Here is a 72,089-nt window from a genome sequence, read left to right on the forward strand (position 1 = left end):
TTTTTAGCTAAATAATGTGAGATGTGTGACAGACTGCAGCAGGTTTGGCGAATCTGCGCTTGTAAATTACATCAGCGGTTAAACACATTAATGCGCAGATGCAACCGTTTTGTAAAAGCGCATCGTTCACTCAAAGATACGGAATAATCGACATTTCAGAATCTCCCCGTCTAACACACTGATGTAAGTTAGGAACAGAGCTCTCAAGTCTCACGCATTGAGAGTGAGACACACGCATTTCAACAAGCTCACACGCCACACATGGTATTTCTGACTCTGAGAAATGATTCACTTCTAGTTTGCACTCGCTATTCTGTGTGTATGTTTTTGCATTGATTTGTTTTTAGGTCTTTTTAGGAGTGCATCTGTTTCGTTAAAATAAGTCTGATTTTCACGTGCACGTACTAACACAGAGGCTCCTGTCAACTAGTGATGGATAATGAAGATAATGAAGAGTCATTTTTTGAACAGCTCTTTAAAAGGAACCGAGCCAAGAGATCCGACTCCCTTCAAAGAGCCATAATTCCCATCGCTATATCAACACCGTGATGCTGCTGCATTCTGTGGAAATTGCTCAGCAAGCACTAGAAGACTAATCTTACTGCTGGGTTTCCTCTGGGGAGCAAGTTAAAGTTTAAAACACTCCTAATAAGTCGTCTGATACGATTGTACAATACATCAAAGAAACTAAAAAATAAAAGGAATTTTTATTTATTGGTGACAACTGTTTTTTAATTTGTTGTTATTATTGTTTAGGGCTTAATGCTGAATGTGAAGGAATAAGATGATCTGACCATAAAGGTCCTTGTTAAAGAGCAGCTGTACTTTTATTAAAGTTCAGTAACACAGCTGGATGGTTATTGACTCATTTGTCAACTATTTAAACCTCTACCCCATACACACTGCCATGGTATCACCAACCACATGAAATAACACCCCCCCCCCCCCTTCCTTCCTTCCTTCCTTCCTTCCTTCCTTCCTTCCTTCCTCCTTCCTTCCTTCCTTCCTTCCTTCCTCCTTCCTTCCTTCCTTCCTTCCTTCCTTCCCCCCTCCCCGAACCAGGCGTCCTCTTTTTTAAAAACCAAAATATGGTCACCCTAGTTACTATAGTTTCCGTACTCTTTAACCTGTCGGTTAAAGTGTTCATTTGAATAGTAGGTCTAAAGAGGACCCCCCATCTCACTCCAAGCAAACTTGAAAACCTGAGAGCCCTGGTTAGGAATGATAAACAAAGTAAAGCCACAGCACCATTCTTTTTATTATTATTATTATTATTATTATTATTAGCATTAACATTGTTCAGATATCTAGCTACCGATTACATTCGAACCACAAATAAAACGTTTCACTACATTTGTTTGTAATTAATTCAGTGCAGACATGATGTGTCCCATAATTTTTAAGAACTCACCTACAGACAAATATTTCCTCAGATAACTTCTGTATTACACTGACAGAGGAATGATTCATGGTGCTGAGTAACATGCACGTCTTTAATTAACCCTTTAATGGTCTCAACAAGAACTCAACTTTCAAAATGTTATGGATGATCTTTCAGCTGCTGCTTCAGGTTGACACATAAGTTAGAAATGGTGTTTTCTTAAAGTAAGAATACCAATATTTTTTACGTTTAACACACGCCAATCAGGGAGTAGATACAGCCCAAAAAGATTATTTAAATACAGCTTATTTTACCCAGCTATTTAGATTAAACTAATGGTTGAGCAGATCATTAAAGGGTTAAAAGTGCCACACGTTTAGTTAAACTTGCTTGAGTTTTGCTTTTAAATTAATTCTGCCAAAATTCAGTTGTTTTAGGTTATTGGGATATTACAGTCTATCTATAACTTGAATGTACTACCCAAATCAAAAAAATGGAACAGTATAGAAAATGCAAATCAAATGGATGCAGTGTTTTTTACATTTACATCGACTCTTATTCCATCTTTTATGAACCCAAAATATTTCATGTTTTGTCTGGTCAACTTCATTCTTAACATACACATACATGCATTTTAAGCTACAACACATTCTAAAAAAAGTTGGAACAGGGCAATTTAGTCCTCGTAATAAGGTTAAAAAACAGCTAAATAATGACATGATTTCAAATAGGTGATGTGAACAGCTGATTATAATCACAAATTGGCACAGATCATGTTCAGATGGAAGGAAGAAAAAAGCTTGTTAAGGTGGTTTACAGGCTTAAAAGAACAATCTTATATTTTTCTAAATGACCACTTCAGTTTATACTAACAGCATTTACTTTTACTTCTACTTTTAATACTTAAGTACATTTAATATCAAATTACTTTTAATACTTAAGTACATTAATCATCAGATACTTTTAGACTTTTACTCAAGTAATATTTTAAAAGGTGACTTACTTCTATCTAAGTAAATTTCTGGTAAGATACTTGTACTTTTACTCAAGTATGGCCTTCAGGTACTTTATACACCACTGCTTCTGGTTAGATGCTACTGCATTTCGTTGGCTCTGTACTTGTACTCTGCACAATGACAATAAAGTTGAATCTAATCTAATAATTGCAGTTTTTTTTTGCATTCATTATTGTAGAGTTTAAGATTTAGTTATTTTATTCTCTGTTTCTATGTTGATCTGATTTGGGGGAAAATATGACCAATAGATAGACATTTCAAAACTCAACACATCTCTGTAAAAGTATTAAATTTTATGAATTTTCCATTATTTGGTTGTGACTTTGTCTTCAGTCTATGACCAACAAATGGCCTCCCTGTTGTTGCTTTTGCATTTTCACCTGCCACCCCCAGGAAAAATAAATTTTATTTTTGAAAATTATTTGGTGTATTGGAATTAATTCTTCTAATTATTAGAAGAATAATGTAGGGAGTTAAATGAACACTACTGACATAGTAAAATATAACTCAGAGTTATTTTTAGATAGGACCCAACAGTGGCTACATAGCAGAGCCTGTATTTGAACCGCCAATCTAACGGTTGATAGCCCAAAGCTCTACCCACTAGGCTACCACGGTCCAATTTTGTCCATATTTTGTCCATATTTTGTACCCTTAGTGTTACTTTAACTCTGTTTTATGAGTTAAAACAGGAACTCTGACATGGTGTTAAACATTTAACTATTTTGAAAGAGTTCATTTAACTCTGCAGAGTGTGGAGCATTATAAACCCTGAAAAAGTGTTAAAATCAACTCTGTGGGAGTTTATTCAACACTGGACTTTTTGCTGTGTATATGGTAAGTGGAGCTGATAAAATGGACATCGAGTGTAGAAACAAGGAGGTGGTTTTAATGTTATGGCTGATCAGTGTGTTTTCCAACCCAAAGATCTTTAATCAGACCTAATGGCTGTGTTACATTAGTGCTTCTCAGCCAGGTGGGTATGTTCCCAGTGGACTTTTAAATTACAGAAATATTGATTGGAAGTTTCCTGGTCTGTGTGGGTTTCCTCTTGATACTTTGGTTTCCTCCCACCTCACAAAATCATGCAGAAAAAACTGTGGCTGTTATAAATTACCCTAGATGTGAATAAACCTGGAATGTATGTGTGGGTTAGTACCCTGTAATAAAATAGCACCCTGTCCGGGGTGTCTTTTTTCAGTTTGACAAAATCACTAGTGGACTTCACTTTAAGTTGACTTTGTTATAATAAGCTAGTCGAATTTAGGTACTGTTAATAAACAGTAATTTGAAATCAAGCATTGTTGTTCAAATGTACAACAGAAAAACTTGATACTCTCTGCCTTTGAGAAAAAATAATAAAATAAATTCTGAATTACTTTATGTTCTGTGTTTGTGAGAATGCAAAACATCTAAAGAATATATAATACACTAAACTAATTCATCTATCCAGGGCGGCACTGTGGCTCGGTGAGTAGCACTGTCACCTCACGGCAAAAAGCAAGAAGGTCCTGGGTTTGATCCCCAGGCGGGGCGGTCCGGGTCCTTTCTGTAAGGAGTTTGCATGTTCTCCCCGTGTCTTTGCCCTGCGATGGACTGGCGCCAGGGTGTTACTGTGTGCCTTGTGCCCTTGGAAAAGATGGGAAAGGCTCCAGCACCAGGTGCGACTGTACCCCCGCGACCGTAATTTTAAAACCAGTTAAGAAAGTGAATGAGTGAATTCATGGCACGGTGGCTTGGTGGGTAGCACTGTCGCCTCACAGCAAGAAGGTCTGGGGTTCAATCCCCAGGCAGGGTGGTCCGGGTCTTCTCTGTGTGGAGCCCGTGTCTGTGTGGGTTTCCTTCGGGAGCTCCGGTTTCCTCCCACAGTCCAAAAACATGCATTCAGGTTAATTGGAGATGGTAAATGGGTGTGTGTATGTGTGTTTGCCCTGCGATGGACTGGCGCCCTGTCCAGGGTGTTACTGTGTGCCTTGCGCCCATTGAAAAGCTTGGAAAGGCAAAACCACCCCCACCCCCCCTTCTTCGACCCTAATTGGATAAGCGGTTAAAAAAAGTGAGTGAGTGTATTCATCTATCCCTGCTTCATATTGGTCTGGGTTGCCATGTGTCACACATTTATCTCTTTACTATTCTACCTTCTGCATGTTTTGGGTGACCTTTAACAGACAGTGATTAAGATTCAGTCCCAGATAAACAGGCATCCACTTGTTCTAAATATCCCACAAAAAGAAGCAGAAGAATGACTTTATTCCTTATATATACATATACTGTACATGTGTACAGTACAACAAAATTCTTAAGGGTTAAGGGCCTTGCTCAAGGGCCCACCAGTGGCTGCATGGCAGAGCCTGGTTTTGAACCCTCTGCCTTTTGAGGCTACTGTCCCTAAAATATCATTTAAAAGCATTCAACAATTTATGAATGCATCGTCTCCTCTCTTATCACCCAAGAGGTCTAATGTTACTGGCCTCTCTAACAAAATGACTGGCCCCAGTTCAGCCCCACTTAGTTAAACTGGTTTAGAACCGCCACTGTTGAGAAACAGAATGCTAGATTGATTACTAGATTCTTGTTAATGATTAAACACAAGCAGTGTTTTTTTCTTTCTTTGAAATGATTTTTGTACATTGTAGGACATGAAAAAGTAAAAGTACAGAAGGAAAGCAATATGCCTACCAGGCCAAATAAAACATCATTTCTCTCTTTTACTCACACACATCTTGTCGACAGGCTGTTTTTTTTCTTGGAACGCTGCAGAGCTCAGGGGTTGTGTTATGACAGAGTTTCTTTTGTTTGGATTATGAGACAGCAGCGAGAGGAACAACAGTCCACGGCATTGATGGAGAAACAATATTTTCATAAGGTGTTTCTCATCCCCTTCCGTTTGCCGATCAGAGAGAAGGAGAGAGACGACTGATTGAGACAAGAAGGATCCATTTCCAACCCACACAAACATGCATCCTTGGTTTCTATGTCTGATCTTCTCAAAGCACTCCGAGTTTGTGGTTTGCTTTAAAAAGGCATATAAAGCTAGAACATTAGCTAATGCATTGTGTAATTGGCTATAATAAGGGCTGACTGGAGTTAGCATTAAAAGCCACAATATGGATTAGCATCAACTGCATAACGTGCCCACAGTTTCTTCTATCGTATTTCCTAATCAGCACTCATACAGCCGAACAGTAGGTCTGAAAATTAGTGTAGGTTTGATTTCAGCTCCCAAGCCACACATGAAGGCTTCGACCATCGTTCATGCATTTATTCATCTTCAGTAATGGCTTTATCCTGGTCAGGTTTGTGGTGAGTTTAGAGCACGTCTTGAAACGCTGGGCGCAAGGCAGAAATGCACCCTGAAAAGGCCTCAGTTCATTGCTTAGCATTACTTATCATACCACGTTCATTCACACTCACTCAGGCCAGGCAATTTATAATAAAGCTTTAAGAGTTAGAGGAAAAAGCCAAACTTTGTACAAAAAGTAACCAGAGGCTGGAATCAAACCTGGGACAGTGGAGCAGCAACACTGATACAACACTTATCAATCTAACAATATACCATAGATAAACATGGTAGATATATTTACATACTGTAGCCCATTTGTTTGCATGTACAATGTGTCAGCTGTTTATCTTTAGAAAGAAATGATAATTGGACCATACACCGATCAGCACTTCCTGGTTTCTATACACACTGTCCAATTTATCAGCTCCACTTACCATATAGAAGCACTTTGAAGTTCTACAATTACTTACTGTAGTCCATCTGTTTCTCTACATACTTTTTTAGCCTGCTTTCACCCTGTTCTTCAATGGTCAGGACCCCCACAGGACCACCACAGAGCAGGTATTATTTAGGTGGTGGGTCATTCTCAGAACTGCAGTGACACTGACATGGTGGTGGTGGTGTGTTAGTGTGTGTTGTGCTGGTATGAGTGGATCAGACACAGCAGCGCTGCTTGAGTTTTTAAACACCTCACTGTCACTGCTAGACTGAGAATAGTCCACCAACCAAAAATATCCAGCCAACAGCGCCTCATGGGCAGCATCCTGTGACCACTGATGAAGGTCTAGAAGATGACCAACTCAAACAGCAGCAATAGATGAGCGATCGTGTCTGACTTTACATCTACAAGGTGTACCAGCTAGGTAGGAGTGTCTAATAGAGTGGACAGTGAGTGGACACGGTATTTAAAAACTCCAGCAGCGCTGCTGTGTCTGATCCACTCATACCAGCAAATAAATGACTGTAAATACAATGTAGGTGTACCTGATAAATCACCAACTGTCTACCTATACCCAAACTGGTAAAACTCGTCTTTTTGTAACTGAGTTTATCATTACAGTTGGCTACTATAATGCCGATTGTAAAGCTTTGTGTAGGAGGAATAATGGTTTGTAGTTGTTTTGTTATGCTGGGTGGGAAGGAACTTGACTGATCTGCACTAAGCTCTGACCTCAAACACATCCAGCACCTTTGGGATACGCCCAACATCATACCCAACCTCACTAATGATCCTGACGAATGGAAGCAAATTCTTATATGTCAACAGGTTACTTATGGTTTAGTCATGGGTTAAACCCTCTGGCAACTATCAAAGACAATAGTTGAGGTTGCCAGGTGAGTTCGGGGGTAATGATTTTAGGAGGGTTGGGATCAGAATTCTGACTGGGCTACTGAGAAAACAAATGTTCTATATTTTAATCAGATTTTTTTTGTTACTTTGGCAGCTTGCCTGGTGTTATCCGGGTCCTGTATCTTACCTTTACATTAGAATTATACCACAGCAGGTAGAGTAGGGGTCGCACAGCAACATTGGTCCTGGAAATCTAAGTATGATTGTCTGACTTCATTAGGGGTTTGTCTGTAAGGAAATTAGCTCATCCTTCCTTTCCACATAGGTATCCTTTAGGTACTCTGTTTTTTAAGCCCAAAAACCTGCATAGGGTAGATTGATTGAGTAATAGATACTGTGTGATGAAGAAGTGACCGAGCCACACCATACACCTCAATTACTTGGAGTCTTGGGAGAAGAAATATGCTTTTTTAGGGTGTAAAACTGAACATCATGAATATGATTGAACCGTGATGCATTACCTTGAAGCACAATCACTAACTTGTGCAAAATAGAGTGACAATTTGTGTCACGTTAGTCATTTTAATTAGTGCTTTTCTAGCTTGTTGACATTTTCCAGATGTCGCCTGATAGATGGGTTGTGGTTTTCGTTTTTTTCTATTTATTTATGAAGAACTGACCTGAGCTGTGTTTAAATATACAGAGGGTACCACCTATTTATACACACTTCTACATGAAAAATATCTGCATAACAGCTTTAACAATTTGGATATTTAAAATGGCATTTATTTAGTGCCTCTAATATGATTTTGCATTCTATCTGACCTTTACTTTTGTGATTAGATTGCTTACTTGTTTTAAGTTCTACTGATTTAATTTAATTTGTTAATCAGAATCAGACTTTATTGGCCAAGGAATTTGACTTTGGTTATACAAATGCTAGCAGTGCACGAAAAATACAATAAGGACAGTCTTATACACACACACACGCACGCACGCACGCACGCACGCACGCACGCACACACACACACTCTCTTTAACACACACATTCATACCTGTAAACAATTAGCATGTATAATTCACATTATGGGTTAAAGGTGTATGGGAGTTCTGTGCAATGTAAAAACTATAAAAAAAAAGAGAAAATATATAAATATGAAATGAAAAATGAATGTGAAAGACCAGTGTATGCAGTGTTGTGAGTCATTATGTAAGTTAAATAGGTAATTTGAAGATTTACAAGTGTCCCGAGGATTAACAGTTTATTCAGTTGTTCATGTTCAATTGTTCATGAGCAAAATGGAGTGTGGAAAAAAGCTTCTCTGTAGCCTGGTCGTCCTGGTCTTTATGTGGCTGATGCGTCAGCCTGATGGAAGGCGCCGAAACAGGTTATGGCTAAGGTGAGACAGGTTAATTTGTTCTATGGGAAGTCTCTAACATTCTAATAGACGTCAAAAATAGACTATTAATTCTTGTTAAGTGATAAAAACAGTAAATCTACAAAATTTTTACACAGGTTTTGGGTTTGGTAATCAAATCTTAAATGTTAAATGTAAAGGCTGTTCTTTTGGTTATCAGGAATATGGATCTTATCTCTTTTTTTACGTTAATGAGTTAATCAAAAGGTTTTTTCTGTGTTCTATGGTGTGTGAATGTGAGATTTGATTGAGAGTAATTACACATCTGGAATAAGTGCCACTCAGCAACATGGACCAAGGGAACCTAGGTTAGGCCATTGCCCTCTGACACTGTGTTTTCCTCCTTCCTTTAATAAACATGCAGAAGATGGATTAGCTTTTCACCCAGTGATTAAAAGATTGCTTGTATAAGTGTGTGTTGGAGAGGATTGGTGCCCTATTCAGGGTGTATTTCTGTCTTATGTTAAGTGTTTCTGCTTGGCACCAGACCCACAGTTACATTAACAAGAATAAAGTGGTTAGTAAAATTAAAAAATTAATGAATAAAGAGGTGGGAGCTGCTAATTTTATTTTATTTATTTAGCCGATACTTGTAGTGATTTACCACTTATGTAAAATCCAAGCACATGAATAAACAGCTGCGAGAGAGGCTTTACCAATCCTCGGTTTAGACTCACCACCCTCTGGGCGCTGGCACAGAACCCTAACCACTAAGCTACCACTGCTTGGCATCTTGATTGACATTATTTCTTACCCTAAAAATATAAAAAGTTCAGTGGTCAGCACCTTAGGTCACTCAGCAATTAATGACCATTTACATCTAATGGCAACAGAGCAATTTATGAAGGGTAAAGGTTGGTCATTTATTCTGACCCAATAAAAGCTCTGCCGACATATACCACCACTGCCTCAGACCTCAGAAGGGCATAAAAAGCCAACTGGTACCAACAGCTGCACAGCTTAATAATAGAATGTGGAGAATATTGGTAAGGAAATGTCGCCATCTATAGGAGAGAAAGTCGTACTGTCTTATTTTTAATTTAGTCATTTTTTACTGCTAGGTAGTGGTGTATGATAATGCAAAATTTGAAAAAAGTGTGTCATGATTTATGAGTAGGGCATTTATTACTACAATGAACTAAGTCTGTGGGTTTTTTTCAGAACCAATTATATAATAAAACATAATTTATCTCTTTCATTGCACTTTTCTGTAATTATCCACACAGCTCCTCTCTCTCAGCCTCTATTCTCTCTCGTGTGAGGAGCGTCTGTACAAGCATGGTTTCTACTTCCTCATGAAACGTGCTGAATGTAGCAGAGAAAAAGTAAAACTGAAGTATTGATACTATCGATATTTGGATCGATCCGCCCATCACTAGTAATAAGGTTAGAACAGCCGTGTGAATGTGTCAATACCTAGCCTAGCCAACTAGTTCACAGCTGAGATACTGACTAAAACCCAAATAACTCATATATCATAACTATTATTATGAAAAAGAAAGAGAAAGACTTGTGCACCGTGTACAGTACACTAACTATACGAAAGACATTACAGCTGTGAGATAATACCCAAAGTCAACAGCACTGCAACACCGGTACTTGTTAGCTTAGTCGCTAGAGTTAGCTGCTAAGCTAATTGCAGTGGTTACTGTTTTTATAAGCACTCTGTATTTATAAATATATCATATTATTATTGTAATACATATATTTTTGTAAGTAGCTGCTCTCAGTAGGGTTGTAAATAAATTCAGTTGTTTAAAGCGGTCCGATTTCTTGTTTCTGGTGCTTTACTCTCTCACAACGTTACTATCATGACGTATCACCACCAAGCGTCTAACTCATACCACCTAGTTGTGTTTGCTGAGTGAATAAATTTGTAATAATGACCGAATATTTGTGTCCTTGTTCATTTAAAAATAAAAATAATGCTATTCTGGTTACATTTATAAGCACAAAGTCAAAAGAAAAGAGCTCTTATTCACCAAAACACAAGGAATAAGAGCCTCCTTACGCATGCTCCGAATAATTTGCGTAGGATGCGCAAAGTGCGTAAGATGCGTCCGTACTTTACGTATGTATAGTTTACACTATTACTTCCATAAAATTGCCCCTATATCTGTATGTGCAAAGCAAAGTATTCAAAAACTTACATGAAACTTATCTTCCACTGCCTACCAATGTACTGAGTATATATAGAATCATTATCATCCTAAAATATGAGAACATCAGTGTTTGCATCAAATGGTTCACCTGGTAATTCTCATTATGTTAGCTTTTATATTATAACCTAATCTAATAAAAAAAAAAAATCACCAAATGGCAAACCTGTCATGAATTCCAGCTTTGTAAAGCTCACAACATGCATTGTTGTTAATACAGGGTCATAGAGGGGTAATTTAATTTGGTTATTTTTGTGGTTGTACTCTATTTCAGTAAAGTTTCGTCTATTTCTGTCGGAGTTTCTAGGTGCAACAACTGTTCCTTTTCGCTTATGCAGTTGTTAGTTCCACCATCCAGTGCTACACACTCGCTGACTTACTCACTGACTGTAGTAACTGGAGGTTATATGATTCATGGAGAATATTATGTGTACCCATAATTTAACCAGAAATTTTGGCTATTTTTAACACTGCCATTGTTAACTAGTGCATAAAATTAGGCCTACATTAATGCAATTTCCATTATATAACACTAATAGTGCAATGTTAGTGCCGGAGAAGTATGGTCCATGCTACTGTTATATTACTATATCTAAGATGTTTGTTTGCAGAGCTGCTTTGGTTAACTTTTATTTTATTGTGTCTAAGAACAACAGCCAAGGCGTAAAGCAGTAGGCCACATGCTCACAGAACAGGACCATTAAATTAGACTTTGCTCATCTCATGCCAAAGCCATGGGCATTCATATAGAATTATGGCTATTATGGCCTCTCTTTTTCTGGGGGAGGCTTTCCACAAGGTTTTGGGGGTATATCTGATAATTTCTCAATTTTATTAAAATAGCATTTGTGAGGTTAAGGACTTAGGTAATTTCCCCAAGGGTATCAATAGTGTTATCTTATCTTAGGCCGCGGTCAGTGCACAGAGGCACAGTAATGCAGGATCATAATGGACCTTTCCCAAACTTTTGTCACAATGTCAGACACATAATTTATTTTATATAATCGATTTTGTAAACCTCTTAGCAAAACATATGTCTAAACCACCTGAGCTTAGTCATTAGTAGGCAAACCTTTAGTCATATAGTGTATTTAAGGAGATATTCTTGGTCAATAAGAAGTAAACAGAAGATGATTGTAAATTGATAAATGACTTTTTATTCATGCCTTCATTTAATCCATTAAACATATATTTATGTATAAATTCACAGTCAATCCATATAAAAAAGAAATGTGTACAATAACATCATTTACAAATACATACTTGAAAAACTGGTTAAAGGATAAAGGAATGTCGGTTTTAAGCTTGATTATCTCTATACAATACTAAAAATGGTGACCTCACATACTTTCAAAAAGGGTGCAAAGTATTGAACAAATACATGACATTAAAATGCACAAAAATAATACACGATACAATATATATTTTAATGTACAGACATCTGCTACACTATGTGCACAAATAATGCAATTGAGTTTGGATCTCTCACATTCTTGATCTTTGACTTATTATGTTTTATTATGCCATAATATATAATCTGTGTGAACTTTCCATTTCAAGATCCATTGTAAAGTGGTATCGTGTAGCCGTAATACAGATGTGCAAATGAAACCATTTCAAAGGTAAAAAATTGTTGGTAAAATGTGAAAGTTACCCTGTTAATATCAAGCCTACCTGTTTACATTTGAACGTTCAATTTAAATAATCGTTTATTAGGAAAACAAGCCCTTAAATGTTTGGTTTTGTATTTAAGCTCTTTTTTAACAGTACATGGCTGACACTGTGCAGGCTGTTAAAATACAGCAAATAATTTAAATTTAAAAGTACCCCTGAACTTTTAAATGTGGTTTTAAATGTTTATTGGGTCTAGTATTTTAATTTCATGAATTTTGGAGGATTGAATTGTTGACACAGTGCAAAACGCACATCCCTCCAAAAGAAGCATTTTTATTTACAACACTGATTCAAAAAATCAGCATCGCCAACATAGCCTGGTTAAACTGTTTGATGGGTGTTAAACCGAGCTGTTTTTTGCTAGTTATTACTTTAATAGTTTGGATGGTTCCCTGCTGGTTATTATTTTAATAGTATGGCTGGTTACCAACAAAACTGTCTTGACCAATGTATACCAGCATTACTACAGGTATCTTATTCTAGGTGGCTGACCAGCATGACTAGAATTACTAGCATTACTTGCTTAACCAGCTTGACCAAAGTAGTCAGATGAACCAAAATGGCTGGCCAGCATAACTTGCTTTACTAAGATTATGGACATGAAGCATGAATTCATTTCAATTTTTTTTTTAAACCAGCAACAACAAGCTACCATCATCATTTGTATGTTCTTTTGGTCACATATAAAGATAATTGCACTTTGCTAATCAGAATCAATTCTTGAATATAACAAGGTCCTTTTTATTTCAGTTCATTTTCATTTGTGAAGCATCATCATTTTTAGACAGTAGCTGGAGTCAAAGTTTCATAAAACGTTTGCCTCATAATTAACTATTTAAGCCTTAATGTGGGGTACAACCGACCAGTTAAACTCTAATTCCACCTTATGAAAAGACTGCAATGGTGTTGCCCATGCTGTATCAGTTTTTTTTAACCTAATTGTTATAGTCTTACCTGCAGGCCAAATACACTAAGTGGACAAAAGTACTCTGATCTCATTCTAATGTTTCAGCCACAGTTGCTTAAAGGTTAGAGTAACCTCTGTGTGATCTTTACAGCTCTATTTTAATACCACTTGATTTTGAAATGGGTTGTCCAACAAGCTCATGTTCAAGTGTCCAAATAGTTTTGGCCATATAGTGTATGACCTAATTGTTCTGTGACTTTTATTTTTTCTTTTACCATCAATCCATCGCAGTAAATCTAATGTTTTTGTAAAAATATATTTTACTTTGTAATTTGCTGTTTTATTGAAATTATGTACAGAAAATGCATTCAAATTAAATTCAACAAATATATAATACATGACTATTTTGTAAGAGTTTTTTCATAATGAGGTAAAGTGAAACGTTTAACAACATTTTAATTATTCATTTATTTTACATTTAATTCCAGCTTCTTTTTTCAAACATTTTCCACGTGTTATAGTATATTTAGATTATTTTGAAATTCTTGCTAAACCGGATACCAAAATCCCACTTGTGTTTATCCCTGATGAATGTGAGCCATAGTTTACACGATAAAGGTTTATTTTAAAAGGTTTGGTTACTGTAAAAAAAATACTGAAATTGTTAATACAACAGATCATGGCACAGATACTAAAACTGGGTGGTAGAAAGACTTAAGATACTGGTAGTTTAAATGAAAGTAAATATGTAGAATGTTTATATTCCTGTTTGTGCCTAACATTTCTGGGTGTAGCACCCCTATGTAGACTAAAGTGATTAATAAATAGATGATTTATTAAATATTCAACATAATTATTTTTATTTGTTGGAATAATTTGTTCAGGGGTACTTCATATTGGCAAAACCTTGAAATATTACTTTCATATTGGGCTTTAATACTTGTATAAAATGATATGTAAATGCTGATTATGATTGCAATACCCTGCCATATGTGCTGGTATTTAATACAATTGCAGATTTGGATAAACACCCACCCCTCTTATCTATATGCATGTATGATCTAAGAGTATGAGCGCATGTAGGATCAGCTCCCACATACATGTATTCATTAGGATATTAAATGTAAAACTGATTCCAGATCAGCACTCCTACTCTAAGATTCTTCATGAATTTAATCTCCCTTTCTCTCCTAATTCCTTGAGCGCTATAAGGAAAAGGTCCAGCCTTTTCCTGGCACATCAATGGCAGACAGATTCTGGCCCCATCCCCAAAATTGGTCCATCTATCTGTATGTCCCAGCCGGGGCCCTCACACCAGAGCGTGGCGCCTGCGGTGGAGTGCCAGGTGGTCAGAGCGGGAAAAGCTGCGCTCACAGTCACCACACTTGAACGGCTTGACCCCCGTGTGCTTGCGGTAATGACGCGTGAGCTCGTCGGAGCGGGCAAACTTCCATGTGCAGCCGTCCCACGTACACTTGTACGGTTTCTCACCTGAAGGGAAGAGAGAGAGAAGGTACAGACCATGTCAAATGTGCTAGTGGAGTTATTTTGCAACATTAGATTTTTGCTGAATCATTTTTTATACGAATCAGATGAACTCATATGAACTCAACAGGAACGGAATGTTACAGAACCTTTTAATGTCTACAAATGTGTAACTGATGAGAAATTCTATTTTCCTTTTTGATTGATATTTGGTGTATAAATGTAAGTAGTGAATGCAAAATAACATACACAGTGATGTCTATTTCTTATTTTGTGCAGTGAATGGCAGCATCATAATTTCAGAATCATGGGGGAGTAGCAGGGACCATCAGGCACCCCCTTTATGTAACATATTTGGCATTGTGACTTAGGACAGAACATGATTTAACGTAACCATTGCTAAATAACTGGAACATGCCCACCCGCAAATACAGGCCAACAGGGAGCATGAAAGCACAGATAAATGACTGTGCCGGTTTTTTGATTGGCACTTTAAAAGCAGTCTCTGTCCCTTATATCATTATTATTCACTACAGTCAGTTGAGGTTCTTTATAATTTGACATTGTGACCCAGATCTTGGCCTGGTCCTTTCATTTCCTGCCATTGTTTTGAGAGTGAATGCTTACTTTGTAAGGCAGATATGCTGAAGGTCTGACTCAGGGACCTGTCCGGCTTTTTCCTGGCTTTTTTGTCTCATTCTATTGATCTGTTTCCGGGAAATCTGCCCGTGGTGCAGTATTCTTTAGATTTTTATTGTCGTCTCTGAATATATCTGTCACAAGAAAACTGCTGTGGATATTAGCTGCCTCTGGTAGGGTCGTGGCAGCATTTTTTGCATGTGGCTAAACTTTATCCTGGATGCAGTTTAATTCTGCAAATGGGTTAATTTTACATTTTCAGCATTTAGCAGACGCTTTTATCCAAAGTGACTTACACAATGAGCAATTGAGGGTTAAGGGCCTTGCTCAGGGACCCAACAGTGGCAACTTGGTGGTGGCAAGGCTTGAACCGGCAACCTTCTGTTTACTAGTCCAGTACCTTAACCACTGAGCTATCACTGGCTAATTTTCTGTAACATTGCAGTTTCAGGGTTCACCTGGTGCCACCACAGGTAGTAGGCAGGTAGTCAGGTAAAACTCAGACCCTGAGCTTAGTCCCAGATACACTTACTAAGCATCTCCTCCAAGTGTAGTTAGTAACGTTGGCGAATGCTTTAAAGTGTAGTTCAAAATAGTTTCTGCCAACCTGTGCCTTCACCCCCTAGCTGTCTTGTGTGGGTACAACAGGTGGACAGTTTATACTGTATATTTATACAGACCTGTTTCATACAGGTCTCATCAATATCATGTTTATCCAATGGCGAAACCTTTGGATGCAGTCCTAAGTAGCTGGCTGTATTACCAATACCAAGGACTGAAGCAATCATCAGAATGAAAAATGTAAAAATAATACGAGGTTTTTAATAAACCTTATATGATGTGAGGTTTTTTTAGAAGTAGAACTAGTGGTAATTAATAATTAATTAGTGGTATTTGAATTGTGTATTTTGGTGTAAATCTGGAGCGAGCAAACACTAATTTAAACTTTTTTTGCACTAAAATGCTTTAACTCACCAGTGTGTGTCCTCCTGTGAGCCTTGAGGTGTGAGCTCTTGGTATAAACCTTACTGCAACCCTCAAATTCACATCGGTGGATACGTCTTCTTTTAGTGTCCGGAGACTCGGGTCGTCTCGGCCTCCTCAAGCTCTCGATACTAAATGGCAACATGGAGCTGCAACAGTGACACAGAAAATCATAACATTACTAAAAATAAAGTAGGTAAATATGAGTTGTTCTGTATGGCATGTATGTAGTGACACCACAAGTAAGACTTACTATTTAACCTCTTTTGGGAATTAGGATACTTTAACTGTGGTTATATTATAATTGTTCGATTAATGAATTGGAAAAGTTAAAGGATTGTTGCATGCATTAGGCATGTTTTATTAATTGAAACCAGTGTCAGAGTTAGAAAATAACAATAATTGGTTGATAGCCCAATGCTCTACTCACTAGGTATAAAGCGTTGGGCTATCAACTGAGAGTTCGAATCCCAGATCTGCTATGCAGTCACTGTTGGACCCTTGAGCAAGGCGCTGCACGATGGCTGACCCTGTGCTCTGACCCCAGCTTCCAAACAAGCTGGGATATGCGAAGAAAGAATTTCGTTGTACTGTACATGTGTACACCGATCAGGCATAACATTATGACCCCCTTGTTTCTACACTCACTGTCCATTTTATCAGCTCCACTTACCATATAGAAGCACTTTGTAGTTCTACAATTACTGACTGTAGTCCATCTGTTTCTCTGCATGCTTTTGTAGCCTGCTTTCACCCTGTTCTTCAATGGTCAGGACCCCCACAGAACCACCATAGAGTAGGTATTATTTGGGTGGTGGGTCATTCTCAGCACTGTACTGACACTGACATGGTGCTGGTGTGTTAGTGTGTGTTGTGCTGGTATGAGTGGATCAGACACAGCAGCGCTGCTGGAGTTTTTAAACACCTCACTGTCACTGCTGAATTTGGAATAGTCCACCAACCAAAAATATTTAGCCAACAGTGCCCCTTGGGCAGCATCCTGTGACCACTGGTGAAGGTCTAGAAGATGACCAACTCAAACAGCAGCAATAGATGAGTGATCGTCTCTGACTTTACATCTACAAGGTGAACCAACTAGGTAGGAGTGTCTAATAGAGTGGACAGTGAGTGGACACTGTATTTAAAAACTCCAGCAGCGCTGCTGTGTCTGATCCGCTCATACCAGCACAACACACACTAACACACCACCACCATGTCAGTGTCACTGCAGTGCTGAGAATGATCCACCACCTAAATAATACCTGCTTTGTGGTGGTCCTGTGGGGGTCCTGACCATTAAAGAACAGGGTGAAAGCAGGTTAAAAATTATGTAGAGAAATAGATGGACTACAGTCAGTAATTGTAGAAGTTCAAAGTGCTTCTGTATGGTAAGTGGAGCTGATAAAATGGACAGTGTGTGTAGAAACCAGGACGTGTCATAATGTTATGACTGATCAGTGTATATGTCTATATGACAAATAAAGGCATTCGATTTGATGTAACATTACTCGTTAAGTGATACAAAGTTCGCTCTGATTCACACTAGAACATTTGGAGAAAGCATCATGTTTGAGACTTTTCACCTGGTATTTTGTTTCAGTCAAAACTATGTGGTTAAAAGGACGATTTACTTACAAGAACAAGTTACTTTTGGACTTGGATCACAAACCACACTCCAGACTGGGTTGTAATAATATTTATGGCCACCAGAGAGAGGCATGGGTCTGTAATAATGTTAGTGCTCAGCTCACAGATGATCAACACCAAACCTGAGCTAGCAATAACAGCCTCCTCTTAACGTCTGGTCTATTTTCCTACGAAAGATGGAATGCTTTTGCTAGTAAACATATTCAGGGGTTGTATACAACCAGTACATAAACATGCAGCTTTAACAAAATTGAAAGCATTGGTAAACAACGCCAGAACACAAGCACGCTAAGCGAGTCGAAATACATGTGCATGCAAGACCCAGCTGAATGAAATCCAAACTCAGTTTGATGGAGAATATGTACAATATATACACACACACCAACCCATTATCCTGTTGAACAGCGGCCCCAGACTGTGGCTTTATCTGGAGATGTTTGGGAGTGGGTTCTCACCCCCTGCAGACCGACTTCCTGTTTATCTTGGGCCGCAGGGGTGCATCGTTTCTGTCTCCGAGTTCATGTGTGTAAGAGAGATGTGGAAAGTGGAAGGGGGTCATTTGTGGCTGTTGGCAACTGTAGCTGTTATGGGGGCCCAGAGTAGACGGAGGGGAAATAAGAAGCACAGCTTCTCATTCTTTCATGAAACAAAGGAGAAATGATTCACTGTTGAAGTGCTAGAACTAAAGAAGCTCTAATCATGGAGAAGCTTTTACAAATCAACAGGGTTTAAATGTAGCAAGATAGCTTAGGTGCTGGACTAGTATTCGGAAGGTCATTGGTTAAAGCTCCTTCTCCACCAATTTGCCATTGTTAGGTCCTTGGGCAAGGCCTTTAACCCTAATGGCTTTTGAAGTACAGTATTCAGTCCCAATTATACATTGCTTTGGACAAAAAGTATCTGATACATGCTGTAAGTGTAAAAGTAAAAGATTTGGCATAAAAATGGACTGTACAGAAGGATTTAAATTTGGGTTATAAGATCCATTTTTCAAATTGGTTTATCAAATCTATTGTGACGTGGATTGGTCTAGGAGCAACAACAGCTCATCTGTGAGGACTCAAAGAAAGAACTGTCCAGTTTTGAAAGGTAAAGGGTAAGAATCTGTCCCTGCACCTTTCAAAACAGTTTCTGAAAACACTGAAGTGCAAGAGCTTAATGGATTGGATCTCCATGTCTATGTATTTATTAATTAGTATGACGGTGCATCTAACACAAACCAAGGTCTTTAAAATGGTTTGGTGTGGAAGAACTCATCACCATCCTTCAACTTAGGGATAAATTAAAATTTTAATGATTAACCTTGACTCCCAGCAACACTGCTGAACATCCACATGTTTCTCTATTGTAGCTTCTAGTGTAAATTCTGACCAGAGGAGTGGATGCTGTTATAGCATCAAATGCAGACCAACTTCAAATGCTCATGGTCTAAATGTGTTTTCAGGTGTCCACATACTTTTAGTGGCTAATACACAATTCAGGAAAAAGAGAAGCTGCAGCTGACTGAGATCTAAAATCGGCGAGCTTGCTCCTTTGTTCCGTCTTTTGTTTACAATCCCCCCCCCCCCCCCCCCCCCCTTCCCCAGGAGCCCTCGGAGGGGCTTTCCACCGGTGAGGACGTGCCGGGCAGTGCCACTGACTGCAGATCAGTTTACTAACTCTCTGAAGAAGAGGACAATCATGTACAGTCCATTTCACTGATCTTTGCTCAGGAGAAATAGCCCTAGTAAGTCATGAACCTGTTTGCCTTGTGCACCTGCGATCTGGAGCGTAAGTAACCTGAAATGCCCTCCCTCTGAGACCTGAGCAAACAATGATATTAAAGAACAGCCAAGTGTGTTAGCCAGCTCATCCGGTCTACACCGCTACAACACATTCTGATATGTTGTCGCCCTCAGGCTTGGCGCACAGTGCCGCTGCCAGTCATGCACGTCTTTTTTCCCCCTGGTGTGCCCATCAGCTGGTGCTGACATGCTTGAAGCTTTTCTCCTTGGGGGCATTCTGAATATGGAGGAGCCTCTGTCACCAGCATGAGCTCTAGAAAGCATTCCTTTATTAATGAGCCTCCCTTTGAGCTAAATTACTCGCAGACTCTCTCTCTCACACACCACATACACTTACACACACCTGTGCATCTTCCATTCCTTCACAAGCGCCCAACTTTAATGATGATGAATTAAATCTGACAAGATGAGTGTCACAACAAAATTCTCTCAAACCCAGAGACAAAAGCAAACATTGCCAAAAAACTAATGACACCCTAAACACACACGCAATTTGGATTTTTGTCATTTAGGGTCCAGCCAAGGATTACATCAGCCTGCTGTTGGCCAAACATTTATGGACACCTGACCATAAGCTTGTTGGACATTTAACTGCAAAACCATGGAATGTGGAGTCTCTTCCACCCACAGCAACAACAGACTCTATACCTCTGTAAACTCATCAAACAATACCTTTACTGACCTTGCTTTTTGCAAAGGTGCTGATTCATACGGTTACTGTAAAGTAGCATTGACAAGCTCTTGCCATGCAGTTAAAAGTAACCAATTTATGTTATGTAATTATTTTACAGACCTGTTAGCAGTGGATATGACTACATTAAAACCACCTCCTTCTTTCTACACTCACTGTCCATTTTATCAGCTCCACGTACCATGTAGAAGCACTTTGTAGTTCTACAATTACTGAATGTAGTCCATCTGTTTCTCTGCATGCTTTGTTAGCCCCCTTTCATGCTGTTCTTCAATGGCCACGACCACTGCAGAGTAGGTATTATTTAGGTGGTGGATCATTCTCAGCACTGCAGTGACACTGACGTGGTGGTGTGTTAGTGTGTGTTGTGCTGGTATGAGTGGATCAGACACAGCAGTGCTGTGATGGAGTTTTTAAACTCACTGTCATTGCTGGACTGAGAATAGTCCACCAACCAAAAATATATCCAGTCAAAACCCTCCCTTGGGCAGCGTCCTGTGACCACTGATGAAGGTCTCAAAGACTTTACATCTACAAGGTGGACCAGCTAGGTAGGAGTGTCTAATAGAGTGGACACAGCATTTTAAAACTCCATCAGCATTGCTGTGTCTGATCCATTCATACCAGCACAACACACACTAACACACCACCACCATGTCAGTGTCACTGCAGTGCTGAGAATGATCCACCACATAAAAATTATTCCTGCTCTGTGGTGGTCCTGACCATTAAAGAACAGGGTGAAAGCAGGCTAAAAAGGTATGTAGAAAAATAAATGGACTACAGTCAGTAATTGTAGAACAACAAAGTGCTTCTATATGGTAAGTGGAGCTGATAAAATGGACAGTAAGTGTAGAAACAAGGATGTGGTTTTAATGTTATGACTGATCGGTGTATATTGGGCAAGTTTGATTGTACATAGGGCAAATCTGTCCAGATGGTCAAATGTAATTCAAGAACCATACAATGGTATAAGCTTTTATAACAAGGCTTAAATGTAGCAAGTTTAAATGTATAATGGGCAGCGGTTCGGTACTGGACTAGTAATTTGGAGGGTCGCTGGTTCAAGCCCTTCCATTGCCAAGTTGCCACTGTTAAGCCCCTGGGCAAGAACTTTAACTCTCAATGACTTACATTGTATTTGGCCCCAAGTGTAAGTAGCTTTGGATTAAAAGTTTCTGCTAAATGCTGTAAGTATAAAAATAATAGAGTGGCATTGCAATCGGCTGTACTGAGGGATTAAATTTGAGTTTTGCAATCTATTGTGACATGGACTTGTCAAGGAGCAACAACAGCTCAGCAGTAGGACGCAATGGCTCAGTGTAAAAAAATCTGTTCCTAACAGTCCGTGTCATGAATTAGAAGCTGTTTATGTGTGCGTGCGACTCACTCTTGAACAGCACGGGCGATGGTCAGGGCGGTGGAGCCGGTCTCATTCACACTGTCCAGCGTCACGCTGGGCAGGTCATCATCCTCACTGTCACTTAAGGATCGCTGAGGTGAAAGTCTATCTGGGACTCTGTAAGTGACTGGAAGAGAGAACAGGAATGGCAGGTTTAGAACATGGTATGCAGATTCACAGCAGACAAACACCCAGGCAGGTGAGAACGTAATGACAGTCCAGGCGAGAGTATAGCGGTACAGATTTTTGCAAATGTTCAAGCAACCCTGGGAGGTAGTCAATGTTTCACACCGCTGTATGTTAAGGTTGTACAGTCAAGTGAGTCTCCTGTGTTTATGGTTCAAAGTTCAAAGTATACCCAAGTGTTTTATCCTGTAATATCCAGTGCATTAGTTCAAATCCAATGACTGGCATCTATTTTTTTTTAGAGTTATTGACATTCCTTTTTGCATGTCTTTTTTATTAACCACTCGTTGCCAGGTAGAATGTAGTTTGGGGTTGGATGTAGCAAAAACAAGATTGTGGTGAAGGGGATGAGGATTAATAAAGCAATAAGCCACGAGAGGCCGTGCATTACTGTGATTTTAGCACGGGGATGAAGTTTTTGGCACGTCGCGAAGCGGAGTGCCTAAAACTTCTTTCCCCGTGCTAAAATCATAACAGTAATGCACGGTCTCGAGTGGCTTATTGCTTTTATAAAACGGCGGTCAACAAAAAATATAATAAATACAACAATGTTTAATTCATAAATGTATTTATCGTGTATAAACTTACAATAAAGCATTCTTCCGCGACGCAAAATAGTTCGATTAACAGTGTTGCTAGGCAACATGAGGGCGAAAATAACATGAACTTTTTCGATTCAGTGGCGTATTAATATGGAATGATGTGAGGTGATCCTAGGTGTGAGTTTATCGGGGATTTTACAACGGCTTCGAACGCGGCTCAGCCAATCAGATTTTAGGACCGGAACTATCCGTTTTATAATTAACATTTACCTCTTGTCTAGAATCAGTATCTAGTCATTTATGGGTGTTTTTGCTCGTGTGTGTTTACTGGTGACATGGTGGAAAAGCAGCAAAACAGCTGGAGATCTGTGAGCCAAAGGTTAATTTAATGTCATGTTATTTTGAGTCCTGTGGGGTAGCACTGTCGTCTTTCAGCGTGAAGGTCCTGGGTTCGATTCCCAGGTGGAGCGGTCTGGGTTGTTTCTGTGTGGACATGCAAGTGAGGTAAATTGAAGGTACAAAATTACTTATGACTGTCAATGAATCATGTGTAATCTGTAGCTACCTGTCCTGTCATGAATGTAACCAAAGTGTAAAACATGACGTTAAATAAATACATTTTGAGTCCTGTAGGACAGCGGCCCCCAACCTTTTTTGCACTATGGACCGGTTTCACGTAAGATACAATTTCACGGACCGGTGGAGGTGAGCGGATTTAACTATATGGCTCACAAATAATTGAAAATGAGCTTTTTTTGCTGCAACAAGACGCTGCGTCCACCTAGGGGTGATAGGAGACAATAACACCAAAGGGTTTTGGAAACGTAAGCTGTGAAAACTGCTTTTCTAGCAATCTCTAATTATTTATTCTTTCTGTGCGGCCCGGTAATAAATGACCCACAGACCGGTACCGGTCTGCAGCCTGGTGTAGGAGATGTTGCAAATCATCTGTAGAAGACATATAAAAAATAGCCTACCAAAATTGCTCTTGCTCAATCATATTCCAAAACACATGGTCATTAATATGGAGTCCTTTCTCCCTTTGCCACTATACCAGCCAGGATTTGTGCCAATTCAGACAGTTAATCATCAGTGAGATCAGGCACTAATGTTGCAATTGACATTTCAATTCATCACAATGGTGTTTGAATAGGGTTAACGTCAGTACTCTTTGCAGGCAACTGGAGTTTCTGTACTCCACACTCATGACAATGTGTTTATGGACCTTACTTCCTGCTGAAACATAAAAGGGCCTTCCCAAACTGTACACAACCTTGGAAGAATATATTTTATTTTGTAGTTTGTTGTTGTGAAGCAGCATATCTTAAAAAAAGTATGCACACGAGTGCTGCTTGTGTTGCAGCTGCATGCACGTACTGTCAAGTGGCAAGTGGTCAAGTATAAACATGGCTTAACTCCTCATTGCTCACGTACCTCCACTTTGAAAGGATACAGAAGTGCCATGGCTGGTGTTGAACCAGTTAACCTTGTTTCTATGGAAACCTCAGCAGACACAGCAGAGGCCATATGCTTTAATGAAACTGTGTGTAATGAAAGTCTGTTGTACAAATGTAAGATCATCAGGGTTTAAAACAATGTATGTATGGATGCATTGTGTAGGTGTGTATAAACATCCAGCTTGACATTTGGCATTTTCTTCAAACCCATTTTATTTATAGCTACATTTTTAGAAAAATATGGTACAAGAGAGGTGAGGAACCTCGCTTGCTGCTGAGCCCATTATGAGCAGCACTTGTGCCCAGAAGCGGACAAGCCTTCCTGAGCAATAGTGAGAAACCATGTGTGAGCACAAGCGTACTGAAGGGCTATAAGTCTCTTCAGCTAGTCTCTTAAATGAGCCTTGAATAAACAGAGAAATGTTGAAGGCAATCTGTCTAATAATTACAGTGTGCAGAGGATTAAAAAGTGAATCCAATGTACCAGCTGACAATTTTCAAACTAAAATGCATATATATATATATATATACAGTATACAGTATATACAGTATATATACACTGATCAGCCATAACATTAAAATCACCTCCTTGTTTCTACACACACTGTCAATTTCATCAGCTCCACTTACCATATAGAAGCACTTTGTAGTTTTACAATTACTGACTGTAGTCCATCTGTTTCTCTACATACCTTTTTAGCCTGATTTCACCCTGTTCTTCAATGGTCAGGACCCCCACAGGACCACCACAGAGCAGGTATCATTTGGGTGGTGGATCATTCTCAGCACTGCAGTGACAATGACATGGTGGTGGTGTGTTAGTGTGTGTTGTGCTGGTATGAGTGGATCAGACACAGCAGCGCTGCTGGAGTTTTTAAATACCGTGTCCGCTCACTGTCCACTCTATTAGACACTCCTACCTAGTTGGTCCAACTTGTAGATTTAAAGTCAGAGACGATCGCTCATCTATTGCTGCTGTTTGAGTTGGTAATCTTCTAGAAACAGTGGTCACAGGATGCTGCCCACGGGGCGCTGTTGGTTGGATATTTTTGGTTGGTGGACTTTTTTCAGTCCAGCAGTGACAGTGAGCTGTTTAAAAAGTCCATCAGCATTGCTGTGTCTTATCCATTCATACCAGAACAACACACACTAACACACCACCACCATGTCAGTGTCATTGCAGTGCTGAGAATGATCCAACACCTAAATAATACCTGCTCTGTGGTGGTCCTGGGAGAGTTCTGACCATTGAAGAACAGCATCAAAGAGGGCTAACAAAGCATGCAGAGAAACAGATGGACTACAGTCAGTAATTGCAGAACTACAAAGTGCTTCTATATGGTAAGTGGAGCTGATAAAATGGACAGTGAGTGTAGAAACAAGGAGGTGGTTTTAATGTTATGGCTGTTCAGTATAGTTGTCTCCTAATAAACTGCAACTGAAACACAGGTGACACTGTCCACATATCTGCCAACAGTTATTTTGTACAGGAAACTTGATAAGCTACAGATAAAAGTCTGAAAGAGAAAGTATTTCTTTAAAGGTACACACACATTCTCACCTTTTCTGTGTATACTTTCTTCCAGCATGGGTGCCAATAGTCCTCGCGGTCCGAGTGATCCCACCCCAGTGTAGACCAGTGGCATGGGCTGTACCACCACAGGGACTCTGCGTGGCTGGATATGGATGGGGCTTGGGCATGGGGCCATAACATGGGGCATGTGCAGGAATGGCTGCCCCCTCCGAATGATAGAGGGTGGAGATGTCACCCTTGATGGAGACACCTTCAATCGTGGTACTGGAGTTATTACTGATGGGGGGGAGCAGGAAAGCAAGGAGGATGACGTGGAAGATAATGACGATGATGAAGGAGACTTGGTGGTGGTGAGTGGTGGGGAGCCTGGGGAGAAACGCACTACTGATGAGGGTGATGAAGAGGACGATGATAATGATGGTGATGACCGGGATCTGTTGGTTGAGAGGTCGACCGGCTCTGTCTGTGTCTGGAATAGGTCAGATGGAAACCTGTCGGGCAAATGAGTCCGGAACCTTCTGTCCATTACCAAGACGCCCATGTCTGCGTAACTGCGGATGTCAGGAGACTGTTGAGGTAAGAAGAAATGTATTTTAATACATATGGAGGGACTCAAAATAAAAGGGCACAGGTAGGGGCATAGTGACAGGTTATGTGAAGTGTTTTGAGACTTTGACTATACCATGTACAATCCCAATTAATTATATTGATAATTAACTCTAAAGTTTTAGACTTGACTCCTAATTTTTTATAAATTAGATTGGATGATTTATTGGTTTATGTGATGGTGATGATGATGTGTGATGTTTCTCTCTACTTTTTACTTTCTTTTGCCCTTGTCCCTCCCTACCTTGTTTTCTTCTTTCCACAAGTGCTCCTTGGCTCTTGATAGGCTGTCATTTTAAATAAGAACTTGTTCCTAATATCTTGCCTGGTAAATTAAAAGTAAATAATTCATTTTGGGATGAACACTGTTTTACATTTTAAAAATAACAAGAAATGTGTTTATTCGTAGGCTTGTATACTATTAATCGAAACACTACCTGGCACAGGTGCAGAAATTTAGGCACTCCTATGGTCCCCCACTGCACATGGGTGTTTCCTTGTTTTGAGCACCCAATTTTATTAAAAATGTTCTACATCACTACTATGTACTATAAATCCAGAGAATCATGTGACAAGTTTTGTGAACCAGCTTTGTCCTGTAAGGCAGCGGTTTTCAACCGTTTTCTCTCTTAGACGCCCCTGTGTTAAAAAAAGATTTCTGGGACCCCCTTGACACGGGTTATGACTTTATTCTTATGCTTTCAGTAAGGATGACAAAAGGAATCTTGTTCTTTCTCATGGGAAATTAGATGAATCCACATTAAATGTATATTAACTTGATATTTTCTCATTCTGGTTGATGTAGTAACTTCTGGTAAACCGGTAGCGGGATCTGCATCAACAACTGAATCGGAACCTTTTGTAGTCGCCGTCTGTTGACCTTTGTACTTTTGTGGTAGGCAAATCAAAGACCCAACTTAGGCTATAGGCAGTTTAAAACTGATCTATATGACATCACACGAAATCTCTCATATGCCAACAGCCTTTGAATTTACTAGTCCCATCACGTGTGATTATTATTATTATTATTTTTTATTACTCTCAATTAATTGCATAGTTAAGAACCACTGCTATAGGGCCAATAATAGTCAAATATTAGCATAGTACCGTATGTTATTAATACATGTTGGCAATATTTCAGTTGTTATTTCATTTATTTAATAAGTTTTTTTCCTACAAAATAGAGTCTTGTAAAAGGTTTAGTATTTGTGATTAATACTGTTTACAGAATCAAGTGCAGCTCTGAACATCTATTTAAAGCTATGAGAGCACCTTTTAAAAAATTTACCCCACCTTTAACAGCAATGCGAGTCTTTATGCGCCCTAATTTTCCACCGTGTTTCCTGTGGTTGGTCGGGTTGGAGGTTTCTCAACTCTCAACTGAAATGAAACTTATTTTGAAATCTTATATCTCGCTCTCGCACTCTCACTCTTGTCTAATTTCTTTCCTTCATCTTTCCTCTCCTCCTACACAGCCCCTGTCCCAAGCCCTTATCCGGTAAGAAGAAGGATGAGGGGGGTGGACTCCTCCCGTCTATTACCTCTTATTTTCCGAATGCGAATAGCTTCTGGTCAGGACAGTTTTAAAGGGGGGAGGAAAAGTTTCCAAGAAAATAGATGCTTTGGCGCAGAACCTACTCAAACAGCATGTGTACGCTTCATTGGTTGCTCTGCTATTGCGCACTTCAAACGTGGGACTTTGTAGCCCCCGCGCACAGACCTCATGCAAACAACACAGATAGTCTGATAAGAGCTGGAAAGAGGACAGTGTAGGAAAGGGGGTTGGTCATTGCACACTGTCCTAATTCTGCAGTGTGTTCTTTGGTCTTTAAACATTAACCAAATGGTAACCAACAACAATAATGGTTGAGAGAGAAAGAAAAAGCTAAAAGCAGATAGTGTCCTGCCTTAAAAAAACTTTTCTTTAAAAAGTTTCTGCACTTTTAAAACTCTGTTTATTAAGAATTTCAAAAATAAATGACATCACTTTTCTACAAAGTCACCTTCAGATGCATTGTTCCCAGCATTGTACCAACTTTTAATGCCATCCACAAAAAATGTTTTTGGTTGAGCGCGTAGCCACTGATGCACATCACATCATCATCACATGAAAATCTTCTTTCCCTTAAAGCTTCTTTGAGCGTTCCAAAAAGGTGGAAATCAGATGGTGCTAAATCCGGACTATAAGCTCTCTCTGTCTCTCAGACACGACCAATCACTACTCCTCCCGCCCTCACTGTTTCCAAGGAAAATATAAAAGTGTGGAAACTTTTTAAAGATCCCTCGTATGTCACTATAATGACGATGCAAAATGTGAATCATGATAGTAAACTAACTGATATTGGTGGCTTACCCGACGCTGTGCTTGCACAGGCTCTGCTCTGACCCGCAGGACAGGCATCCCGTCCAGCATCAACATCCTGATCAGAACACAGAAGAGACAAAAGATTCATTCATTGGGCATATAAAGAACAGAGACAAAAAGTTATGTAAATTTTATACTAAAAGACTGTAAATTCTTGACCCAGTAGGACTAATGAAAAGTAATGAAATGTTAAAATCAATATATGTGTACATTTTAAATCATGTAGCATGTAAAGCCTATTTCAACTATTTAAGCTACTTAAACACTCTACAAAGTAGATGCTGAGGAAGTCTACATGTTCTACATGTAAAATATTGGTGATGGAAGGTGCTTATTATAAACAATAATGCATTTTTATCTTATGTGCAACTTCATTAGCAGTTTTAATCAGGAGTGCATGTGGCATAGCTCATAAACCACCAATTTGGCATCATATAACACACCTTCAGCATAATATACTGGCAGATATGATGTAATTTTTGTATCACATAGTGCTTTGCTGGTAAGGAGGCTGTGCTAATCCAGGAACACTGTGATGCAACTTGATTATCAGTATAAACATACAGTACATACAAAAATACAGTATTTTAACATTTGCTTTGGCTTTCTGGGGGATTAAGTTCTTCAAAAAAATAAAGTAAAAATTCAATACTAAAATCTTATTTACAAAAGTATTCAGACCTTTGCTGTGCCACACAAGTTGTGGTCAGGTGCAATCCTGTTTGCTTTAATTAAACCAGAGATGGGTCTAGAACTCAACTGAAGCCCACCGGTCGCTATTTGAATTTACTGGACAACCTGGGTGTATAAGGGCCCACAATTTGCACTGCATTGTCAGAACAAAAGCCAAGCCATTAAGTCCAAAAGTCCAAGGAACTGTCTGTGGATCGCTGTGATCGATTTTTGAGCATTCCTAGGACCACAGAGGAAGCTTGGCACAACCTCAAAACTCCCGACATTTGGCTGTCCAGAGCATTCAGACAAAAAGGCATTGGTTATTGAGGTATCCAATGTTCACACTAAAAGAGATTCAAATGTCCTCCTCTGAGATTGAAGAACCTGTTGGACAAACAGTTGGACAGGCTGGGTGGCAAAACAGAATGCCAAACTTTTTGGGCAGCAAATACAGTGTCTGGTGAAAAACAGGCACCTCATATCCCCTAAGAACTGAGGAATGGTTAAATGCAGACAAAAACAAAAACATCCTTGAAGAACATCCTTTAGAGCAGTGGTCCCCAACCTTTTTTGCACCACGGACCGATTTTATATAAGATATAATTTCACGGACCAACGGGGTGGGGGGATTTAAAATAGAATAACTATTCTGCTCACAAATTAGCTTTTTTCGCTACGACAAGACACTGCTCCAACCTATGGGTGATTAGAAACAATAACACCCATTAAAAAGTAGTGTTTTCATTGCTGATGTAGCGATCTCTAAGTATTTATTCTTTCTGTGCGGCCCGGTAATAGATGACCCACAGACCGGTACCGGTCCGCGGCCCGGTGGTTGGAGACCACTGCTTTAGAGTACAATGTCACATATGAGCAAACATTCACTTTTTTATACAACAGTGACCTAAAGCATACAGCCAAAACAACACTAGAGTGGCTTTAAGATGTGTCTGAATGTCACTGAGTGACCCAGCCAAAGTCCAATCCAACAAACATCAGTGGTAGGACCTGTAGATGGCAATTCACTAATACGTGACATCCAATCTGAAAGTGCTTGAAGAGATCTTCCAAGAAGAATGGGAGAACTTGCCCAAATTCTGATGCACAAAGCTTTCAAGAAGACTTAGAGTCTTACTTGTGGCTAAAGGACCTTCTACAGAGAACTAAAATGAGTCTGAATCATTTTGTCAATAACAAATTGGTGAATACAAATATTAATTATATCCATTTACAATTAAACTTGTAACACAAGGTGCAAGAGTCAAGGGGTCTGAATACTTTCTGAATTCACTGTATATACATTCAGCTTTATCCTGACAAACAGGGAAGCATCTCTAGTTTCTTGTTAATCTTGTTGCCTGTTATTCATGTAACATCTGCCATGCAGACTTAGGCCATGCTGGGAAAAGTGCCAGCTTGGGCAAGGAGTCTCAAATTGAAGAGAAGTACAAATGAATGTCAGGAAAAACTTTGAACACAAAAAAGGAAGTAATTTAATGATAATCAGTGTCGAGAGGCACAGTGGTACAGCTGGTTGAGTGGGTGCTGGGTTTTATGGGTTTAGAGTGGGTTTAATTCTTGCATCCAGGCAGTGGTTGTAAGAAATTTTACATGTTATTTTGCATTTTAACTAATTTTTAGCTTGCTTCTAACAGAGTGCACAAAGGATAATGTATTGTTGACTTGATGCTAGTGTTTATGGTGAAATAAATAAAGATAAAGTTTACTCATAAAAAAACACCTGCTAGCTAATGCTAGGTTAACATATAAATTACTGTAAGCTTGCCAGAAATAGCTAAGTAAGCAAGTAGTTAATTAAGTTGGGTTATCTACTGTAATAGTTAAACTTGGCTAAGTCATCTGGTGGTTTACGTAGGCTGTTAGCTAATGGTTAATTAACTAAACTAGCATGCTAAAGAAGATTAAAGCATCTAACAGTAATGTTTGTTAAGAAAAAAAAATACTAATTTTGGAAGATTAAGGGAAACAACAAGGTACACTGATCAACCATAACATTAAAACCACCTCCTACACTCACTGTCCATTTGATCAGCTTCACTTACCATATAGAAGCACTTTGTAGTTCTACAATTACTGACTGTAGTCCATCTGTTTCTCTGCATGCTTTCTGCTACATCTCACTGTCACTGCTCAACTGACAATAGTCCACCAACCAAAAATATCCAGCCAACAGCGCCCCGTAGGCGGCGTCCTGTGACCACTGATGAAGGTCTAGAAGATGACCAACTCAAACAGCAGCAATAGATGAGAGATCGTCTCTGACTTTACATTTACAAGGTGGACCAACTAGGTAGGAGTGTCTAATAGGGTGGATAGTGAGTGGACACGGTTTTTAAAAACTCCAGCAGTGCTGCTGTGTCTGATCCACTCATACCAGCACAACACACACTAACACACCACCACCATGTTAGTGTCACTGCAGTGCTGATAATGATCCACCACCTAAATAACACCTACTCTGTGGGGGTCCTGTCCATTAAAGAACAGGGTGAAAGCAGTCTAAAAAGATATGTAGAGAAACAGATGGACTACGGTCAGTAATTGTAGAACTACAAAGTGCTTCAATATGGTAAGTGGAGCTGATAAAGTAGACAGTCAGTGTAGAAACGATGTGGTTTTAATGCTATGGTTGAAAGGTGTATAATGGCATACTGTAAGTATTTGTATTTTATGTGAGTTTTTATATTACCAAATACTTTTTACTTCTGTTAACTACATACAATATGTTCTACTCACAACATTAAAACACATTTTTACTCTAGAATTAAACCAAAATGTCTATTTAAATAATAGGATTGTCAGTCGATACCAAAATTAATTAGGCTTAAGCACAGAATTGAAGGTACAGTGAGTGATCATCTGTACCACCGTTGCGTTTTTGTGCTTTGGGAAACAGACGGCCTGTGGTAAAACACTAATCTCATCACTAACATGTTAACCAAAGAGATTTGACAGAGGAGGATCAGGTTCTAGATTTAAATTCTATTAGCCAGCTCTGCTAATTTAGCTAATGTAAAATGGCAGTTTATAATGAATGTTTAAGTTATTAAATCAGCTCCAGTGATATTATATATAGACTTATTATCTGTATAGCTGTGTGCTTAAGCATATTAAAGAACCAATTTAGTTAATGCAGCATATTACAGTCAATCTAATTGCAAAAAGACAGAGTGAAGCTGTTAGCTTTTTAGCTTCCCTGCAATTAGCCCTTCAGAATGTGTGCTACACTCGTTGTGTTTGCTTATAAAGCAGATCTTTATTATTTATTATTTTTATAATACGTGGGGCTTTGTATACCCACCCTTTTCTCAATGTTGACAGGCTAACCAAGATGGTTGATGAAAATGAATGAATTAAAGGAGGATTTTTAAATGAATTTAGATTTTTTTTTCTCAATACATTGTTTATAATTGTAACTTGTTTTTAATTCTTTTTGTTTGTTTATGCATTTTCCCCCTTTTCTCTCCCGACTGTTTTTTAGTGCGTCCAATTGCCCAATTGCGTCATGCTTCCTCTCCACTAATGCCGACCCCCGCTCTGATTTGAGCAGACTGAAGCTAACCCACACCCCCTCCGACACGTGGGCAGCAGCCATATGCATTTTGTCACCCACACTATGCGAGTGCATATATGTGAATCAGCCTTGTGTATAGAGACACACCCTGATCCGCACTCAGCCAGCAGAGGTCGTAGTGCATCAGTTACAAGGAGTCCCTATCCGGCTTAATACCCCACCACTATATGAACAACAGGCCAATCGTTGTCATGTGGCCGTTCAGCCCAGCCGGATGGCAGAGCTGAGATTCGATGCGATGCATTCGAGATCCCAGCTCTGGTGCGCTAGCGTGTGTTTTTACTGGCCCGTTTGGAGATGGTTCTAAACCAACTTTAGGACAAAATTTAATGTTTTTCTATTATAAAATTCCATAACATGATAGGAGCATGCACCTAGCTTTAGCTATCCACTTGCAAAATCACAGACCACACCTTCAGCAGGCAAAGAACTGACCTTGTAGAGTATATGAATAGACTTCATGCTGGTCATCGTTGCCACATTATGTGTTCAAAAAACTGATTACATGAAATTTTTGCATTTTTTGTTTCACATCTGCAAACACAAGTCACTGATAGCTTAGCATAAATAGACTCAGTTAAATTTGTCTGGATTTTGTGGCTCAGTAAAGACCCAGAGCAGAAACTTGCCGACTTCTCTGACCTCTGCTGACCTGGATTTGGTTGTTTGTTGGTGAATTTGTATGTGTGTGTATGCGAGTGCAGCCGAGCAGACAGGATGCTGAAGGAACAGGGTGGGTCTTGGGTGGCTGCGCACTAATTATAATTCCATGATCCGAGTTCCTGAAAGTGTATATGTTGGAATTTAGCAACCAAGAAACCAACTTTAATTGGACCAGAATGACTCGTAATGCATGTCAAGTGCATATTCACCAGAGAGATGGAACTGTTATGCAGCTTGTAAAACCTCAGGCCAACCATCAGCAGCCTCCCTGCCTTTATACAGTAGATCAACACAGGAACCGTATGTTACACAGCTGTGCCTCAGTAACACCTCATACTAGTTCTATGAGGCTTGAATGCACCCCTGAGCATCAATAAATCCCCAAACTAAGGGTTTGTTGCCATGTCCAGGCACTGTGAGGGTTCAGTAACTGGCTCTTAGCATTACTCACTCATGCAGCATGCCAATTCTGACACTGTAATGATTACATATGGCTGGGCAGATCTGCACTAATGGGAAGTGAATAGCGGTAGTTGGGATCAATGAAAGGTTGAGGTTTAGATCTGTACTGGAGTTAAATAGCCAATGTGGGTAGGGGAGATTTTCTTTGGCGGACGTTTTGATGAGGGAGAGGCTTTGGTGAAAGAACTGCTGGCCAAAATCAACCTCATCCAGAATGAGGCATGACATTTCAGATTAAGGATGGACGACATCCACTTGGTAGGGGATCAGGAGGCTATATCATCGAAGCAGGCATGGTGTGGATGGGGTAAAGTCTATGTAAAGAAACACCTCACAAAGAATTAGGTAATGGTCTGACGAAATAAAGTTTGCCAGGAGAATAAGAAACAGTACCTGAATAACGTACAAACCCCATTTTCAAAAAATTGTAAAATGCACTTAAAAGAAGAATCTGTGATTTGTTAATTATTTTGAATCTTTTAAACTTTTTTAGTGAATCCGGATGGCAGAGCTGAGATTTGATACGATGCATTCGAGATCCCAGCTCTGGTGCGCTAGCGTGTGTTTTTACTGCTGCTACTACTGTGCTGCTACTACTACTGATTCTTTTGAATCTTTATTTAACTGAATAAAAGAGAAAAAAGATTTTTAATGTTTTTACTGATCACATTTTATGTATTTTGCAAACATATTTAGAATCTGATGCATGCAATACACTCCTTGTTGTCTTAAAGCAACAAGAGTTCTTTTCTGTGTGAAGTTTGCATGTTCTCCCTGCGTCCCTGAGGGTTTCCTTAGGGTGCTTTAATATCCACTCACAAGTCCAAAGACATGCAGTGAGGCCAATTGGAGCTACTAGAAATTGCCCTAAGTATGAATGTGTGTTTGCCCTGTCATAGACTGGCGATCTGTCTGGGGTGTTTCCTGCCTTTCGCCCAGTGACTTAGACCCACCACGACCCTGACCAGGATAAGGTAATGGTAAAGCAGACAATGAATGAATAATAATATCTAATCCAACCTCCTGGCAGGCTGTGCACTATAACTCTTTTAATGAATCATTAATGAATCATTTTAATGAATTATTTTTGTTAATTGTCGATCAACAATTATTATATAAAATTTCAAGTGTGTATCCAAGTGTGTCTGTATTTTAATGCTTCTTTTGTCTTTGTTGACCTGTCTGAAGGGTTGCTTTTTCATATCGTAGCACAAGTCCCGGCTCCCCCAAAGCTGGCAGCAAGTGTTGCACATACAATGTTTTCATCCATTTATATTCTAGGATTACACATAATCCCACTCTGCAAAACTCACAGGCAGAAAATTAATTGCACTAGTCATCTTTTGGCCCAGATGCAGCATATGACCCAAAAAGCAGTGATTCATCAGTTCTGGACTGTGTTTTGTACGTTTTATCAGAGTGCATGACCATTTCAGGTCAGCACAACTTCCTTCCACATGCTGCTTTACCAATAACTAGCTGCACAAACACCGCTGACTCCACCTCTTCTTGGTTCTCGTCATCCTGTAAATGACGACATTAATAAAAGTGACACTGTCCTGTTCATCTGACAGCTGCAGGCTGGAGTGTTTTTCTCACGTTGCTAACACTGATCAGCAGCTAGTGTGTATGTTAATGGGAAACAATTATTTAACCACTTTGCTGGCTATTATACTTATATTATTATACTTAAAAATTTCTATCAGGTATATACACAAATCAGGCATAACATTATGACCACAGAGCAGGTATTATTTAGGTGTTGGATCATTCTCAGCACTGCAGTGACACTGACATGGTGGTGGTGTGTTAGTGTGTGTTGTGCTGGTATGAGTGGATAAGACACAGCAATGCTGATGGAGTTTGAAAACACCTCACTGTCACTGCTGGACTAAGAATAGTTCACCAACCAAAAATATCAAGCCAACAGTGCCCTGTGGGCAGCGTCCTGTGACCACTGATGAAGGTCTAGAAGATGACCAACTCAAACAGCAGCAATAGATGAGTGATCGTCTCTGACTTTACATCTACAAGGTGAACCAACTAGGTAGGAGTGTCTAATAGAGTGGGCAGTGATTGGACACATGTCTGGTCAGTCCTTTAGCACCAGTAGTGAGCTAGTATATTTGGTATTGTATAAGTGGACCTGAGCACCCAGCTGGAGGTATAATATATATTTTATAAATGTGATTTAAGACATCTGTGAGCAATTGGTGTGGTAAAACTCTTAAACTCAATAATTAGGGTTGCTGTTCACATACATTTGATTTTAAAGTGATTTTCAATAGATAAATTACATCTCTGCTGCATCATATACTGTCCTTCATTTTTTCTTGTATATACTGAACAACTGAAGCAGCAAGTGGTCTGGATCTTATAATCGTCAGACTAGAGATCTGGATCTCATTTTCCTAATCTAAGAGCAAGACCATCCTGGCCTCTAGTGAACCTACTGACTTCACGTTGATCTACCCAGAGATCGACTTTAATCTCCAACCAGACCCCAAGCCGTCTGATCTGGGTGATGGTGACAGATAACAGAGATGTCTTCCTGCCTCAGATCCATCTGCAGGAACACAGCCCTCTCCTGCTGGATTCTCCTGCTTTGCGTAATCAGAGCTCACCAAAAAACCCAGAGTGACTTCAGACTTTCCATTTCAGCGCTGCTAGTTTTCGTTGGCAGACGACTCCAGTCGGATGGGGGCTGCTGCCGGGCAGAGCCAGGTCGTTGCTGAGCCTCAAAGTCTGTGTGTGTGTGTGTGTGTAGAGGTGCACTAATACACTGTCTGTTTTCAACGGGAGGGTATCAGTTACATCCAAGAAATAACTGGAAAGGCACTTTGACTCAACCGATAACAAAAACAATCAGAGGAAGACGTGTAAACATCTCAGTTTTAGTCTTTGTTGTGTTTAAAGACTTACTGAAGAATTTCATCAAAAATCTCAATTGAGAGGGACTTCCAGATACACCCACCATCCACTTGTAAACACTTGAGGGTTCAATTCTGGTTAAATGCTGAATTTTAGAGTAAACCTACCCATGACATCCATTGTTGCTAAGATTCCATGCCTCATTCTCGCTAATGGGGCGCAAACATTATAACGGTTCTGTTGTTTTTGTATTGTGATGGGAAGGGTCATGAAACAAAGAAGCCATTCAGTTTGCTGTTCTTGCTTTAGTTTACATGTGCACCAAATAAAAGGGCTGGGACTGAATCCTGAAAGAGTCGATTCTTTATTCGATTCAGAGTAGAGAGTCAACTCTGTAGCTTTGGTTCTACAGATATATTGTTTTTAACATTGTTATTAAGCTAAATAACTTAAGAAAGCACTGAAGAACTCACTGACCTTTATTTGTGCCAGGTTAGTCAGATTATTAAATGTTTACCTAGCTAGAGTTGCCCCAGTTTCCTGTAACTTCTGTTATTGTTTTTTGTCCTATTTGCTCCCAATCTAGTTATTTGTAATTCCCCTCTTTGAAATCTTGTCCCTAGTACCGCTCCCCCATGTTGGCCGAGGAAGGCTGAGACTATCACTCGCCCTCGGACACGTACATAGTCGCTGGACACATCCTTTTACCTGCCCACAACAAAATCTCATAGACAGCTGCATAGTCTTTGAGGAAACAAGGAGACTGGACAGCAGAGGGAATAAATGTACAGCGGCAATAAAGAGGCAAAGCCAATCATGCCTGTGTGAGCACCCAGCCGGGTTTAAACTTAAGAGCTCGAGATCTCAGTGGTTGTGGGATAGCTACTAGAATCCCAGCTTCTTGATCAGTATAACATATCCAGCTAACCAAGGTGGCTGACTAGCATAACCAGATTAGAGTTGACTCAATTGATCTAAACCCTCTAAAACAAGCTATGACCAGCTGAGATGTTTATTAGCAATGTAACTAGCTAGTGTAAAGTAGTGGTTAGTCCACACTGGACCCTCACAAACAAACATATAGAGCCCATATAAAATATCCCATATATATCCAGTGTGGATCGCCCGGATAATTTTTGGTCAACTTGATGGTTATTACCTTGCTAATAAAGCGCCAACAATCAAAAGCAACTGATGATGAGCAAATTGTAATGGCCCAATTCAGTCCAATGGGCCTCTACTGGTCCAGTCCAGACTGGAGATAAATAGTTACTGTTTGACTACTAATATTTGTTAGCTGCTAGTCATATATTATGCTAGAAAATGTTAAACTTTCAGCCTCTGGTTAGTTGCCATTTTGTTCCACGCCACTTTATTTGATAGGGGACTCGTAAATGTTGAGGCTCACATCCAGACAGCAGGCCAATCATGCTCCTTTGGCGTCCTCATTGCTCCCGATCAATAAATGACTAAACGACCTAAAATAAACATTAATGTGTATTAAACGTTACCCCAAAATGTTTGGAATGATGAAGACTGTAACATTGTAATAATTGTGAATACAATAATAAATGAGCATATTCTGGAGCGTAAAATGGCTTTATGTCGCTATACAAATATCTTCTAATGTTACACCAAAAGTATTCTCCAAATAGTCCTTGCTCACAGTCCAAAACACTACATAAATATTTAAGAGATTTACTAAGTTGCTCCTGAAATGAAGCTTCTGCACTCTCAATGTTGCTCTCCCCAAAGGCAAGCTAGCCAAAACACACTCCTTCACACATCTGTTATTGATACGAGGGATGGCCTGAACACCCCGGCTTCTCTATACACAGACAACATATGACCAGGTCAAGCTTACTGGAGGAAAAATGACTTTTATAAAATGCAAACTGCCTGTCAAACCAACGTTGACGTAGGAAAAGAAATGACTTTTTCTTTTAAATCAGAGCTGACAGGATGTGTTCCAGACTGCCACAAAAAATGTCACAAGGCTGTCTTTCCTGTTATGCCAACGGCTGATCGAAACCTTGATTAAGATACAGTGTCTATAAATTCTACCACACCTACATGTGAGACCAAAAGGTATAACCAGAGGGCAACACCACAAGCTGAGAGAAATCTATTTAAATGTAATTGAGTAACACTAATGTAAAGTGGTGGCTTGACACCTGACTATTGAAATTGTATTGAAAACCTTGACATTGAGCTGGTCACCATGAGTGCTGCCATAAAAACCCAAAAATATCATTCTTCCAAAGAGGGGTGGTTAAGTTGGAATTTGCTACCTCTGACATTTGGTTGGCTATATTTACGTGTACATTGACTGTATTGGTGTAATACATTCACACAGAATTGATTGTGCTTATACACATAACACTATTTACTGAAAGAGCTAGCTAGCAAGTGTTGTCTTTAGAGTAGTAGGCAAATGAATAAGCTAGCTAAAGATGTTAAGCAATTTGAAAGCAAATACATTAGTATTAGTACAATACATAGCATTAGTATTAATGGTTTATCACATGATGAGTCTCGGTCATTTCAAAAGCGTTCAGATAGCTAGGCTAAATTGCCAGAACAAAGGGCTAAGTGTAGCTTCTGTGCTAAACAACTTTCTGACAGGCTCAAGCTGGTTAGAACGGTTTGTTGGTAGAATACCAGCATACCATACCGACTAGCATAACCAGTATAGAATAACCAGAATGTTTTCTTAGCAAGACTAGTTAAGAACGCAGAAAATTGGGCCGCTTAGGTGGTGCAGCGGTAAAAACACATGCTGAACACCAGAGCTGGGTTCTCGAATACATCGAATCGAGTCTTAGCTCTGCCTACTGGCTGGGCTGAGCAACCACATGAACAATGATTGGCCTGTTGTTCAGATAGGGGTGGGATATTAAAAAGGCAGATAGGGGCTCTCTCATAACTAATGCAATTATGACCTCTGCTGGCTGATTGATGGCGACTGCACAGGAGTGCTGTCAGAGTGTGTCTCTTTGTACACAGTGCTGATTCGCATTGCACAAAGAACGAAGAAAATGTTTTAAGTCTATGTTATTCCATGGTAATGTTCCACTGCTTGTTCATGTTTTATGTAGTTTTCTATTTAAAATTTACACATTTCATTATCATCTCACTAAATGTCATACAAGATAATCTTGTGGATATTATGATCAGCATTTAAAAAAAAACTAAATTCAGATTAGTCTAAAAATACTCCCGACAAGCCCATTCTCCGTGTTGGCCTCTTGGGCCCAGGTTGGATCTGGTGGTGCTGTATGGTCTCACACAAAGCACTGTGTGCCAGAAAGATCTGAGACTGCCTCTTTAGTGTTCCTTTGGATGGGCTAAGACAGATGTGTGCAATTTGATTTGAACTGTTGAACCGCATGCTGTCAAACTGTTTATTATCAGTGGGCTTGGATTGCGCAATCTGTGAAGGACATTGCTGTTTGGCGATATTGTGCAACAGTGCAGAGAAGACCAAGAAACAACCGTGAAAAAAAGTGAGGGGGCTCATTAAATGCAGACATTTTTAGAGAATAGACACACTACCTGAAGTTTTGGTATTTCAAATGTTTCTACACATTTTCTTGAACTGAAAAAAGCAATTGAAAACTATTTTAAAACTCACTTACAATAACAGTTTGTTGGAGAGGTGTGTAAATGCTTATGTTTCAGAGGGAAGAATTTAGAAGTTTGTGGGCCTAGCACAAACTACATGATTGAAACGATACTAACAAGCACAGAATAAACGATGGATGGTGAACACCCCTTTCCATGAAAGAAGTTCCTGCTGCAGCTTTTTCTTTGTCCATGAGTTCAACAACAAACCAGCTTTATGCTTTAAGGTGTCGATTATGGAGCAAAGGAGTGACCGTGACCAAGTCATCGTATCAATCATGTAGTTTGCGCTAGGCTTATCAACTTCTAAATTGTGAGGAATATATCTATATAATTATATATATAACTATAGTTGTGGCCTAGTGGTTAAGGTACTGGACTAGTAAGCCAAAGGTTGCTGGTTCAAGCCCCACCACTGCCAGGCTGACACTGTTGGGCCCCTAAGCAAGGACCTTAACCCACAATTGCTTAGACAATATACTGTCACAGTACTGTAAGTCGCTTTGGATAAAAGCGTCTGCTAAATGTAAATGTAAAGGAGAGATATTAATTGTAAAAAATTTTGTTAATGCATTTTCTCCCTTTTTTTCCCCTTTTTTTGCCCGATTGCATCATACTTCCTCTCCACCAATGCTAATCCCCGCTCTGATTAAGGAGAACGAAGCTAACCCAAGCCCCCTCCGACACGTGGGCAGCATTCTAAGAATGACTTACTAATATACTGTAATATTAGACACTTCTATATGCCTATGCAGTAGAGTAATAAGCAGTTTTGGTCATCGCCAGGTATTTTGTGTTATTCCATTTTTTTTTCATGGATATTCTGCTGCCTTTTGTTGCCTCCTCTAAAAAAAAATCTTTTCTGACATTACCTCAAAGCCTGACGAAAAGGAACCCCGGCAAAACAGGACGCTGTTAATAAATAACAAATCCGCATCCTATAAGTTGCCCTAATATGTGCACTATAGGGGTGTATATAGGGGTGTATTCTAAACTAGCCACCCTCTGAGCAGGACAGATTTTTTTTGTGTTCATGACCATAAAGGACCAAAAGGTGCTAGCACTCGATCTGCTAGCACAGCTGGAAGAGATCTGTCTGCATTCCCATCAGGCCCCGCAGGCTCTGGGGGGCAGCGGCTGGCCCTCCCCAGCTGTCTACAGAATTGTGGGAAAGCTTGGGCTTCGTCTAAAGCGCTGCCAGAAAACACTCTTTCGGCAATGTGAATGCCAGTGACCAAGCAAGCTAACCAGCGTGACCACTAAAGCGCTAGGAGACTGCACATCGTGGTTCTCAGGCCTGTAAAGTGGGGTCTTGAAAACAAAGAAAAGAAGAAAAGAGGACTTTGGTTTTTACTTTGGTACTGTATATTCTCTGGTAAACAGTGATACTGAGATGGTTTTACTACAGTGTTATGTGGTAACTATGTAATTATTAAATCGATGGTTACAGTGGTAAAGTTAGCATAATCTTTACAATGACATAGCCAATGACATAATGGTAACCTGATCAGGGTCATGGTGGGTCACTTGGCCATTCTTGGTAAAACTAGGAACAAGGTCGGAACAGCCTCACACTGCACTGCAGTCAAGCCATTTTTTTTATGGGAACATACATGGATATAGGAAGAACATGCCAAAATCCACTCAGAGAGAGAAAAAGATGACCTAATTATAATAAAATAATCATAATACTAATAATACGACTAATAATAATAACACTAACAACAACAACAACAACAATAATATAAATAATAAAAACCAAAATACTACTACAACTACTACTACTAATGACAGGCGGTTGTAGCCTAGCGGTTAAGGTATTGGACTGTAATCAAAAGGTTGCTGGTTCAAACCCCACCACTGCCAGGTTACCGCTATTGGGCCCTTGAGCAAGGTCCTTAACCCTCAATTGCCTAGACTGTATACTGTAAGTTGCTTTGGATAAATGCATCTGCTAAATGCCAAAAATGTAAATGTAAAATGTAATGATAATAATAATAAGAATAATACTACTAATAATAAGAATACTAACAGCTATAATAACAATGATTTACAGTCAGTCTGGTGGCTGGATTAAATAAATTATTATTTACTCACTTACAGATTTCATCCAAGTCCTGGTAAATGACCCTGGAGTCAACAAATGCTGGCGTCACACACCAGCTGGATGTGTTTGGCTTGTGACATATTGTTATGTAGCCCACACTATTGCTAGGCGAAAGTAAGACTTTTAAAAATTCTCTTCATTTTTATATTTAGTGATAGTGTTTACTACAAGCTTGAATGAATATTTAAACCAACACCTGAGTGGATTGATAGGTAGACACACTAATCCACAGCTCTAATACTGCAGAAGGACTGACTGAGAAGCTGTTTAAACATACATATTGGTTAAAAAGTGTGTGTGTGTGTGTGTGGGGGGGGGGGGGGGGGGGGTAGCTTTATACAAATATCTAATGCTGTATTAAGTCCTGAACAGGCACGGTGCCCAGGTGGCGCAGCGGGATATTCTGCTAGCACACCTGCGCTTGGTTTTAAATCTCAGCTCTGCTACTGGTCGGCGGGGCGCCCCCCTAGTGGGCACAATAGGCAGTGCCTGCAGTAGACAAAAATTGGCCAATAAAGTCTGCTGGGTGGTACAAGTCTGGACTGGAAAGAGGGTGGGGTCTTCGATGCTATGTACGGACCCTAGTTAGTAGCTCGAGGAGCCTGTACAGGAGTGACTCTCCATGCTTGAAACTAACCTCACGCTTAAACCCGGGTCGGTGGACTGCACATGCGTCAGAGGGAGCGTGTGTCAGGCAAATACACCCTCCTCAGTTGGGATCGGGGTCTCCAGGAACGGAAGACAAATTGGCTACATTGGAAAAAGCATTAATTAAATAGCAAGAAAGAAATCCTGAACAGGCCCTACATAAAATATAAGAAAAAGCTTTGACTTAAAGGAGAGTATGAATATAATTTTAGTCACTGGTGTACATAGATGTACACTGATGTGATCTGACATCTTTCACAATGTTTTCCACAAAAGGGGGGAGGCGAGATAATTTGTGGCATGCACCAAGCAAACAGTGCAGGCCTAAATAACTGACCTATTCAGTAAGTTTTGCTGTGTGTGTGGGGGGCTTGCTGGTTTGGGTCCACGTGTCAGATCAAAGGGTCACTGTAAATCAATACAATGTTATTCTGACTAATCATTTGATCAACATCAAGGAATGTTTCTATACTGATAAAAATTGTCTCTTCCAGCTGTCTGTATCTACATTACAACTGACTCTCATGTTATAATGCAACATTTGCTGGGGAAGTTTATGTTATTTGGCTTTCTAGGTTTAACTTTCTGGATATACAGTATATATGGAATCTGGATATAGTGTTAGTATTAGGAGTCATCCATAGACATGGGTATAAATAGTTTATACTTGGTCAGAGGTTTTAAACCTGTAACCGGATGCCCACGCTTGTGTACTTTAGGCCTGTTATTACTAGGGATGTAACGATGCACCACAAGACAGTTAAAAATTGGTGCACATATGCCATGATGCGAATCGGTTATTCATTTAAGCTAAATCGATATTCACTTTAAACAACAGAGGGCACTGGCGCTATTCACCTCGCCTGGTTGACGGCACTTCACAAAGTTGCCAGGTAGGGGATTTTCCAGCCAAATGTATTTATGCAAAGATACTTTCTTTATTTGTATTATTTATTTATTTATTTAATGTTGGATTTTTTTTTTTAATTTTTTTTACACAATAAGCATTATTTGGCATAGTTTGTACCTACCTCAGGAATAAAAGGGCATTCATTATTTAGATAAATAAAAGATAAGCACAAATACAGTATTTTATTGTATTTTTTTTAAAAGAGAAATAATAAAAGGATACTTTGTCATAATTTGTCTTCAATTTCATTTTGTTTAAAAAAATTGGGAAAAAAACGTATCGTGAACCCAGTATCATGAATCGTATCGCATCGAGGGTAGAGTGTATCGTTACATCCCTAGTTATTACTGATACATTTGTGTCAGTAAATAGTTTCTTGTTCTTTTTTACTGCATTTAACAAAATACCAAAATATCTTTTTGGAAAGGGGTTTACACAATGTTCCATTAAATATTTATTTATTTATCAGGATTTTAACATCATGTTTTACACACTTTGGTTACATTCATGACAGAAACGGTAGTTACTTGTTACACATGATCCATCAAGTCACAAGTTTATCGTCAAACACAGTCATGGACAATTTTGTATCTCCAATTCACTTCACTTGCATGTCTCTGGACTGTAGGAGGAAACCGGAGCTCCTGGAGGAAACCCATGCAGACACGGGCAGAACATGCAAACCTTCTTGCTGTGAGATGACAGTGCTACCCACTGTGCCCTTGTTCTATTAAATAAATCAAATAATTGTTGACTAAGACTGTAAAACATGATTAATTGCAGTCATTTCAATCCCGATTAGCTCCAAATAATCGTGATAAGGTGATAATGTAATAATAGGTATTGAGCTTGCTGCAACCTGTTCAGGCTTCATTGCTCTAAGGTTCGAGAACCACTGGTGTGGGTTTAGCTTTTGGTTTTTAACACTGTTGTTGCACTACAGTGAACCACAATGAAACTATTTTCTATATCACAGTAATCTAAACTTTAAATATTCCGCTGTAATTTAATTAAGGCAGTATCGCTGGTTAAAAGGATTACAGGACCATCAAATAGAGCTTTAAAGGCCTAAAGAATACAGAGGAGAAACTACAACAACAACAACTGCAAGAATTGTGCAACATGTTTTGGTGCTCTCAGTCTAGCCTCAAGTGACACCTCAGATTTTAGTTTGTCCTGCCATTCTTCTACAGTAAACGTTATCAAGTACCAAGTCAGACAGCTGTGTTTTCCTCCACCTCTACACACACATTTGTACACTTCGGGACAAGGACTGTTTTTCTCCCTTCTCCCCTCCCCTGCTCTGCAGGAAGATCTGCAGCTGGTACTGCAAGCAGGGAGCGACAGTAAAAAAAAAAAGTACACGAAAACAGAGCAACAGCAAGATGGGACGTCGCTTTTCATGTGCATCTGCACGTAAGATAAACTCGCACTAACACGCTAACACCAATACCACACGCCAACTCTGCAGAACACAACTGTTGATAAGTAACAGACCGTTAACTAGTAACCAGTTCCACATGCAGCTCTCTGCCCTCCCCTCCTTCACAGGTCCCCTACACCAGGGTCAGGCCCCATCAGGAGGGCTCTGGGAGTGTGGGGTCAAAGTTCGGCCACAGGAAGCGCATCCGCTGTGTGTTCCGGCCTCCGGCTCTTTCCAGAGCTGGGTTTAATGGGCCTGGCAGTCACCGCTAAGAGCGCCGATTTCCCGTACGCTACACAAATCACCCTGCCACTTCGCTTCAGTTGGTCTGTGAGTCATAGAAACAAAGTGTGTGTGTGTGTGTGTGTGTGTGTGTGTGTATGTTTTGGTGTATGTGTGTGTATGTTTTGGTGTGCATATGCGATCATGTGAATCATTTAGACAAAGTCCGACCAAGTATCAGTCTCAAGACAAAAAAAGCATCATACCTAGAGCTGAGTGGAGTCAAAACAGTGATGCTTATAAATATTCTTAAATAAAAATACCTTGATAAGAGTTGTGCTTACAGATTTGCTACATTTTTAAGTCTTTGTCAGACAAAGTTTTTTGTACAGAGGTTGCTTACAGGTTAAACCTCTGAACTACCAATCGTAGTTCCTGTCAGCTGTTTAGTTCCACTCTTGACTTACTTACACTTGTGAGGGACATGAATGCCTTGGGCTTTCTATTCTATTCTATTCTATTTATATATATATATATATATATATATATATATATATATATATATATATATATATATATATATATATATATACTGATCAGCCATAACATTACGACCACCTCCTTGTTTCTACACTCACTGTCCTTTTTATCAGCTTCACTTACCATATAGAAGCACTTTGTAGTTCTACAATTACTGACTGTAGTCCATCTTTTTTTCTACATACTTTTTTAGCCTGCTTTCATCCTGTTCTTCAATGGTCAGGACTCTCCCAGGACCACCACAGAGCAGGTATTATTTGGGTGGTGGATCATTCTCAGCACTGCAGTGACACTGACATGGTTGTGGTGTGTTAGTGTGTGTTGTGCTGGTATGAGTGGATCAAACACAGCAGTGCTGATGGAGTTTTTAAACACCTCACTGTCACTGCTGGACTGAGAATAGTCCACCAACCAAAAATATATCCAGCCAACAGCGCCCCGTGGGCAGTGTCCTGTGACCACTGATGAAGGCCTAGAAGATGACCAACTCAAACAGCAGCAATAGATGAGCGTCTCTGACTTTACATCTACAAGGTGGACCAACTAGGTAGGAGTGTCTAATAGAGTGGACAGTGAGTGGACATGGTATTTAAAAACTCCAGGAGCGCTGCTGTGTCTGATCCACTATCATACCAGCACAACACACACTAACACACCACCACCATGTCAGTGTCACTGCAGTGCTGAGAATGATCCACCACCTAAATAATACCTGCTCTCTGGTGGTCCTATGAGGGTTCTGACCATTGAAGAACAGGGTGAAAGCAGGTTAAAAAAAGTATGTAGAGAAACAAATGGATTACAGTCAGTAAAAGTGCTTCTATATGGTAAGTGGAGCTGATAAAATGGACAGTGAGTGTAGAAACAAGGAGGTGGTTTTAATGTTATGGCTGATCTGTATATATATATATATATATATATATATATATATATATATATATATATATATATATATACAGTATGTATCAGGTCACAAGTGGTCGTAATAATTGCTTAATCAATATCAATTATTTTTGCCTCAAATATTAAATGGATTGGCTGCAGTTAGCTTTAGAAAGTAGAACTGGGCATGCTCTGTTTACTTATGTCTTTATAGAGTGTTAGCAGTACTTAAACCAGTAATACATTTGCTAATAGTCTTTCACTTGTGCATTAGACCCAAAACTGGGCTAAAAACCCAAAACTATTCAAGCAAAATTCAGTTGTACTAGTCTATTAGGTTACACATGGTTTCCTTCTGCTTTTCTTCAACACACTTTAGATCTTAAGGTTAGCAAAACCACCGAATGTCGACTCATGCGCTTCTTACAAATGAAGTCAAAACCACAACTGAATGGCCCAGCTGGCTCCCACTGTATCTGTTTTAAAAGAATTGAAAATTAAAGAGAATGGAATAAAAACATGACATTTTAAAAATATTGTCAGCATTGTGAAATAAAGAAGAGATATTGTAGGTTTTATATTAGTTGTAATCCCTGTTTTAAAGCCTGACTTCTGACCTTATTTTCATGCCCATTGAGTTCATCATAGATGTCTTAAAGATCTAGTCTCTTTTACAATTGATGATTAGCAGTACAACTTCACATATAAACAGTATAATTAATAATAAATAAACTTTACATTACATTTACATTTTCAGCATTTAGCAGAAGCTTTTATCCAAAGCGACTTACAGTACTGTGACAGTATATTGTCGAAGCAATTGAGGGTTAAGGGCCTTGCTCAAGGGCCCAACAGTATACACCCATCCATCCACATATCCATCCACACAACCATCCACCCACCGTCCATCCATCCATCCATCCATTCATCCATCCATCCATCCACTCATCTATCCATCCATCATGCATCCATCCAATACAACTCAATTATCATTTATGATCAATTAAACCTAGAACTTAATTTACATTGATGCCTTACAGTAGTGTGACAGTATACAGTCTGAGCAATTGAGGTTTAAGGGCCTTGCTCAAGGGCCCAACAGCAGCAGCCTGGCAGTGGTGGGGCTTAACCCAGCAACCATCTGATTACTAGTCCAGTACCTTAACCGCTAGGCTATAACTGCTTACATTGTAGTATGTCAACTGTGGTCGCAATGACCCCAGGATCTTAGAACGTAAATCAGATCTTTTTTAGAAAGAAATAAAACTGTACCACTATGTTTTCATTGTAAGAGTGTCTTAATGAAACATACTCTTCTTGCTAAGTTTACTATCATGCACTCTTGGGTACCACATAATTGACAAGCGATCGTACCTCAAATCTCCAGGTTAGAACCTTCCTTCTGAGACTTATTGCGAAACCACTGAGACTGAAACACAATGTCCTACACCACACTGATCTCTGTATGCTGGTTATGTTGACATACCCCCTCGTCATGCCTGTGTTTGCACTTTGGCCGTGTTCCCTGACTTTTAACCTCTCTCTTCGCTGTACATGTGCTAGCCAACTACCACAACAATCCTGCTGGAGGTAAATCTGCAGAACAAGCTGGGCCAGCGAGGTCAGCAGAGGCCCAAGACGTGGCAAATGTTTGCTTATATTTCACGTGTTTCAGCTGTGCAAGGTTGTCGAGGATGAGTTCAGACCACTCAGTCACCTTTGACCAGAGGCTGTAACTTAAAGATTCAGACAGGACAGTACAGACATGCATAACAGACATACAGTGGGAAGGTTAAGGTGTCATGGTTGGTGGTGATTTAAGACTGAGATTATGTGGGGGTTTTAGAGGCTGTGTATATTCTGTACCAGCAATGTTGTTGGTAAAGAGTTGTTTATGAACATGGTCTGTTTTGAACATGGAGGTGTTAAACAAATTGGACATTATCAGCATTTGTCCAGATTCATTATAATTAGGCTTTTTAATTGGTGAAAACATGTCCTGGGCATTGCCACCTTCAGTTTATGGTCGCTAATTTGCAAATGTCATGTGACTGACCAAAAGACTCACTGATGGCTGAATGTAATGTGTGTTTGTCCAGTTTAGTCACTAATAATTCCAACATTTTAGCTGAGTGTCCTTCTTACCCAGAAGCAGCCACCAGCTTTTTTCAGACTGCATCATGTGACATCATTGAAAAGATCAGCATGCTTGTAGTAGAGTCACAGACACCCAATATTGGCTAAAATCATTATGAACAGTATTGGGGACACTCTCTCTGACTTCCAACCTCATCATGGCTTGATGTCACAGACTCCTGACTATATAGTGGGTGCTTTTACACTGTTACACCACTCAGGAACCCAACATTATTTTTTATAGCTGAGTGCCTTTGACCAGCTTGCCACTTTGTTTTAAAGAATACTTGTGGTTTAGTTGGTAAGGGAGTGGACTATTAATATAAAAAGGTTTTTAAACTCCATCCCCACTAAGCCTTCATTCTTTGGGTCTTCAGCAAGGCTACATACAGACCTTTAGTTGCTTGGATGCTTATCCTAATTTTAGGTTGATTTCCTTGCTCCAAATGTCCAGTCTACCAGGCATTACAGAGTTTGAGTTTACTACTTTAGTTTTCCACTAGCTCTATAATCCCAAAGTAGGTAGCTAGAAATAAATAAAACCAAATAATACCAACTTTTAGCAAACTTTAGATAACAAACATGCCTTAACTGATAAACTACATTCATGCAAATGTACATTTTGCTGTCACATCTTAATAACAACACATCATCTGCTTGTGAGCTAGAGGAACCAACATCCTCATGAATTCCTCTAATTGTACTGCAATTCCACTACTACTAACCTCTTAGTCCAGTCCTTACTGCAGCACTTATTGTTCTAAGGAAACATGCTTGGTATTTGGAAGAAATCCAATATAACTAACATCCAGTGAATGACCGGGAAAACACTACAGGGGGTTCACAGAGTGTACATATAATCTATACATAGTTGTCCTTTTGTTGCAGATATGCTGGCAGTGTATGTTTTGTAGACATTATTAAATGTTATCAAATATGAGTGAGGTTTTATAGTGTTTTATAAGTTGCCAAGAATTTGTATTATCAATTGTTAAAATGATGTTTTTGTTAGTTGGTCAGTGCTCACAATATCCATAACACTAAAATAAGAAAAAGGAACATTATATAATGTATTGCAAGATTGTACAGTGTTAGGTGGTCCAACAATCTGACCATATACACATACACATATTAATTACAGTTGTGTTTCACTTATATACAACAGTAAATGATTATTTATTTATTACTTTGTTTTAAATAATGCTTACAATATTCAGTACCTAAAAACTTCTGGTCTGTTATGGTTAAAACAGTCTGTGGTGTGATTACCTGTCATGGTAACTCAAAATAGTGGTGTTTGTACATTGTGTAGTTTTACAACATCTTCTGGTAATGCCAAAACTGTCTTTGGTGTTATTTCCCTCTCACATTAAGACAAAATACTTGTGTGCGGTGTTACCATCTCTCTTTGTAATACCAGTGAACTGTGTGGTGGGACTAGACACACCAACTGAAAAGGGCAGTGTAGCCAATAATAAACATCACAACTTTAGATGTTTTAGATAATTTTTACATTGATAATTTTTGCATTTTAATTAAACAAATTATGGTGTCAGTATTCTGTTTGTACATTTTTATTTTACTAATTTGTCTTTGTCACTGTCTCTAGTGTTACTGCTTCTATAGTTTTACCATGAAATGCAGTGACACCACTATGAATAATTTATGTTAGTCACATTTTATAAGTCAAACAAATGCTTTTGGACATTTAAAACCAATTCTTTACTGAGAAACATCTATAGAAAAAAGTTTTTGTTATAAAGACAATTATACAAATATAATAATTAAAACTTAGTGACGTTAAGTCCAAACTGATCACATTAAATTAAATTTACTAAATTTAATATCATTGCCCACTGTACTGTACAGAATGACTATTTAATAATAATAATAATAATAATAATAATAAAGAAAAATACAGGTGCATTAGTCATTTCTTATTTAAACATCTGATTTAAAATATTCTACTCAAGTTGACTCAAATGGCAAAAATACTTCACTATGAGATGCACTATTGACTGGCAACTCAGAGAACTGACAGCTGACAGACTGTGAGAAAAAAAGAAAGAACATAACAAGAAGAACCAGACGATGCAAACTAAACTTGGTGAACTGACCTTGTTTGAAGTCTCGGAAATGAGCGCAAGAAATGTTATCCTTTTTGCGTCCTTTTGATTCTCTGTCTTGTTTTCCTGTGCGGTCAGACTCTTGTCTATACCTCTTTCTCACTTACCCTGTCTCTCTCTCTCTCTCTTTCTCTCTCTCTCGCTCTCTCAGATGTTTCCCTCCTCCTCCGTGGGCAACTCAAAAGGAAATGAATGGGCAGCTCTCACTAAGCTGTTGTACTCTCAAAGTACACATCACATGACCATTGTGAATGAAGTGAGGGGGTGAACCCTTAGGCTGCCAGGGGCGAGGACAATGTACACCCACCCTTACTCTGTGTGTGTGTGGGTGTGTGTTGCAATCGGAAATATTTAACCCCCCTTACCTTAAAGGGTATTATGATGATGTGTAAAGAACTGATCATTCAAAAGGAAGAATTTTTATTGATACATACAAGTATTTGGCATATTTTTGAGTTTAAATGAAAATCAGCTGGTTCTCTTGACTCAGTATCTAAATTAACATTATTTTGCCTTGATAAACTCTAGTAAGTGATTTTGGTACTACTGACAGCTCTCTTGTGCAATCGTTGCCTATTCTTCTTATGGAAAAGCTTCCAGCCCATAACGGCTTACTGGCTTTTATGCTGCAACTGCTTTTTTTTTTTATTTCATTTTAAATCTAGAGACTAAAAAGGCCACTTCTAGATTTTCCAAAACTTGTTTCTCAACCACGCCATGGTTGATTTGAGAGTGTGCTTCCAATTATCTCCAAGGTTCAATTTCAACAATTTCACCACAGAAGGCGAAACATTCCTCCTCAAAATGCCAGTCAGATTATCAAGATTGCCAGTTCCTGCAGCAGAAAAACATCCCCAAATCATCACTGACTCACCTCCATGCTTGATCGTGTGGATAGTATTCTTCTGGTCATACCTTTCGCCTTTCTTGCACTGGACAAACTGCTGATCCATATGACCAAACAGTTCCACTTTTGATTTGTTACTTCATAGAACTGTGTCCCTGTACTTCATCTATCCAAATTCCTACTGGCATGTTCCAGTCCACCATCATGGAGTCATGACGTTCTTGGCTGTTAACTGATCTTCCTTACCACTGACACGCAAGTCCCAGCCTTAATCACATCATTCATTAAGTAATTTGCAGTAACACGGGGGGTTCTTTGTTGTTCTGATGAAATTGCTAAGGCTTTTGAACAGAATTTAGAGGTTTATTTATAAAAAATATAATCTAAAAATTAAAAATTTCCTAAATAAGGCACTCAGGTGGCACAGCGGGACGATCGGCTAGCACACCAGCGCCGAGATTCTAAGCTCCCCGGTTTGAATCTTGGCTCCCCTACCTGTCAGCTGGGTGCCCTCTAGCAGGCACAAATGGCTAATGCCTGCAGCAGACAAAATTTACTTCCAGTCTGCTGTGTGGGAAAGACCGGACTAAGGGGTGGGGTTATCAAAGGACATTGGTTGCCCAGGGTGCCTGTAGAGAAAGTGGAAAAGCGTCTGAGGGAGTGTGTGTCAGGCGAATATACACTCTCCTTGGATGCTGTCGGGGTCCCCAGCAGTGGATCGGCTCATCAAATTGGGGGAAAAAGGAGGTAAAATGTATAAAAAAAAGACAACTGAATTATAATAACTGAAAAATTAGGGGCTTGCATCTTGTAACCTTTTGCCAAGGTTGCGATGAAAACCTCACTTATCACCTTGCTAAGAAGAAATGTAATCAGTTAGCCAATTAAAATCCAAGAACCACCCAAAAACAATCAATAACTATCACCAACAATGAATACCAAGGCCATACCAAAAAGTTCACACTGTCTAGACAACAAAAGGCGCTTGAAATGACACAGACATGAAAGATTTATTTAAAAATATTTACAATTTAATAATGAAGTAACTCAGGCTGTTATTGTCGAGTTTTATGCTGAAGGGTTTAAAAAAAGCAGGGGTGGAGGCACTGACACCACCTGCAATCTCTTGCGTAGTGTGCACCAGGCATTACGTGTGTTTAAACTTGCACAACTGTTCCGGTAATATATAACCACAATTTTTTTCCTCTGAAACAACGACAACTCTTACTGAGTAAAGAAATAATGAAAATGTTCCATATTTTTGCATAATGGTTACTGACTGCACTTAAACTTGAATAATAAGTGAGCTGAAAAAGCTTCTGTGATCGTGATTGGTTGGTGCCCTTTCTGAGATATATTTCTGCCCAGTGTTCCCTGTGTTCCCAATGTTCTTTAGACAGTTAAGTAAAATGTTTTATCTGTGGGATTATTCATGTTATTATTTATAAGTTCAGACAAAGCTTTAACTGCAGTGGCTCGCTTACGGTTGATGTTGATTAGAAAAACGATTACAGGTCCTCTTTTAAAGATTCCAGACTTTAATATCCCTCTCCTCCAGGCCCACATCTCTAAACATTCAATATCTGGTTTCTTATAACAATTGTGTTTTTTCCTTTTTCCTTAGAAAACCAAAATAATAAAACCAGAGAGACGAATGACAAATACAAACTAAAAAAATGATGCAAGTGCACGAACGTCTGAGTGTGTTTTTCTCTCTCCCGTCCAGCATAGGGATCCAGCTGGAAGCAGGCGGGTGGAAAATTCATTTGGGGCTTAAAGCCCTGATCATTTTCTCGTGGTGTGCACAGTCCAGGAGTGCTACTGCGGTAAAGATGATCACCCATCACTGGGCCAATGCTGGGTCATGCTCGGCCAAGACTTGACACTCTGGGTGATGCTGGGCAGATGCTGGGTGATATTGTGCTGGGCCAGCAATCACATAGTAAAGTGCACATGGACTTTAAAATGTAAGATCTAATTTTGTAGGTTTTTTGAGGGTTTTGTGAAAATATGCTGGGTCAGAAATATACATACAACCAAGCTAAATATTTAAATGTTGGTGTAATCATGTTTTAAACTTATTTAACCCTAAATGAGCTAGTTTGACAGAATCTTTTAATTAACTGGAACAAGGGTTTACACTGCTAAGAAGAAATTAAATCAGTTGGCCACGAACTCCAAGAACCACCCAAAAACAATCAATACAATCACCAACAATGCTGCTCAGGTGGCGCAGCGGTTAAAACACACGCTGGAATCAGAGCTGGGATCTCGAATACATCGTATCGTATGGGAAAAGAGTGCTGTCAGGGTGTCTCTCCGTACACAGTGCTAAGCTGCACTGCACTCGTCAAAATGTAGGTGACAAGATGCATACGGCATGCTGCCCACTTGTCGGAGGGGCGTGGGTTAGCTTGGTTCTCCTCAATTAGAGCTGGGATCGGCATTGGTGGAGAGGAAGCATGATGCAATCGGACAATTGGACACGCTAAAAAGAGAGAAAAGGGGACAAAATATATATATAAAAAGCAGAAATTCTTAAAACCCATGCCATGACTTACACGTCCCAAGGGTATGCAAAGTTTCACCTTAATTGTTAGACAAACAATTGTAAAACTTTTTTTACAATAGGTATTCATAAATTACAATTTAATTTTGTCCTTATTTATGGGGCCCCAAAAATGAAGACTCACCTGTGTTTTGGAAAGCATGGTCAAATATGCATAGCTCATGTATAACTGTCCATTAAGCCCCAAATAAAACATTAATCTGATATAAATTTGACTATTTATGCATTATTTATTGATAGAAATACAGTGGAAACTCGACGCCCTTTGTCGAGAAATTTGTACCTTTAAACTTGACGTTTCCCTTAAACTCGACATGTGTTCGACTGCCGCTTAGTTCAGCGCTTGGTTTGAGTGGTGGGGTAAAATGTCATCAAAGTGTGAATATGAGACAAATCTGCATCTGGAACAAGCATCAAATCCACTCTGAAAGCATCCGCATACTTCTATGTTTAGATGGATTTTCCTCCTGTTTCACTTTTAAACTTGTGTTATAGCTCGGTGTGCTGAGAAATTGTAAGAATCAGCTTTTCTGAGAAAGTAAAAAACACTTATCATTAAAAAAAGCTTAATCTGACTTAAATTAATTAAAAGAATGACTAGAAACACTAAACCTCTCTTAATTATTAGTGCTCATAAGTTATCTCCACTAATGAAATTCCTTACTTGTTGTTTTAGTTACGTTAAGCTTTGTGCGCCGCCACACTCCATAGGAAATAATGGCACAGCCAGTGCAAAAGCGGTTTTGTCACTTCTCATGTGAATGCGCCTTTACTCGCTAAGGAATACAGTATTCCAAGATCAAGCATCTCCACTATTAAGAAGCATAAGGAAACAATAAAGAAGTAAAGGTAAAGTGCAGCTTTTATTGTATTTAACTGTTTTTCAATTGTATTTCAGTGTTTGTATTTTTAGAGTATAACTGTCAAAAACAACCCCATTATTTTACATTAGCCTAAAATACATGCAGTTCCACGGGCCCATGGAATGCATTAAAAGGTTTCCCATACATCCTTATGGAAAAAAAATACCTTGAAACTTAGCGTCTTTTAAACTCAACGCCACTCCCAGAACCAATTGACGTCGAGTTTCAAGGTACCAAACTAAAACTAAACATAATGATGGAAATGTGTCTTACTGTATCTTATAGTAAACACCCCAAGTCTGTAAATTAAGAGCTAGGAACTGTTTAAAATCAGTGTAGATGTGTATTTATGGGTTAGATAGACCTCAGACACTATTATTAATATTATTTATCTTGTCAATGAATCAAATGAAACGGAAGAAACATTGAGAAGTGAGAGACTGAAAGAAAAAGAAGTTACAATGCTACTGTCATTTCTACACTCCATCGGTTGGTGTGTTGGCTGGTCTTTTGCCTTGGGCTGCTCAACATCATGCACACCTAATGTAAGCCCCCTCACTCCTGCCCACTCACTTCTGACTTTCACGGTGTGTGTGTGTGTGCGTGTGTCTGCAGCTACTCAGTAAGTGACGAACTGCCACAGACAGAGTTAATTGAGAAGGTCTGGGGGATATGTGTGTGTGTGTGTGATTCTCTTCAGAGGCCACTTCTCTGTTGCCATAGCGACCTGCTTTTTACCTTGTGTCCATCTTGTGTAATTGTGGAGGTGTTCATAGAGATGGAGGTTTTTTCTCTTTCACTTTCTCTCTGTCTTGTGCACTTTTCCTCATTATGTTTTTTTAATCAGGTTTTCTTCATGTAAATATTATTAGGAAACTCATTTTCTAAGTAGTGCCCACATTGTGTCTGCAGTTTCGAAAAACAGAAAAGGAAATTAGTCAAACAATGTTATTGCCACTATGTCACTATGCAGTGGGAAATTTCAACCCAATTAAGCGTCGATATCTAGAAGGTGCATAACTCAACAAAAATGCAGTCTGGGGAATGTACACTTTTAGAAAGGCTGTCCACAAGAGTGTGTGGAGGCATATCATTTTTATGTTTATAGTGGCACAGTGGGTAGTGCTGTCACTTCAAAGCAGAAAGGGCCTGGGTTTGATCCCTTCTGTATGAACTGTGCATGTTCTTCCTGTATCCTCCTTGGGTTTCCACGGGTTGGTCCGATTTTCTCCCAAAGTCCAAAGACATGCAGTCGGGCCAACTGGAACTACTAAAGTTGTGTGAGTGTAAATATGTGTGTGTGTTTGTGCCCTGTGATGGACTGGCTACCTGTCAGGGTATTTTCTGTCTTTTGCCCAATGTATTGGACCCGCAGCGACGCTGATCAGGATAAACTGGAGGTAAAACAGTGAGTGAATGAGTGAATAAATAATTGCTTTTATACACGTGTTAGCACTGGTGTGGCTAAAATCAGTATATAGATCGTATCAAAAAAGTGAGTATACCCCTCACATTTCTGCAAATATTTCATTATATCTTTTCATGGGACAACACTATAGACATGAAACTTGGATATAACTTAGAGTAGTCAGTGTACAGCTTGTATAGCAGTGTAGATTTACTGTCTTCTGAAAATAACTCAACACACAGCCATTAATGTCTAAATGGCTGGCAACATAAGTGAGTACACCCCACAGTGAACATGTCCAAATTGTGCCCAAATGTGTCGTTGTCCCTCCCTGGTGTCATGTGTCAAGGTCCCAGGTGTAAATGGGGAGCAGGGCTGTTAAATTTGGTGTTTTGGGTACAATTCTCTCATACTGGCCACTGGATAGTCAACATGGCACCTCATGGCAAAGAACTCTCTGAGGATGTGAGAAATAGAATTGTTGCTCTCCACAAAGATGGCCTGGGCTATAAGAAGATTGCTAACACCCTGAAACTGAGCTACAGCATGGTGGCCAAGGTCATACAGCGGTTTTCCAGGACAGGTTCCACTCGGAACAGGCTTCGCCAGGGTCGACCAAAGAACGTGTTCGGCGTCATATCCAGAGGTTGGCTTTAAAAAATAGACACATGAGTGCTGCCAGCATTGCTGCAGAGGTTGAAGACGTGGGAGGTCAGCCTGTCAGTGCTCAGACCATACGCCGCACACTGCATCAACTCGGTCTGCATGGTCGTCATCCCTGAAGGAAGCTGACGCACAAGAAAGCCCGCAAACAGTTTGCTGAAGACAATCAGTCCAAGAACATGGATTACTGGAATGCCCTGTGGTCTGACGAGACCAAGATAAACTTGTTTGGCTCAGATGGTGTCCAGCATGTGTGGCGGCGCCCTGGTGAGAAGTACCAAGACAACTGTATCTTGCCTACAGTCAAGCATGGTGGTGGTAGCATCATGGTCTTGGGCTGCATGAGTGTTGCTGGCACTGGGGAGCTGCAGTTCAGTGAGGGAAACATGAATTCCAACATGTACTGTGACATTCTGAAACAGAGCATGATCCCCTCCCTTCGAAAACTGGGCCTCATGGCAGTTTTCCAACAGGATAACGACCCCAAACACAACCTCCAAGATGACAACTGCCTTGCTGAGGAAGCTGAAGGTAAAGGTGATGGACTACACCCAATTGAGCACCTGTGGCGCATCCTCAAGTGGAAGGTGGAGGAGTTCAAGGTGTCTAACATCCACCAGCTCCGTGATGTCATCATGGAGGAGTGGAAGAGGATTCCAGTAGCAACCTGTGCAGCTCTGGTGAATTCCATGCCCAGGAGGGTTAAGGCAGTGCTGGATAATAATGGTGGTCACACAAAATATTGACACTTTGGGCACAATTTGGACATGTTCACTGTGGGGTGTACTCACTTATGTTGACAGCCATTTAGACATTAATGGCTGTGTGTTGAGTTATTTTCAGAAGACAGTAAATCTACACTGCTATACAAGCTGCACACTGACTACTCTAAGTTATATCCAAGTTTCATGTCTATAGTGTTGTCCCATGAAAAGATATAATGAAATATTTGCAGAAATGTGAGGGGTGTACTCACTTTTGTGATACACTGTATATCATATATGCTGTCTGTGTCTTGGTGTCAGTTGATCAAACTAATTCAATAAATAATGTTTGTTGAGGTAACTGTAATGTAAAGTGTAAAAAAAAAAACATTAAAAAAGCCACTATCAAATAACAATAATACATTGATTATACTGTAGATTCACATAGTTGAATATGGCCAACTATAAATAAAATACAGTTATTAAACCTTAAATAGGTAAAAATAACCACATATTCAATAACAAAACAACTCCTAACCTGTCTATAAAAACCTCTTTCAGAAACTCCAGTGAGGACTGGATCAGCCCTGTGTGCTGTTGAGTTTTGACAGGGTTTATTTTCTATCAATCAAAGCAAACCCAGAAAGCTGATTGGACTGTTGACTTTGGCCCGGGCTCATCAGCTTCTCTGATTGAATTTCCAGTGACTTGTGCATGCTATGTTCTATGATAACATTTCAACTGAGAAAAGAAAAGCCTGGAAAAATCTGTAATGTATATTTTATTGGATTGGATTACAGAGTTTGCCCAGTAGCTTGGACTGGTGTCTTGTGGAAATAACAGTCATTTTTTGATTTGATGCTGATGTCAGTCATGCTGAACTTAAAATGAATGAAAACGGGTTGAAATAGGGCTTAAGGTCGGGAGGTAAACTACAGGTTGTTGTCACAGGTGTTTGTTAGGATCTTTAGGTTAGATCATTGAAGTTGGTTCGACTTGGAAGTTGAGAGATTACATCTATGTAATGTCAATGTTTTCTGCAATTGTTTTCTGTAATGAAATGATTGGAACTTATTTCTCTAAAAAACTTTCACTGATTTGAATTCTTTAATCATTTATTATGGGTTTTCTAGAAATATGGACACAGAGAACTCATCTAAGCTCCAGTAAGTCATAAGAAATTCTTGTTTTTGGCTACATTGATTCTTCCTCAATTCTTCCCAATCTCCCTGTCCCTGCTGCTAAGAAACAAACCCATAGCATGATGCTGCCACTACATTGTTTCACTATTTAAATGGTATTACTCTAGTAATGTGCGGCACCGTGTTTTGCCAGACATAGTGCTTGCTGTTCTGCCCAAACTGTTTTTGGATATGTTGCTAGAATTTTTACATGCCATTTTACAATCTCCGAGTACCCATATACCCACCTAACAGTGGTATCTGTCTTGTCACTATAACCGCATGATTTATGGAGTGCTTCAAAGATGGCTATTGTCCAACAAGTTCTCCCATCTCTGCATAGGAATTTTAGAGCTTTCTTAGAGTGACCATTGTGATTTTCCCCTCTTTGATCAAGGCCCTGACCAAGAAAGGTTCAAGGATGTGCTAAACTTCTTCCATTTCACAATTATTTAAGTTTACTCAATGAAAGAAGGGCAGTTGTAGCCTAGCAGTTAAGGTACTGGACTAGTAATCAAAAGATCGCTGGTTCAAGCCCCACCACTGCCAGGTTGCCACTGTTGGGCCCTTGAGCAAGACCTTTAACCTTCAATTGCTTAGACAGTATACTGTCACAGTACTGTAAGTCTCTTTACATGAAAGCGTCTATTAAATGCCGAAAATGATAAATGAAGCAAACAGAATACATCTGACCACAGTTTGGAGTTGCAAAGCAAAGGGTCTGAGATTAAATCTTTAATTAAAATAATTGTTTTATTTTATTGTTATATTTTAATCACTTTATCCTGGTCAGGGTTGCGACAAGTCTAGTTTTACCGTAGAACACTGGGTCCAAGGCAGGAATAACCTGGACAGGGTGCCAATCCATTTGATAAAGTACCTAAGATACTCTTATATAGTGAAAATTATTAACAAAATCATGTGTTAATATTTGGCACCACCGTTTTTGGTACTTTGTGCAATCTGGCTTTGGGGGCAGCACAGATGGCTAAGTGGGTAGCACTGTCGCCTCACAGCAAGAAGATCCTGGGTTCGATCCCCAGGTGGGGCGGTCTGGGTCCTTTCTGTGGGGAGTTTGCATGTTCTCCCCGTGTCTGACAAACAATCAAACAAACAATCTGGCTTTGCAACACAACAGCACAATCTCCTAATGGCTGATGTGGTTACAGATTTTAGATTGAGGGATCTTAGAGCACTTTACTACGTAGAACCACTTGGGATTCGGCCAATCCCCAGCTTTTCAGAAGTGTCTATGTCAGTAGATGGTCATGGCATATCTTGAATTTGTGATCACTGAACCCAACTGTAGCTTTTTTGCAGGTACAGGCAGATCTTTATTTAAAAAATCTAGATTTGTTAATGACATGGACCTTTAGAGGAATATATCCCCACAACACTGAGTATCATTTACAATACATAAAGGAACTGATAATATTATTAGGTTATTATCATGCTGTGTTTTGCACTGTACCCTCTTGAATTATTTGTTTACCTTTCAGAAAGCTTAATTTTGGTTCCATCTGATCCTAGATCCTTGTTCTAATCCAATTCAACTTCCAGTGTTTGTGGTTAGATAAAATAAAGGCTTTCTTCTGACATACCTTTCAACTAGTGTTGGCATGGCTGTGATGGTTTAGAAGACCATCTTTAACATTGATCTATAAGGAGTTTTGCCTATTTAACCATCGTTCTTAATGTGTGTGGGTACAAAACACTTTTTTCCTTCTCCAGGCAGAGGAAAATTCTTAATAAATGTCCTAATAGTGTATATAAGCATTTCCATGTGTAGTTATTTTAGCCACTGGTTCCTCTATGAAGGTTAATAAGTGTATTACTCATGTTTATTTTTTAGTGTCATGTCATATTTATCACCCAGTAAAACTAAATGTAGGGCAGTGATAGCTCAGTGGTTAAGGTACTGGACTAGTAATCAGAAGATTGGTGGTTCAAGCCCCACCACCACCAAGTTGCCACTGTTGGGTCCCTGAGCAAGGCCCTTAACTCTCAATGGCTCAAAATGGTATTCAGTCATAACTGTAAGTCACTTTGGATAAAAGCATCTGCTAAATGCTGAAAATGTAAATAAAGGACGGCTATTGAGGAGTTCCTAAATAATTGGGTGGATTTAAAATAATGAAATATACATGAGGACATGCTTTGGCTACATTTTCATTTTTGTGTTTAGTTCCATTTAAAAAATGCCTGACTGCTCCAACACCTGCCCTTTAACCCACACATTCAGCACTAAGAAAAGCAAAACGTTATCCCAGTACATACAGTTAGTGTGTGTATGTGTGTGTGAAAGCCTAAAGTGATTCAGAAGGGATATAATGACCCATTTTTCACTGCATGACACACTATAGTACAGTATGTTTGTAAATCTGTGATCACACATTTGGTTGCTGTTTCCTTGCCAAGTGGCCCGTACTGTACCTGTGCTAAATTAGTTTGGCTTCTTGACTAGGACCTAAGTACACCAATCAGGCATTACATTAAAACCACCTCCTTGTTTCTACACTCACTGTCCATTTTATCAGCTCCACTTACCATATTGAAGCACTTTGTACTTCTACAATTACTGACTGTAGTCTATCTGTTTCTCTGCATGCTTTGTTAGCCCCCTTTCATGCTGTTCTTCAATGGTAAGGACCACCACAGAGTAGGTATTATTTGGGTGGTGGATTATTCTCGGCACTGCAGTGACACTGACATGGTGGTGGTGTGTTAGTGTGTGTTGTGCTGGTATGAGTGGATCAGACACAGCAGCGCTGCTGGAGTTTTTTAAACACCTCACTGTCACTGCTGGACTGAGAATAGTATAGAATACCAAATATATCCAGCCAACAGCGCCCTGTGGGAAGTGTCCTGTGACCACTGATGAAGGTCTAGAAGATGACGATCGTCTCTGACTTTACATCTACAAGGTGGACCAACTAGGTAGGGGTGTCTAATAGAGTGGACAGTGAGTGGACACGGTATTTAAAAACTCCAGCAGCGCTGCTGTGTCTTATCCACTCATACCAGCACAACACACACTAACACACCACCACCACGTCATTGTCACTGCTGTGCTGAGAATGATCCAACACCCAAATAATACCTGCTTCGTGGTGGCCATGTTGGGGTCCTGACCATTGAAGAACAGGGTGAAAGCAGGCTAAAAATGTATGTAGAGAAACATATGGACTACAGTCAGTAACTGTAGAACTACAAAGTGCTCCTATGGTAATTGGAGCTAATAACATGGACAGTGAGTGTAGAAACAAGGAGGTGGTTTTAATGTTATGGCTGATCGGTGTATATCGAAGTGGGCTGTATGGGTGGGGCGAGAAACAGTGCAGACCGTTGATTGGTCCAACAGAATTGCAATTGGAGGGAGACAATAAAAGAGAAACTCAATTGTGATAGATTTTAATTGAGCAATGCCATTAAAAACATTTAAAAAACAACCTTACAGGGCTACAGAACAACTACAGTGAGGCAAACCAAATGTCATCTGTTGTTAGTAAAGCTATTTTTTTAATGTTTACTGGTACCGTGGTGTATTTGCTCTCAGCGTCTGGGAGATGAATGCCAACAGAACCTCACCTACAGCTAAATCCCCTTACCTACACAAACACCCTTGTGCAATTTGAAATTCAGGTACGGTACGGATGGTTTACATTTTCAGCATTTAGCAACTTACAGTAGTGTGGCAGTATACAGTCTGAGCAACTGAGGGTTAAGGGCCTTGCTCAAGGGCCCAGCAGCAACCTGGCAGTGGTGTGGCTTGAACCAGTGATCTTTTTGATTACTAATCCAGTACCTTAACCTCTAGGCTACAACTGCCATGTATTTGGATGCGTATTGTAGCTTACTGCAGGGTGCCTACTGCGTAATGAAACAGGGCCTTAAGTGTCATCACTAGGTGATGGAAAATGTTCTTATGTGTTGTCATCACCAGGTGGTGGTAATTGTAGATGCTCAACGATTTAATCCCAAGCACAGCATCCTCGTCTTCATTGGTCTATCTGCTGTGTACCCTCTAGGTTTGTGTTGGTGTGTGTACTATATGTGTGTGTGTTGGGCCTCTAGATGGATAATGCTATGGGAGCTGAATCTGTGTAGCTTCTCTTACTCCTATCACTCACATATTATAATATCATAACACAGCACCTGATACACTTTAATCAGAACATAACACACCACTATCACTATCGCCATCTTCATCATATACTTATAAAGTATTTGGACACCCTTCTTATTTCTTAGGAGTTGAAATGTTTCAGTTTCAGCCACACCTACTGCTAACAGGTGTATGAAATAAATATAACACACTGTTGTGGAGGAACTCCAATGGCTTGCACAGACCCCTGACCTTAACCCCACTGAACACCTTAGGGATGAAATGGAATGTCAAGTGTGAGCCAGATGCCAGTGCCTTACTTCACAAATGCTTCTTTGAATGAACAGGCACAAACTTCCAAATACACTTCACAAAACTGAATAATAATTGATATAAAAATAATCAACACGAACTAAAGATGTGTGAAAATGTATTTGCCCCTGTAGTTACTGAATACACTTTAGTAAGACTAGATCAATCAAAGCTTGATTACTGTCAGCCTTGTTAAATCTAAACATCACTCAAAATTACTTTCCAGTAATGTAAATAGGCTAAAGGATCTCGCAAACAGGACAATATTTGGTGACCAAAATAAGCAGTCTTAAAACGGGGTTTAAAAGTCATGGAACTCTAGCAAACCACAGTGAAACCCATTAGCTTTCAATTAAAACAGTGGTAAATCAAGTCCATAAATGGCTGATCAAACACAATTCCATTATGAATACATCAGCTTATTAAGAAGACACTAAAAACAGACAAACTTTAAAAAGACAGGCCTCGCTCATCCCAAATAAGGACAGTGCTAATGACTCCACTATTAGAAAAAGACTGGGCAAAATGGGATTCACTACAAAGTTGTGGGTGGTAAAGTGGCTCAGTGGGTAGCACTGTTGCCTAAGCAAAAGAAGGTCCTGGGTTCGATCCCCATGTGTAGCGGTCTGGGTCCTTACTGTGTGGGTAAATTGAAGATACAAAATTGTCCATGACTGTGTTTGAAATTAAACTTGTGAACTGATGAATCTTGTGTAACCAGTAACTACCTGTCTTGTCATTAGGTTAACCAAAGTGTGTTTAACCAAACATGATGTTAAAATCCTACTAAATAAATAAATAACTAAAGAGTTGCAAGGCCAACTTCTAGCTACGCTGCTAACCATGAGGCTTAGAAATCTAACATTTGCCGAAAGCAAATGAGTCTGGCTAAATCTGGCATTAGGCTAACACAGCATTTTACAAAAAGAACATCAAATAATAATTAAATATGGTGGTGGTGCTGTGATGTTGTGGGGATGGTTTGCTGCTTTATGGTCTAGGTGATTTGCCATGATGGACATAACCAGAAAACCCAAAAGGATAATGCTTGGTCATCAGTAATTTGTTTATTTATCCAAATCCACTCTATTGATATGATTAAGAGCTTCCCAATGTGGCTACATTCATAGTTATTCAGCAAATAATTCAAATGAATGAAAAAGGTGTTGAAAACTCTTTTCCAATAAATAATATAATAATTTGAACTCTGTTTTGTGTGTCCTTATGTTTTTCCTCACATTTACTTCAGTTTTACATCAGGTGGATGAATAGGTCAGTGTGTAAATATGTAGCTTAGGGGATCAAGTGTGGTTTTCACACTTCAGCATCGGTCATAATGATACACTGAATTATTCTAAACCACAATCTGCTGTTCTCTCTCTCTCTCTCTCTCTCTCTCTCTCTCTGTACTGTGGATAGCAGTCTTGCTGCCACGGCAACCCAATGATCGCACTTATGAACACCTTCCAACCTCCCCCATGCCACATTTCTCTTTTTCTCACTTGTTCTTTCTCGCTATGTCTCCTCTTCCCTAATGAGACACAAATGAAAAAATGCTTTCTTTTTTTTAAATTTTGCAGTTGTGTTATTTTCTCTTTCATTTTCTTCTATGCAATTCTGTTTTCACCATGTACGTCTTACTCAGCTAAAACTGCTTAAGATTGTTGACCAGATCTGTTTAGTTTATTGGTTAATCTGGTTTATCTCCAGTTTACCACACTTACATGTCTTTGGACTGTGGGAGGAAACCGGAGCACCCGGAGTAAACCCACACAGACACGGGAAGAACATGCAAACTCCAAACAGAAAGGACCCGGATGCCCCACCTGGGCATCAAACCCAGGACTTTAGTCCATGTTTTGTAAGATGTATGATAGTAAGATGTGCCTATTATTGCTGCTGTAACCTTAATTTAAAATACCAGGTTCTACGAGTATTCATTTACATTTTCAGCATTTAGCAGATACTTTTATCCAAAGCAACTTACAGTACTGTGACAGTATATAGTCTAAGCAATTGAGGGTTAAGGGCCTTGCTCAAGGGCCCAACAGTGGCAACCTAAAGTAGTGATGGGGCTCAAACCAGTGACCGTTTGATTACAAATTTATTACATATACAGTATAATAATGGTCTGGTCATTTCAAGGTGTTTTTTTTCATAGTAGTGATAAAGAAGTAAAATTTAAAGGTTGAACATCATTTTACGGGTGGCACGGTGGCTCAGGCAAAAAAGGTCCTGGGGGTTCAAATCCCAGGTGGAGCGGCCCAGGTCCATTCTATCATTCTATGTGGAGTCTGCATGTTCTTGCCATGTCTGCATGGGTTTCCTTTGGGTGCTCCAGTTTCCTTCCACAGTCCAAATACATCAATTGTCAATTGGAGCTACTAAAAGCCCTCTTTAAGTATGAGTGTGTGTGTGTGTGTGTGTGTGTGTGTGTGTGTGAATGTGTGTGTTTGCCATGTGTGATGGACTGGCAACCTGTACAAGGAGTTTTTCTAAATTTTACCTAGTGATTCGGACCCTGAGTAGGATAAAGCGGCAATAAAACAGACAATGAATGAAAGACTGGACATCACTTTACTTTGAAATAGTAAATCTAATTTGAACCCAAATCTGCACACATATGTACAAAATGAGTGTGTGTGTGTGTGTGTGTGTGTGTGAGAGAGAGAGAGAGAGAGAGAGAGAGAGAGAGAGAGAGAGAGAGAGAGAGAGAGAGAAAGCTCCCCATATGTTAGGTGACAGAGATTAGGCATTAAAGTCTATCTGAGCAGACATGGGGAGGGGGTTGAGTTTTGAAATCTCCCTGACTCAATAACAGCAAGCACATCAAAGGTTACCAGGGTGGACTATCTACTATCTAGGAGGGATGTTTGTGTTTGCATGGTTTGAACCCATGCTCCCACATAGTGCGATGTGATATGAGTAATCGATTCTCCCATTCTGGACCATTAAAAAAAAAAAAAAAAAATCCAGCCACATTTGTGATCATTCAGGTAATTATGGTTCGATCACGGCCATATTTATTTAAATCAATTAAATGCATGGATGAATCAGTACACAGTCTGAACGAGTCAATACTTGTTCTGACTCAGAAGACTCAGTGATGATCGGAGAAACAGTTTTAAAGTCACTCCTTTTTGTACCATTCTGATTGCACATTGTTCTACTCCCTTGGCTTGGAATGGGCGTCTTCCTGCCAAACTGTTCTAGCAGATTACCCCCCACGCACACTCACTGAAGAACATATACACACACCGAGTTTGCAGGGGGTGAAGGAGTGAATGTGTGTCTATCTGAGCAGAGTAATTCCTCATTTTCAGTCTTCCCACAACCTCCGTTCTTCTGTTGTGCCTCGCAATCAATAATGATCCGATTTCGCTGACACACACTGTGCGTATCCTCATTATGGGTTTGGAAATTAAAGGCGTTGGTTATGGGGTTGAGCCACCGATGAAGGATTTCCAGCATCCTCTGGTAATTCACTCCAGAAACTTGACTGGATGGACTTAGTTTGTTGGACGTTCGTTTCACACGAAACCTATTCAGCCTCGGGAGGGGGGTGGGGGGGTGGGGGTGTAGAGCACACACACATACTCGGAGCGCCACGTCGTTTGGGGTCTGCTTTGGCCCCCTCGCAGCCCCCAGCACACAGCAGGAAAATGGGAGACAGCCCTTCTCTGTGGCGGAGTAAATACTCGGACGATGAGAACATGTGGTGGAGCGAAAAGGAGGAGGGGGGTGCTGACTGGTCTGTGGAAAAAGAACGAGAGAGAAGGAAATATGTCATGATTCAGAGGAAAAATAGTGCGTTTTTACAACCTTGTTCGAATTAAAGCCCCTTCGCTCAGAGCCGAGGCATGTACTTAAGTGGGACACGTCAGTAACTAATAAGAAAATTAAATTCTAAATTCCTTTTTCAGAATGATCAGTAATGCACAAATCAAAAGCGCCACATGGTTTAAGCCTCTAATGGCCATAAGTCCAGATTACAGAAAAGTATTTTGCCATAAAATGAGATAAAATACCCAGAAAAGAATTAAGAGAGAAGAGGAAAAGAAGAAATCCTCCAGACTGTGTGACAGCGACTGGCGGAGCCGGAGTGTTAAAAGCAGGGGGAAGAGTGATAAATAAAAAGGCTGGCTGGGATTCGGCAGTGTGAGTGTGATGTGAGGGAGTGAGGGAGGGAGGGAGGGAGGGAGGGAGGGAGAAGATGTGAAGGGTTTGGCGAGGCCTGGTGTTCCTGGCAGGCCCTCAGCCCCATCTCAGGGTGATCAGATGTGGAAGTTGCTGCTTTTTTTGCTAATTTATATAGCCAGAATGAGCTCACTCTTACCTTTAGCATTCCAACACACACATACGCATCATTATACACACCACAGTGCTGCTGCAAAACCGCATTAGAGCATTCTTAATTGCTGCAGTACCACAAACATAGAGCATTTTAGTAATAATATTAGCACATTCACATATTTTTTCCTATTGTGTATTTGCAACCCATGAATGCTGTACACCACTAAACTGACTGCTGCAAATGTAATGTGATGAGGTGGAAACAAGGCAAGGAGGAGCTGTAGACAAGGAAAGAACAGGTCCTAGCGCTGAGTGGCACCTAAACTACCTGCTTTGCCACCAGGACTCTCACTGTGATCAGCAACCAGCACAGTTCAAGCTTCGTAGAGCTGATTTTGGAGCAGAGGCTTCTTTTTTGCATGGCTATCTCTAAACCATAGAGCCAGGGCCCTAGTACTGACGGCTGGCTGGTATTCTACCTCATTTTACACCCCTAGTTTAACTAGTCAACTAATTAGCAAGATCATCCTTGTTGATTTCTGTTATTTTTATATATATATTTTATTTATGCATTTTCTCCCCTTTTTCTCCTGACTTTTAGCGCGTCCAATTGCCCGATTGTGTCATGCTTCCTCTCCACCAATGCCGATCCCCGCTCTGATTGAGCAGGATTGGGCAGCAGAAGTATGCATCTTGTCACCTACACTATGACGAGTGCAATGCAGATCAGCTTTGTGTACGGAGAGACACACCCTGACAGCACTCTTTTCCCATCTCTGTGCAGGCGCCATCAATCAGCCAGCAGAGGTCGTAATTGCATTAGTTATGAGAGAGTCTCTATCCAGCTTAATCCCACCCCCATCTAAACAACCGGCCAATCGTTGTTCATGTGGCCACTCAGGCCAGCCGGCATGCAGAGCTGAGACTCGATACAATGTATTCGAGATCCCAGCTCTGGTGTTCCAGCATGTGTTTTTACTGCTGCGCCATCTGAGTGGCCGTTGATTTCTGTTTTTAAAGAAGGGAAACACATCTTTGTTAAACACTAGGAATAAAGTTTGACACCTCTGCTTAAAAGTCATAAGAATGTAAAGCTTTCATGATTGTGGACAATTAGCCATGAGTAAAGATTATTGAAAGCAGACATGTTACTAGTTACTAGTTATTATACATGTGACCTTCCAGATTAATTCTGTCTAGGCATAAGATGACAGTACCGTTAGTCCGGGACCTTGTTGTCCTTTAAGTCAAAGTGGTGCCTGTGCTCCAGAGCTGCAATGTGGATTAAGGGCTGTGACCAGAATGCTATGCAAACACTGTTTAAATCTAACAGTGTTTGATCAACATGTTGAATTTTTATTAGAGAACAAAGCTAACCCACGCCCCCTCCGACACGTGGGCAGCATGCCGTATGCATCTTGTCACCTACACTTTGATGAGTGCAATGCGGATCAGCACTGTGTACGGAGAGACACACCCTGACAGCACTTTTTTCCCATCTCTGTGCAGGCGCCATGAATCAGCCAGCAGAGGTCGTAATTGCATTAGTTATGAGAGAATCCCTATCTGGCTTTAATACCCCACCCCTATATGAACAACAGGCCAATTGTTGTTCATGTGGCCGCTCAGGCCAGCCGGCAATACGATGTATTCGAGATCCCAGCTCTGGTGTTCCAGCATGTGTTTTTAACGCTGCGCCACCTAAGCGGCTGGTTCATTGTTTTTAATTGAGAAAAATTTGTTTCTGAACCAAATACGGTTATGTTAATAAAGCATACATTCTGGGGTACACTATACGACTTAGCAAAGCCCAAAAAACGAAACAGATGCTAACAATACTTGTTCTCTCCAGTTTATTTACCTATTTGGCTTCATTTGTAAATAATTTTAGAATTTAAAACAGTATTTCTGTTCTCCTTCCATGTCCTACTGGTTTATTATGTCTGTTATGTTTATGGTGTTTATTTTGTATAGTGACCTTGGGTTGTGAAATGCTCTGTGTCCCACCTATTATTATTATTGTTATTATTATTAAGTATTTGCCTGAAACTCAGCAGACAGATACCTTGCTGTTTGACCAGTCTGCTCACTAAAATTTATACCCCCGAAAGGATTTCATCATAAAAACCACATTTTCCAAAGCTTGAGGTGACATTAAGGGCATAGAAACACACACACACACACACACACACACACACACACACACAGAGAGAGAGAGATGATCTAAGTTCTTCTTTTTCTAATTCACAACAGATGCCAGACTCATGCAGCTAATGTGAACACATATTTAAATCCCTGAACGAGTCCTCCAACAATAACGTATGATTAAAAAATATGAAGAGATTGAGAAAAGAACTCTTCTAAATTTAGCGGCTGAATCATGGATTTTATACGCTGATCGTTATGTGCGTGTCATCACATATTTTTAGGTTATACTAATACTGCGGTGGGTCTTGTTTCAGAAGAAAGTGATGTGCTGTGTATGTGTGTATGGTAAAGAGAGTACAATATGCCCCGTGCTGGACTAACACAGCTGGCTCCAGATTCTGCCAGGCCCTTCCAGTCCCTTCCGGCCCCCTGCTGTTGTTTTCTGGTGCCAGGTTAGGACAATGCTGCAGTGTTCCTATTGCTGCCACACACACTCAACAGCTGGCCAGCTCCAGGTGAAATAGACCAACATAATGTAGTCACACACACACACACACACACACACACACACAGATACACACAGCCTAGGGCCATTACTGTGGCAATTCCAAATGATTCCAAATTCCAATTTCAAAGCTTCACAAGGTGGCCTTCAAATATATGAACAGATCTTTTCTGTTTTTTTACTCATTCATTGTGGTCAAGGTCAGAGTTGGAGTGTGTCTGATTCAGTAGGTGAAAGGTAGGAAACACCCCGGACAGGTTGCCAGTCCATCACAGAGCAAACACACACACTAACTCAGACATAAGGCAACTTCTATTAGCTCCACTTGGCCTGTCTGCATGTCTTTGGACTTGTGGGAGAAAACCCACACAGACACAAGCAGAACATGCAAACTCTGAGGAATCGAACCCAGACGCTTTTTGATGTCCAATTTTACCAAATATATTGCTGCTAGTTTCTTTTACTTGTGTATACTAAACATCTGCAAATAAACCTGTTTCACATATTATTCATCTTGCACTAAGTCGCTTTGTACGCCTTATCACCAATAGTTGATCAATGCTGCTTTTTGCATGAAACAAACATCTGTAACAGGAAAAATGCTCACAGGTACTCTACATGTTTCACCATCTTGTTAGTAGTATTTACTTCCATTGTGCAACACCCACAATTGAAGACTAATCCTTGGCTCCCAAAAACTGGTGGAAACGCGGGCCGGTTCTTTAAAAAGCACCAAGGTTCTAAGAAGTCTGAATGGAACAAGTTCAAGAACCAGAGTTCTTTTGGTTTAAAACTGGCAATCCATAAACAGAGAAGCACACTATGTGTTTCGCTATACTTTTACCAAGAGGAGAAATCTATCATGGGTGGCACGGTGGCTCGGTGGGTAGCACTGTTGCCGCACAGCAAGAGGGTCCTGGGTTCTTGGGCACCCAGGTGGTGCAGCGGGATATTCCGCTTGCACAACAGCAAACCGATGAGTTCAGAAACTCGGTGTTGCCTCCGGTCGGCTGGGTACAATCTAGCGTGCATAATTGGCAGTGCCTGCAGCAGATACCAATTGGCCACCGTATCTGCAGGGTGGGGGCCGGACTATGTGTGGGTTGGTGGGTCTTCATACGCTGTGTAAAGACCCTGATTGGTAGAAGAGGTGAGA

At 39.9% G+C, this 72,089-nt stretch overlaps 1 protein-coding gene across 1 annotated transcript; it reads right to left on the reverse strand.

The window, feature by feature from the left end:
• Positions 1–11,682: 11,682 nt before the first annotated feature.
• On the reverse strand, positions 11,683–51,499 carry klf12a (Kruppel like factor 12a). The gene is made up of 6 exons (XM_063010578.1): positions 51,327–51,499; positions 28,440–28,506; positions 25,508–26,048; positions 21,750–21,888; positions 16,229–16,386; positions 11,683–14,620 (listed from the first exon to the last, which is right to left on the reverse strand). The coding sequence occupies exons 2-6, from the start codon at positions 28,503–28,505 to the stop codon at positions 14,439–14,441; spliced, it is 1,086 nt and encodes a 361-aa protein (XP_062866648.1). The 5' UTR covers position 28,506; positions 51,327–51,499; the 3' UTR covers positions 11,683–14,438.
• Positions 51,500–72,089: the final 20,590 nt, after the last annotated feature.

Source organism: Trichomycterus rosablanca, chromosome 15, assembly GCF_030014385.1.
Source record: "Trichomycterus rosablanca isolate fTriRos1 chromosome 15, fTriRos1.hap1, whole genome shotgun sequence".
NCBI lineage: Eukaryota > Metazoa > Chordata > Actinopteri > Siluriformes > Trichomycteridae > Trichomycterus > Trichomycterus rosablanca.

Excerpts from the sequence above, each read along its gene's own strand:
- klf12a (XM_063010578.1), bottom strand. The coding sequence starts at position 28,505 with ATGTTGATGCTGGACGGGATGCCTGTCCTGCGGGTCAGAGCAGAGCCT. Across the intron at positions 26,049-28,439 it reads CTGTGCAAGCACAGCGTCGG|TCTCCTGACATCCGCAGTTA; the intron begins GTAAGCCACCAA and ends TTACCTCAACAG. Across the intron at positions 16,387-21,749 it reads ATCGCCCGTGCTGTTCAAGA|CTCCATGTTGCCATTTAGTA; the intron begins GTGAGTCGCACG and ends TCACTGTTGCAG.